General features: G+C 37.1%; 1 protein-coding gene and 1 pseudogene across 1 annotated transcript; one reads left to right on the top strand and one right to left on the bottom strand.

Annotated features, from left to right (window-relative positions):
• Window positions 1–65: 65 nt before the first annotated feature.
• LOC122003891 lies at window positions 66–2,028 on the bottom strand (annotated as a pseudogene).
• Window positions 2,029–20,882: 18,854 nt separating this feature from the next.
• On the top strand, window positions 20,883–60,910 carry LOC122035693 (trafficking protein particle complex subunit 8-like). The gene is made up of 28 exons (XM_042594826.1): window positions 20,883–21,464; window positions 21,548–21,642; window positions 23,094–23,193; window positions 27,350–27,448; window positions 27,588–27,750; window positions 30,886–31,003; window positions 31,082–31,144; window positions 34,915–34,995; window positions 35,072–35,166; window positions 35,544–35,694; window positions 43,432–43,518; window positions 44,892–45,011; window positions 45,086–45,217; window positions 45,331–45,428; window positions 45,504–45,627; window positions 45,710–45,817; window positions 47,671–47,812; window positions 47,896–48,006; window positions 48,093–48,135; window positions 48,269–48,344; window positions 48,711–48,890; window positions 48,968–49,078; window positions 49,260–49,427; window positions 49,544–49,702; window positions 56,211–56,444; window positions 56,611–56,763; window positions 59,803–59,915; window positions 59,998–60,910. The coding sequence occupies exons 1-28, from the start codon at window positions 21,305–21,307 to the stop codon at window positions 60,536–60,538; spliced, it is 3,825 nt and encodes a 1,274-aa protein (XP_042450760.1). The 5' UTR covers window positions 20,883–21,304; the 3' UTR covers window positions 60,539–60,910.
• Window positions 60,911–72,089: the final 11,179 nt, after the last annotated feature.

Genomic DNA, 72,089 nt, shown 5'->3' with positions numbered 1-72,089 from the left:
CTTTTACAGGGATTCACGTTACCGATTGATCTTTAGCCTGTCATGGTAGACGAAGAGGAGTTGTTCTAGTGCCGCAGCTCCCGCAAATAGCCCAGCAGAGCATCCATGATTGTGTATTCTCCATCCACGTCAAAATGAGCATCTGACCAGACTCATAATCGAAGACAAATCTAATCTTGAGGTTGGGATCATTGGAAGTGTAGATGAAATAGCTCTCCTCGGTGTTGTTGATGAAAGCAAAGTTGACGATGCCTCTCTAGCTCATCTCCGGGACAAAAGTGAAGACGTGTCCGTCCCAAATTCCGCTGGCCCAATATTCCTTCGACAAATTCCAGAGAAGCAAATACTGAGAGGTTGCGCCGGTTGGATCGCTCTGGAGAGTGAAGAGTCCAGGAGAAGGATCAACTTTGTTCTTCCAGGAAGTGAGGCGTTAAGACATGCTGGTGAGCTTGTTGAACCCGATCTTGGCGCCGAGAAGCCAAGTGTCGGTGGGGTGATCGAAGCTCTGCCAGAAGATGAGAGAGGAGTTGGATTCATCCCTGAGCTGGAGATTACCCGTGTCAAGGATGACCGCGATGATTGTGGAGTTGGAGGATGGGATGGTGGTGACGTTGGTCGACCATATGATGGATTTGAACTGGTTGAGGATGATGAGATTGCCATCGTCAGAGATCTTAAGCTCCGACGCGGTTGGGTCGGTGACTGGAGTGACTCTGTTGGCCACCCACACTGGGGTGACTACAGAAATCGAATCGTACCAGATACCGATGTAGTAGTTGAAGGAGGTCGTGCCGGTGCTACCTGGTGGCGTGAAAAAGCCAAGCACGAACCTACCGCCTCCGGAGGTGATGGTCTGGTTGCCGGACAGAGAACTTTCAACGTAGATTGTGTCAGTTGACGACGTTGCGGAGAAGAAGAGAAGAGAGAGGGAAAGGGAAAAGGAGAAGTGCAAGAATGAAGTTGCACTGGAACATGAAGAAGCTATTGCCATTGCTGATGGCTGATGAGCGACGAAAGGTCCAAGGAGATGGAATATTTAATGGCGCCGCTGGAATCTAGAAGGAATTGATTTCCTGCTATTGCCATTGCTGATGGCTGCCTGCGAAGGAATTGCATGAAGAAACAAGCCGGTGGTTGTGTGGTTAGTAGAAAATTGAGAAAAGAAGAACAAAAAGTAAGCCATGGATAGACCTTGCGCTTAGCTCGTGATGAGCCAGCCTATGAAAGCTCAACCAATGGTGGGATTGCGCCTTCGCCCAAGAGAAACCTTTGGATATGGGGACTTTCGGCGGCGAGCTGCAGCAGCACGTGCACGACGAACTCTCTCCCAGCTGTTGGTCCGGTTTCCATTGCCTCGACCAGCACCGGGATCCCTCCTGCTTCCGCCACCGCATCTTTATCCTCCGGCACCGCAGCCAAGCTTCCTAGCACCACCAGCGCCTTCTCGGCTATGCCGCCGCTGCGTTCCCCCACCAGCCCTACCAGTGGAGGCACCGCCCCTGCGCTGACAGCCCTTTCCTTGTTCCGCCAGACTGAGCACAACTTGTACAGCGTGGTTAGGGAATCATTTTTTCCCCGGCTCGAATCGCTCACGAGCAGAGACACCAGCGACGGAATCGCCCCGCAAGCACCGATTACCCAATGGTTCTCCTCGATCATCGACAGGCTAAGCAGTGCGTAGGCAGCATTCTGCTTAGCCCCCGCGGTAGTGATGGGCTTCTTGTTCTCCTCCTCCAGCGAGAGATTCAGAAGCGCCGTCACCGCGCTCTCCTGCGTCGCAGGGGCGATGCTCTTCAGCAGAGGCACCAGCGCCGGAATGGACCCCGATGCCCTGATCAGCGTACAGAAGTTTGACCGGTGCTTCGCCAAGAGCCGTATCCCCGTCGTCGCCGCCCGTTTCAACTCCGGGGACGACGCCCCAAGCGCCTCCACGCACGCGCCAACCACCGGCCCTTGCTCTTGACCGAAGCGCTCTCGATGGCCTCCAACGACGAAGACGACAAGGCAAACATGAGTACGCCTCAGCATCGGGTAATTTTGTCTCAAAATTTTTGTTAACCCCGGAATCAAGAAAAACCTCACTTTTCTGAGGTTTTGTGATTTCGGTTTATATGCCCAAATTGCTGATGTGTCAGTCATGCATCATGACTTAGGAATCATCAATTACTTATACCAAACAAGGCTATCCTTGATAACCTTGGATGGATAACCAAGGTTATCAAGGATAACCCTGAACCAAACGCGTAGTAAATGCCAATACAAAACTTATGATGTAGAACCATGTTTATAAACTAATAAATTGCATTTTTTTTTGTTTGATAATAACATGAGAATTTTTTTTGCCCAAGACCCATAAAAAGCTTTAACATAATTGAAAATTGATAGCACTACTTAAAACTTGAACCTTATATAAGTATTGTATATCAAAAGAAAGAAGGCCAAACAAGGTAAATAAGCCTTTCTAGTGTAGTTTAGATGCCAAAGATAGAAATTATCATGCTTGCAAAAAGAACTCCACATAATCCGCTACTGGTTTGCATTGGGTAATAGTGTGATCCTCAAAAGGTCAAAAGTAAAAGATTGCAAAATTTCTGAGTTTGAAATAGAAGACTTATAATAATAATAATAATGAAAGACGGATCTTTGCAACTCAGCTAAAGAAATTAATCACCATCATTAAGTGTGTTAGTGGCAAATATTTGGGGCTGGCTTCATGGACATTATCCTCCCTTCAATGAACGCTATGCAAGATAATATACATCACCATTTCATATTTGTCTTTGGGGTTAGTTACATGAATCTTATCCCTCCACGATCTAGTTAAAAATTCATGTCCATAGATTTATATGATTTTTTAACAATGATTGTCTAGGTCTAATGCAAGTTTCAACTTTTTTTTTTTTTTTGATCTAGGGATTGACATTGGCACTCTTCATGCAAGACTATAACACAAGTAATATTCAGATCAAATAAATCACTTTTTCTTACATTAGTTAGAGTTTTCTTTGATCAATCTCTACTCTTTACACTTCCAATACTAATAGATCCAATTCATCTTAGTTGTAAAACATATCAGTCACCTTTGAACAATCCATGTCATCTCACTTCACTTTTTCTCATTCTATCATCTATTGTAATTATGTACAAATGCTTCTTGATAATAGTTTTTTATATTTTTCTAATAACTTCATACATTAGTCTTAGCATTCTCTTTATACTACATTGTCTTTTGTCAGTGTAACTATCCAACACTAATCTAAAGGCAACTGAAAGCAAAGATAATGAATGCCACAATGAGTTTATGGCATTAAAAAAAAATTGCTTTGATAAAAATATCTCAGTAGATATCATGCATCTCCCATGTGCAGTAAAATATTGAGTTTTCTATATAAAATCAACCTTTTGGTTATGCTGATATGAAGGAAAAGTGAGTTAGGCAGGGCTATTTGGTTCAACTGAAACAGGCATCAGGATGACAGTATACTTCAAACAAAAACTTAAATCAGAATTGGCAGAGACAAAGACATACGTCAAGAACAAGCAGCCTACTTATTCTGATCATAATTCACAATAGGTGTATAACTGTCATGGGAGGTAGCAAAGAGTTCTATAACTATTGCCCATCTATTCCAGGAAATCTAAATTTGCAGAATGTATATACACACCACATGAGACCGGATAAGAGACTGCATCTAACAGTACTCTCCAACATGGATCAAAGCCACCTTGTGTGCTGCTCCAAATGAGCAGCACTACCATTTTGCACATGCCCAAACTTGATGCACGTATCAAAAACAAACAAAATCCAACTTGTATCATCTTGATTATTAATTATATTTTTAAACAAAATTGATTGAATTTAATTCCAAATAAAACTTCCTTTATTATGATTCATCAATATTGGATCCATCTTCATCTTCTCCCCAGCAAAACACTAGAAACAACTACGATTCAATTTGCACGAAAGAAGTGAGCTGCCTGAAGTTGATCCACACCTTCTCCCACACCACGGCCTGGTAGTCGGCCGCCGAGCCGCCGGCGTCCCTGGCCCGCAGCACCAGGCGATAGTTGATCCCGGCCACCACCTGCGTCTCACCCCTCACCACCTTGTCGAAGGTAAGCTCACCGTGCTCCCACCTGTTGTGCTCCTCCACGGCGAAATCGCCCAGCTCTCTGACGTGGGAATCCTCCACGTCCTTGATCGGAGCCCGCCGCTGCCGATCTTTCTTGAAGCCGACGTGACAGGGATATATATATAAACTAATTAAAATTTTATCTAATTAAATTTATCAATTTTTTATATTTAAAAATTAAATAAATAAAATTTTATTATATTTTAATGTGATATATTAGGCTTTGATATGTTAATATGAATTTAATCATAGCATCCTATGTTTATTTATTAAACCACCAAGCTCTCCTACTGGCCGCCGCCGCCTTCTTCTTCTCACACTCTCTCGCTGTGGATCAGGCCACGCTGGGAGCACCTCCAACGTAGTTGCCCGATTCCTCCGGAGTAATCATCAACGTTCCTTGTTCCTATCCATTCTGATCCGTTCCATTCCAACTGTTTTTGCCGTTATAACGTCCAAGAACACCGTGCCACAGCAACTGACACTATACACCGGAAAAATGGAACAACATGCGGCGTTCCCTTGCCAGATTGTCTGTTCCGGTTGTTCTACTGCCATTTCGACGAACCATGGTTGTGAGGGAAGACAAATCCCACAAACTATCTGACATGAGAATATGACAATATAAGTGTTTATATTAAAAAAAATTGATGAACTAGATAATACCAAATGCATATGGGTGACTTGTTTAGTGTTATGAAAATTTTTCATCAACTGCTGCTAAGGTAAATTGGAAAATATTTGCTTGTCGGTGAAAAGCGCCTGTCAGTAGATATCCTATAAGCCCAATATTTTATGGGTACACATCACATTTAGAGAAAAAAAATCCTTGTAATTGTGTCTTAATTGAGAATTGAATCATGAATATCAACATGACAACTTAGCATCCTTCTATTGCACTATAGTCCCGAGAATAAAATGATGAACCAAATGACACTGAACATGAGGCAATTGACCCCTTTTTATATAAAATTACAAGATAATTTAGATATCATTGATCCTGTCAGGAATCTAAGAAGACAGACCTGTCGGAATGACGTGTCTGGAATGTTGATCGTATCTCCATGACCCGGATGGTGAGCTGTCTTCTGGGTTGAATAAGACATCGGAGGACCTCCGGTCAACGCTACCTACAGCCAACGACCGGGTTGCCCCGGATCTCTGGTACCCCGATACTCGAGGCAGGTCCCGTGAATATATAAGCAATTGAATAATAGCAGAACAATAAAATAAATGTAGGACGAGTAGGATAACGTACCCTAACCCCGGGGCCCCCTTGGATGGGTCAGTGAGCTGATCGTGGTGTCGATCGAGTCGTCGCGACCCTGAAGAGTGGACAAAAGTGAGGTAGTCAGGGAGCCGGATATGGGGGTGGCGGCATAGAATTCGGTGCAGCGCGGCTCCAAGAGGCGACATGTCGGCTGAAATATGACGACAACTCCTAAGCCGGGATACCACAGCGGCTCATAGGCCGGTACACGGCACGCAGGCCGGATAATACTAATAACGTACAATCATAATAGCGATACAAAACACCGTGGTTCGGTGGCCGGAACACAACACAGTGCCAGACGCAAGTCACAAAGGTAGTGCAACAACAGTATCCCGAAGGCCGGATCAACGATGGCTCAAGAGCTGGCTCATCACCCGACGAAGGTCATGGGCCGGCTGGTGGTTGTCACTGTAGGTGGCATCGGCGGGCATCATTGGCCCCTAGAGGTGGCGGCAGTGACCACTAGACTCGACGGCGACCGCTGACGACGACGGTAGAGGCCGCTGGATGCAATAGAGCTGCCGGGGAGGGAGAGGACTACGACTCTCAGATCTGGCTGGCGTCGGAGACGACAAAAGGGGGCGTCAGTACTGGAGACGACGAAGGGGGCATTGGCCTCAGAGGAGAGGGGAGAGGGTGACGGGAGGTTGCTGGTGGAGGGAGAAAAAGGGAGGGGCATGGGTGGCACCGGAGGGCACGCTGCGTGAGGAAGGCGACGCTGAGTCCATCCGATGGCACTGCTGCGTGAAAGAGGCGATCTCAGCCCACAGGCAATGAGAGGTTGTTGTGACGCGCTGCCGACGAGAGGAGAGGGAGAGAGGAGGAGGCGATCTCGCTGACCAAGGATGGTCGGTGCCAAAGACGATGAGGAAGAGCGGTCTCGAGGGCGGGGTTGGCGCGGAGAAGGGGAAGACGACGGCTTCCTCCCGTGTGCCTCCTTGTCGGCGGCCGAAAACCCACGAGCCCCCCTTCCTCCTGTTGCTACAGTGCCCTCTTTCTTTAAAACCCTAAGAGTCCTTTTATCAAATTGCCCCTCTTCTTCCTCTTAACTTCTCCTATACCCCTCATACCATATCCGTATCACAAGTCTTCCCCTCAAGTCTAGTCGAAGGAGGCGCGAGTCCGACTGACTAGACAGTCTATCACAAAGGCTGACTATCTCTCGATACCCGAATCAAATCGTTGAACCCATCGTATAATGTTGCACGAGCGGTCGCTATAGTAATGGTGACACATGAGAGGGTAATGGTGCCGAGCGGACTACGAAAAATAGTACTAAGTCAATAGCTGGACAGATGCTGAGCGGGTGGCAAAACATTAAGCAAACCAGTAAAATGATAGTCGATCGAGCGACACGCGAGATGTTGAGCAGACCGAGCGAACGAGCAGGCGATGTCGAGCGAATGACCGAGAAAGTATCGGCTAGTTGACCGCAAGATGCTGACCAAACCACCAAGAGAATGTCGAGTGTTCGACCAAGTAGTTTAAGTGTGTGGTCGAATGGACGATTGGGCGATACCAGTCGGACGACTTTGCAATTGCTCATAGAATGACGCGCGCTTGGTAGAGTGGCAAGAAAAATGTGTCTATCGAGCGACGAAAAATAGCGCCGAGTGGATGCCACGCAAGCTATCGGGCGAACGCCGAGTGAGCGTCCAGGCGAATACCGAACGAGCGATGAGGCAATGCCAAGCGGAAGTGGAGCTCGCAAATGGAGCGGAAGCATAGCCCGCAAAATCACATGCGCATGGAAACGGGAGTTGTGAGCCGAGCGGGCGCATGCCTGTGAACTAAACTGGAGTATAGCCCCTGAATCGAAAGCGCACGCAAGCAAAAGTCGTCAACCGAGCTAACGCATCACACGTGAACTGAACTGGAGTGTAGCACGTGAGTTGACGGCGCATGGACGTGAAAGTCGTGAGCCGAACGGGCGTAGAGCCTATGAGATATCCTGGTCCGAAATCAGTGAAGATACTCTTGTTCGTGACCATTGGTGATAGCTCAACCCCGAACGCGGGAGATAAGATGCTCTAATATACTCTGATCCTGTCCGAGCGCTGAGTCGATGGACACTGGGGATGTGACACTCTCTGCTGTCTTCGACTGGTGATGTGGATCTCTGGCGGACCTGCAAAGAAGCCGAGCCGGGAGGAATTTCCCGGCGACGACCCTCCGACGCTCAAGTCAGGCAGTGAAGAAGAAGAAGAGCAAGACAACGCTACTGTGGCTACAGTGATGAGAATCGCATACCTTCGTCGAAGTCTGGGGGTCCTTATATAGGACCCCGGAGAGGCGCGAGCACGCTTCTCGATGCGTGCACGCTTCCCCAAACATACCTCAGTAGGGTTGTGTCAGAAAAGCATGCCTGACGCCATTCCGCAATCGTCCGAGCATATCCCGGATGTGACGGTGGAAACTTCCACCGTACGATACTCTGTCCGCGCTGCCACCGACCATGCTGTTTGTCGGCGGCAGGTGTCTCGAGGATGAAGTTACCAGCTGTCCTTTTTGTCTCCTTGCGCTCTTACCTGTTCCCGGGCTGAGCGGACTAGCCGCTCGAAGCTCATGGCCTCCGGGAATGCGCATACCTCGGCCGGGGCGGGGAAGCCCTGCTCATGTGCTTGGATGGAATTGCGCCTTATTGTCCTGTGGCTCGGCCGAGCAGCCTGTCCGCCCGACCCATAGACTCTTTTACCTTGAGTATCGGAAACCCGACCCCTGGTCGGGCTGTCTTTCGTCCGATCCGGGAGACCCCTGGCCGGATGCTCGGTCGGCCCGCCACTCTGCTCGGCATGACCTCTGTCCGCTCGTGACCTTGGGGTTGACCCTCTTGACCATTGACCTCCACGTGTCGTTGACCTCCCGCCAACGAGGGTCCCCCGTCCTTACTACCGGATCATACTCCATGACCCGTGAAGATCGTTCAACCTCGAACGGGAGGGGGTGGGGGTGGATATGAGATCCGATATGCTGGCCTGGGACCAGTGAAGGTCGCTCGACCCCGAACGGGGGAGATACAATATCTGATAAGACTGGTCCGAGACTAGTGAAGGCCGTTCAATCCCGGACGGGGGAGATAGAATATTCGATAAGACTAGTCTGAGACCAGTGAAGGCCGCTCGACCTCGAACGGGGGAGATAGAATATCCGATAAAACTGGTTCGAGACTAGTGAAAGTCACTCGACCCCGAATGGGGGAGATAGGAAATTCGCTGGTGACGATCGCTCGACCCAGAACGGGGGAGATAGAAGATCCACTAAGCCAGTCCGAGACCATTGATGACCGCTTGACCCCGAACGGGGGAGATAGAATATCCGATAAGACTGGTCCGAGACCAGTGAAGGCCGCTCGACCCCGAATGGGGGATATAGGAAATCCGCTGGTGACAATCGCTCGACCCCGAACGGGGGAGATAGAAGATCCGCTAAGCCGGTCTGAGACCATTGATGACCGCTCCACCCCGAACGGGGGAGATAGAATATCCGATAAGACTGGTTCGAGACCAGTGAAGGCCGCTCGACCCCGAATGGGGGATATAGGAAATCTGCTGGTGACAATCGCTCGACCCCGAACTGGGGAGATAGAAGATCCGATGTGACTATCGCTTGATCCCAAACAGGGGAGATAGAAGATCCGATAAGACTGGTCTGAGACCAGTGAAGGCTGCTCGACCCCGAACGGAGGAGATAGATGCTCTGATAAGCTGATCGGTGAAGACACGGGTTTAAGGTCGCCGCTCGACCACCGACGGAGACCTGAGTTTAACGTCACCGCTCTACGGTCTTGGTGAAGACACGGGTTTAAGGTCGTCGTTCAACCGCCGATGGAGCCCTGGGTTTAACGTCGTCGCTCGACGGTCTTGGTGAAGACACGGGTTTAAGGTCGTCATTCGACCACCGGTAGAGACCTGAGTTTAACGTCACCACTCGACGGTCTTGGTGAAGACACGGGTTTAAGGTCGCCATTCGATCGCCGGTGGAGACCTGGATTTAACGTCGCCGCTCGACGGTCTTGGTGAAGACACGGGTTTAAGGTCGTCGTTCGACCGCCGGTGGAGACCTAGGTTTAACGTCACCGCTCGACGGTCTTCATAGGGGTTTATAGTCGTCGCTCGACTTCTAGAGACTATGGCTCTAATATAATCCAAACTCACCCGATCGGCACGGGGTCTTCGACAATGAGCTTGTGACTCTAATATGATAAAAACCCGGCCGATCGGCACGGGAATCTTCAACAATGAGCCTATGACTCTAATATGATATAATCCCGATCGATCGGCACGGGAGTCTTCAACAATGAGCCTGTGGCTCAGATAATATACACCCAGTCGATCGACACGGGAGTCCTCGCTCGGGAAACTATGATAAATTCTATAACCGAAAGAGAATATAACGGAAAAATTAACCTGCCGACCAGTAAAGAATCTGACTCAATTTCTCGACTCCCGAATACCCATGGAGTGAGGAGAATATGATATACTCATCGAAATCCATCAAGGTCATGAGTACGGCAAAATTTTCCGGCGTCGTCCATCTTCACATTCCAGATCAGGTGTGTTCCCATAGACGACGCCAATTATGATCCTGTTGAGAATCTAAGAAGATGAACCTGTCGGAATGACGTATCTAGAATGTTGATCGCATCTCCATGAGCCGGATGATGAGCTGTCTTCTGGGTTGACTAAGTAATCGGAGGCCCTCCGGTCAACGCTACTTGCAGCCAGCGACCGGGTTGCCCCGGTCTCTGGTACCCCGATGCTCGAGGCGGGTCCCATGAATACATAAGCAATCGAATAATAGCATAACAATAAAATAAATGTAGGACGAGTACGATGACGTACCCTGGCCCCGGGGTGTCCTTGGATGGGTCAGTGACTTGATCGCGGTGTCGATCGAGTCATCGCGGCCCTGAAGAGTGGACGAAAGTGAGGCAGCCAGTGAGCCGGATCTGGGGGTGGCGATATAGAATTCGGTGCAGCGCGGCTCCAAGAGGCGGCATGTCGGCTGAAATATGATGACGGCTCCTAAGCCGGGATACCACAGCGGCTCGCAGGCCAGTACACGGCGCGCAGACCAGATAATACTAATAACGTACAATCATAATAGCGATACGAAACACCGCGGCTTGGTGGCCGGAACACAACACAGTGCCAAACGCAAGTCACAAAGGTAGTGTAACAGCAGTATCCCGAAGGGCGGATCAATGATGACTCAAGAGCTGGCTCATCGCCCGACGAAGGCTGTGGGCGGGCTAGTGGCTGTCGCTGTAAGTGGCATCGACGGGCAGCATCGGCCCCTAGAGGCGACAGTGGCCGCTAGACTCGGTGGCGGCAGAGGCCACTGGATGTAGTAGAGCTGCCGAGGAGGGAGAGGACTGCGGCCCTCAGATCTAGCTAGCGTCGAAGACGACAAAAGGGGGTGTCGGTACTGGAGACGGCGAAGGGGGCGTTGGTACTGGAGACGGCGAAGGGGGCATCGACCTTAGAGGAGAGGGGAGAGGGCGACGGGAGGTTGTTGGCGACGGGAGAAAAAGGGAGGGGCATGGGTGGTGCTGGAGGGCACGCTGCATGAGGAAGGCGGCATTGAGTCCATTCGGTGGTGGCGCCACGCAGAAGAGGCGATCTTAGCCCACATGCGGCGAGAGGCTGTTATGACGCGCTGCCGACGAGAGGAGAGGGAGAGAGGAGGAGGCGATCTCGCTGACCAAGGATGGCCGGCACCGGAGACGATGAGGAAGAGCGGTCTCGAGGGCGGGGTTGGCGCGGAGAAGGGGAAGACGATGGCTTCCTCCCGTGTGCCTCCTTGTCGGCGGTCGAAAACCCATGAGCCCCCTTCCTCCTGTTGCTACAGTGCCCCCTTTCTTTAAAACCCTAAGAGTCCTTTTACCAAATTTCCCTTCTTCTTCCTCTTAACTTCTCCTATACCCCTCATACCATATCCGTATCAATCATAAATAATGTGAGGGTATGAAATAGGTTCCATGCAGTTTTTTGGGGATTTCATTGCTTTTTTCCTTATTAGGGATTTCCTTAGTTGAAGGAAAGCCTCACGACGCTGCCAATGTTTGCCACCGGCCTCTCAGGCGACAAGCCACCGCCACCTCTTCTGAGTGTCATCGTCTTTTTCATCCGCTCACGCACCACCATCTTGGGGGGCTCTCTCTCTCAACACCTTTGACGCTCACGCCGCCTTTGTCGAGGGCTTCATTGTCCTCTCCGGTTGACCCCTTTGCTTGTCACAACGCCTCCCTCACCTACTTCATTATGACGTTGTCATTTCACTGGCTCGCTCGCGCACTCCTCTCCTCCCTCACCGCTGACCCCACTAGATCTCCGCCCTTGACACTGTCCATGTTCTGTCAACCGCCAGATTTGCTCCCTAACCGCCAACTCCACTGGATCTCCTCTCCTTCCTCTTCTCCACCAGCCAAGCCACCACCTTCTCCACTAGCGAAGCCACCACCAAGCTTCCAACAATAGTTCTGTACAAACTAGGATTCGGTAAAGGTGAGCCATCAGATGGAGAATATCGAGCATTAGTCTCAATAGGAGTATCAACAACTCTATTATCAGTAAGACGAGCACACTCAAACAAATTAGATATATATTTTAACTGAGATAAAAGATAACCTTTCGGGGAATAAGCAACCTCAATATCCAGAAAATAGCGTAGTATATCCAAATCTTTCATAGAAAAATAATGAGTCAATTCAGACTTCAAGGAAGCAATTCCATCAAAATCATCACCAGTAATAATCATGTCATCAACATATAATGATAAAAGAATACGACTTGCACTCGTACATCTGACAAACAATGTTGAATCATGATTACTATGATAAAAATCAAACGAAGTAATCACTGTAGAGAACTTCTCAAACCAAGCACTTAAATCAAGCACGAGGTGCTTGTTTAAGACCATAAAACGCTTTACGAAGCCTGCAAACTTCACAATGTTTGTGTGAAATACCAAGAGGAGGTGTCATATAAATTTTTTCATGAAGATCACCATTTAGAAATATATTCTTGACATTCATCTGAGATATTCTCCATTGACAAATAGAAGCAATAGTAATCAGAGTATGAATAGTTGTCATTTTTGCAACAGGAGCAAATGTTTCTTCATAATTCATGTCATACTCCTGAGAATAACCTTTAACAACAAGACAAGCTTTGTATCGTTCTATAGATCCATCAGATTTAGTTTTGATCATATATATCTAACGAGAACCAATAGTATGTTTTCTTAGTGGCAATGGAACCAAATCTCATGTATGACTCTAATGCAAAGTAGTTAGTTCCTCAACCATAGCACTCTGCCAAAGTGGATTACAAACAACTTCTCTATAGAATTCATGCTCAAAAAGACAATGAATAGATGCAACAAATAAAGCAAAAGAACGAGAATAATAAGAGTAAGCAAAATCTGGTAGTTTAGTAGACTTACGAACACGAGTGGATTGACGACGGTGGAGAGAAGGATTATCCACAACCTCAGGAGATAATTGGGTAGTGGCAGAAGGAGGAACATGTGGAGCGAATATCTCGGGAACCAAAGTACCAGATTCAGTTGAACTACCAGTAGGATTTGTGGGTGAATCTTCCTCGGTATTAGTATTGAAAGGATAAATGCAACGCAAATATGACTTTGTCATATTATGCGAACTAGCCGGAATAGAAAAGAATGAAATATGCTCAAGAAACACAACATGACGAGTGACATATAATTTTTGACTAATGGGATTAAAGTAACGATATCTTTTTTGACTAACACCATAACTCAGAAAGACATAAAGAGCAGACCGAGAGGCTAAGTTATTACACTCTGCATATGGACTAAGGATAAAGCAAGTACCAAAAACACGCAAAGAGGAATAGACAGGAACATACCCATACAATTTTTCAAAAAGTGACAAACCCGAATTATGTGAGGTTAGAATTCTATTAATGACATGAGCAGCAGTAAGGATTGCTTCCCCCCAAAAGGCACTAGGAACACCGACAGATAATAAAAATGAACGGGCTATTTCAACAAGATGTCTATGTTTCCGTTCAGTTACGCCTTTTTGTTTAGGAGTATTTATACACGAGATTTGATGAATAGTACCATCAGAAGCAAGTAAATGTGAAAATTGATTCGAAGTGTATTTACCCGTCAAATCACAACGAAAATACTTTATGACACTAGAATGTTGAGTTTTCACAAGAGTTCTAAAGTTATTAAAAATTGTAAGATAATCAGACCTGTGTTTCATAAGATAGACCCAAGAGTAACGAGTGCAATTACCAATAAATGAAATATAATACCTTTATCCCCCCCCCCCCCCCCACTTTTGTAGAAATATGAGAGGGTCCCCACACATCATAATGGATAAGATCAAATGGAGCAGAAGAAAAAGAAAGACTTTTAGAAAATGGTAAGATAGAAAATTTGGCCAGTTTACAACCACTATAATCAGAAATATCAAAACTTTTTAAAGGTCCTAATGCTCCTGTAGAGGCTAAAAACTATAAACGAGACACTGAAACATGACCTAAGCGAGAGTGCCACAAATAAAAATCAAAAGATGAACGACTCAGATGAAAAGATGAAAAATCCACACTCGAAGCTACAACTTCTAGTAATTTGAGTTAATCTAAAACATAGAGTCCTCCTTTCTTATGGTCTGCCCCAATCAACCTCTGAGATTGCGGGTCCTGAACATAACAATTGGATGAAGAAAAAGAGACTAGATATCCAGACTCACATAATTGACTAACATAAACAAGATTTAAAGTAAGACTCGGAATATAATAAATATTAGTAACAGATAAAGAAGATGTAACAATTGAACCAATACCTACTAATGACATAGGAGTATCATCAGCCGTCACAATAGATATAGATGAACTGGGAGAAAAAGAAACAAAGATGACAACTTGGATGACATATGATGGGAGACACCAAGTCAAAAATCCACAAGGATGAAGATATATCTGAAATATCAGACGACGACAAACCAATATGATAGAAAGCTGACATGGTAGAGGGTTGTGAAGCAAGGAACTATTGAAACTGCTCAAACATATATAAATCAGATTTCTATGAAGCATCTGCACGATCAGGCATGATGACAGACGTAATAATTCTCAAAATAACCAAACTGTAAGGATATACATTTGTATGATCTGCAAAAAACTGATGTCAGAACGACCTGTAGTCACACAAAGAATCTGAGGCAGAAAAGGATGTCAAATGTAGAAATCTATAGTACAGAGCGTTGGTATCAAAATCAGTAGAAAAGGATATTAGTGTCGAAATCAACAACATAGGGCCTCGGCACCGAAATTGGTAGAAAAGAGTGTTGGCGTCGAAATTGACAGCACAGGACGTCAGTGTCGAAATTGACAGCACAGGACGTCGGTGCTGAAATTGACAAAAAATAGCTTCAGCTCTAAAATTGGCAGAAAATAATATCGATGTGGAAATCGGTAGGATAGGACGTCGGCGCTGAAATCGACAGAAAATAAATGTCGATGCTGAAATCAACAACAGCAGGACAGAAAATGGATGGCGCCAAAATCAATAACAGCAGTAGGAGACGACAACGACAACAGAAAGTAATAACATGAGGCGGTAGAAAAAATTAGTCAGAGAAGAGGAACCGCTCTGATACCATGTAAAAATTAAGAGAAGAAAAAAACTAACTATATTATTAGATCTTAAAATTGATACAGAATATAAAGTCTTATATAGTTAAGTTAAGAAATCCTAAACTCTATAAAAAAAAAAAAGGAAAAAGTCCAAATTACGCTATAAACAAATAAATATATAATCTAACAAAAGCAAATGTAACTAAAAGCCGATTGGGCTTACTGGCCGATCGAACGCACTGTGCTCTGAAAACAAGCTAAGGGGTCGAGTGAAGGCCTAATCACTAATTATGCGCCATAGAGTCGAGCGGAGGATCTCCTTAGGGAATGGTCGATCGTACATCTAGCTTATTGTACTCTTTTAAGGAAAGGTGTTAGAGGCCTTTATGACCTTTCGTTTATTAGGAATGTTTTGGGAAATGTACGAAGCTTTGAGATGTGTGCACAACACAACAGTGACACTATAAAAAAAAGAGTCTTCATTTAGAGGCAGTGGTATACGATGTTTTATATTTTGTCACACTCATTTCTACAGTATTCTACTACTATTTTCTTTGACCAAGTCGTGTGCTGACTTGAATGTCGGAGGGCCTGCCCCCAGGGCGTAGCGCAGACGGTGGGCGCATGGTATCTCTGGCGTAATGGCCAGGGGTCGATTCTCAGGAACTGACGATCTGGGGTTTACCCCGCCATGCGCCTATGGTCTGTGTACCTGCATGAACCTCCCTCCATATCCATGGGACTGACACTAGGGGGGCCGCTAAGGTAGCGGATCTACTTTTTTTTTTTTTTGAATGTCGGAGGGCCAACATTGATGACCCCTTTTCTGACTCGGTACTAACGTTCCTTGTGTTACAAGATAGCGCGGAGTCTTTGCCGAATCAACAGCGGAGCTACATTTCTATCTCTCCCGGACAAGATAAGTGTATATATATATATTAAAAAATAATATTTATTATGTAAAATATAAGATATATGATATATTAATTAAATTATATCTTATATAATTAATTAAAATTTCCATATTTATCATATAAAATAGCTGATATATAATATATTAATTAAATAATATCTCATTGTTAATTTTAATGTCCTTGTTTAAGGATGATTTATACTCCTTATTCTTCTAATTATTTAGTCTTCCATTTACAAGATTAATAGATTCATATTAATTTGTATATATTCTTTTTCTTTATTGATAATTTTACATATCTCTTTTATATCCGACGTCTCTCAAATATACATTTGTCTATTCTTCTTCGTCGTCGATAACTTTGCATTACTTTTATATTCGACATCTCTCAAAAACTTTATCCAATAATCTTAGGAGATTTTTACATCTTTTATGATATGTTTGCTTCGACCCCATATTTGTTGTTCTTTCTTTCCTATAACAACATGAATATAGTTAACATTTAGTTCATCCGGTCTTTTCTAACTCTTATTTAAAATAGATTATATTGAATTATAATCAAATAAACTAGAAAAAATTATATCATATCTCACTTTTTTTTTCTCTATCTCTAGACAATAGGTGTTAGAATTTCGCCATCATCATCAAGAAAATATTAGAAATGTGAATGGAAAAGAGATAAAAAATAATAAGAAAAAATTTTCATTGTGAATATGACTTTAGTCCCTCAGTAGAAGTTTCAAGATATATTAATTGGTTATATTGATTCACATGCATTAATGATGTGAACAAATATATGGAGAGAAACTTTCTCTCATGATGTGCAAAGTGGGGTGCAATTCCAAGTCCTGGATTGTATTAAACAAAGTTGACTCGTGTGTGAACACGATTAGTGAATGAATTAATGTTTTGCCACATAGATCATTTTGCTACTTATTTAAGTGTGTAACGGATGCATTGAAGATTAATGTAGAATTTGTAATGGTCGAGCGAAACGTTGTCGTTTTAAAACTTGGCGAGTAATGATCGTTAATCGCAGTCGGTACATCTCAGTTTGCCCTACCACTAGTGTTTTGTGTGTATCACTGTTAACTATTATATCATGGGAAACAGACGACCTAAGAAAATCTCGAATAACAGCCGGAGGTAGGGTGAATATGTTTTAAGGAAATTGTGTCCATTGCAGGCCTCGGTTCACTCTATCGTTCAGTTCGCTCTGCCTTTAGGCCACTTTGCCCTCAGCTGCTCGACCTCTCTACCTTTAGGTCTCTACACTCAGTCAACTACTCTACACTCTACCGCTCTACACTCTGCCGCTCTGCACTCTGTCGCTCTGCACTCATCTGCTCTACACTCAACCATTCTGCAGTCTGCACTCAGCACATAGCAGAAACCAGTCCTCACTAGTAGTCTGGGATTATCTATTGAGGTCACCTCGACAGATAAATTGAATTTGATTTGATGTAATTTTAATTTAGCTAATTCTCTAAAATCTCCGATAGATTGTCCAATAGAAAAATCTTCTCAATTTTAAGTCTTAGAATTTTAACCTTAATTATTAATATATGATAAGCCGACAATTTAAACTGTAATCAAATGTTATATTTTCGCCACACCATCACTTCCTTAAACAACTTATTATATAGTTATGCCCTCATAAATGTGTGCAACAGGGTTTGACAGTTTAATCAAATAATTGAATCGAGTTGGATAATATGAAAATATTGATATTTGAATTTGAGTTCAAAATATATATATATATATATATATATATATATATATATATATTTATTTATGATATTCAAAGCTAAGCTCCAAAATACAAGTACTTTTAGCTCGAGCTCGATTTGAAATAAAATTCAAGCCCAAGTTTGATACAAATTATTCAAACTACGAGTTGAGCATATTTGAAATGATTTAAATTCGAATTTGATTCAAATTATTTGAACCTTAATTTGAATATATTTAAGTTAAAATTGTATAAAAATAATTAGAATTTGATTCAAATTCAGCTTGCGAACGGCTCATAAACAATCGAACAAAATATTATGGGTTCGAATTCGGCTTGAAAAAATTATCAAACATGTTCAAATTCAGCTCGAATTCAATAATTTCAAATACGAATCAAATATTTGTCTTAACCGGCTCAAAAAGCTCATGAACAGACTCGAAAAGCTCGTAGACTGACTTGATTCGTTTGCACCTCTACTGACAGTACAGTCTGCCCTCAGGTTATGTCAGAGCCGTCTCAACCATTCTTGAGGCCACAGGCGGAAAAAAAATTAAGGCTTTAATATTTTTTTTAAAAAAAAAATATTAAAAATATTATTAGAAATATTTAATTTTATTAGTAAAATTTAAAAAGGCAGTTCATATGTTGCCAATGATTATTTATGCAATTGGAAGGAGTGACCAACTAGTTCTTTATCTTATGTGAAAGCTCACTTCTTTATTAGTAGAATTAAAAAAAAATATTTTATGTTAACTAATTTGACAATGAGTAATAAGTTATTCTAATATTATCCATATACATTTAATTTCTATTTTTTAAAAAAATTATCAATTAATTTTAACTTGTAATGTAATCAAATTTGTAATGTAATGTAATGTAATCTTGATTACATTATTACGTTTGGTAATATAATGTATGTAATCTTTGATTACAAGGGTAATTACATTCAAATTTTGATTAAACAGTGAGCTCGTAATATAATCGGATTACATAGTATTTATTTTGTAATCCAGATTACAAAACTTCACTACCTTTTGTAATCGAGATTACATTACAGGTTTAAAGTTAAAACAAACAAAATAATCAACCTTGTAATGTAATCCTAATTACATTACAAGGCATATTACACCCTACCAAATGTAGTTAACATAATGATAAAAATTATTGTTGTGTGAACTAAATATAAAACGTCCGACCGAGTAGTAGATATAGACACTATATAAAATAGACACTATATATAAAATAGACACTTTCACAGAATTCATATTGTTAGGAATTTCGTTGACCAAGCTAGTTTTTATCAATTTTGACATTGATAAATTCTTAATTAAATTTATTTAGTCAAAAATATTTAATTAGTAAACATACAAATTATTAAAAGAAAAGAGTATGTATAATAACTCTTTGAATAGCAAGAACACGGTAATAATGGTATAAAAATGATAATGAAGGGAAAAAAGGAAAAAAAATAAAATTTAGAGAAAAATAATTGTCCAATATTAAATATACTTTTTTTACTTTCAAAAGTATTTTTATAAAAAAATATTAATTAAATATAATCAATAAGTATTTTTAATTTATTAACCCAACTTAATTTTGATTATTAAATTAAATTTGTATTAGTAAAAAATTAAAAATTATGAATCAAATTTTAATAAAAAATAAAAATAAATTACCAACTAAATTTAACTTTAATATTAAAATTTAAAATTATCAATTATAAATCAAATTTTAATAAAAAATAAAAATAAATTAACAACCAAATCTAACTTTAATATTAAAAATTAAAACTATCGATCAAATTAACACTAGTAAAAAAATAAAAACGATTAAATTTAATTTTAATCTATTAAAATTAAAAATTATTGATTAAATCTAAAAAATTAAAAAATATTGATCAAATATAATTTAGCTAATAAAAAAATTAAACTATTGATGAAAAAATATCTGGACTAAAATTTAACTTTAGTCATACTTTTAAATATTTAATATCTAAACTCTCACACACATTATATATATATAGGTGATCTATACTAGGTGATCTATACTTTAAGTCATCCTGAATTAAGTTATGTGAAAGAAGATAAATTAGGAAGTTCATATATAATCAATCATCAAATTAATTAGGAGATGAGAAGATTTTTTTTCGAGGATATACGTCCTTCAAAACTGAATTCCTTCTCCCGTTATAATAAGGGAAAATTTGCATGCAGTCACCATTGGCAAACGTAACTTTGCATGCAGTCCCTACTTTCCAAATTTTTTGTTTTCACTCCCTAGTCAAACATATTTACCTAATTACCCATGATATTTTTAGGTATAAAAAGTTCAAAAATCAGTATAATTCATCTTAAATTCAGTACATTAAATTTAGAATCTAGTATATTTTTTATCAAATTGAGTACGATTCTTTTTTCATCTTAATTGGATGGAAAATATATTAGATTTTCTTTAAATGGTATTCAATTGGATGAAAAATATACTAGATTTTTTTAAAATGATAAATAGTATTGAATTTAGGAGAAATTATATTAAGAAAAAGTTGTGCTCAATTTAATAGAAAATATACTAGATTCTAGTTTAAAGTGCTGAATTTAATAGGAATTATACTCGTTTTTAGACTATTTGTACCTAAAAAAATATGAGAGTTAATTTTAATAGAAAATATACACAATTTTCTTTAAATGATACTCAATTGGATGAAAATATACTAAATTTTGTTTAAATGGTACTGAATTTAGGAGAAATTATATTAAGGAGGGAAAAAATCATGCTCAATTTAATAGAAAATATACTTTATTCTAATGTAAAATACTGAATTTAATAGGAATTATACTCGTTTTTAGATTTTTTTATACCTAAAAAATACGAGAGATAGTTTTGATAGAAAATATACTCGATTCTAGTATAAAATGCTGACTTTAAGAAGAATTATACTTATTCTTAGACCTTTTATACCTAAAAAATCTGAGGGCAATTAAGAATGAGATTGAGGATTTTTCTCCATTTTACCGTTATAATAACTTTGTTATCTCCTAATTAACTAGATATTTTACTAGACAAATGCATATAGTTATCAGCTTACGGTGCGATATGATGATGACAGGTGAAGGGTGAAAAGATGTGCAATTTTGTATGTTTGCACTCAAGAAAAGAAAGTTTTTGAGAAGTTTAATATTCGAGGACCATATTGAAAAACACATAAACTCCGAGCAACTTTTTGTCCTCAATTGGGTATTGGGTCTCCGTCCTCCTACGGTGCTCGATCTTCCTCGTCTTCGCCGCAGCTTCACTCGAATCTCAACCAGTGTGCTTCCCTCTGCTCCAATCTCCCGTGTCAGCGACGGATCCGCTTGTCTCCGGTGACTTCCCGTCAATTTGACGCTTCATCGCAAGTTGACTGATTTCAATTGCTTGCGTTTACATCGCCTTTCGGATAATTTTTCGGCAAACATCGAGTGGCAACCTGATTTGTTGATGCTAATCGGATCGGCCGATTCCATAAATATTAGCATTTCTGGCATAGGTCACGCTTTTGCTAGCTAGGATTTATTTTCTCGCCGGGACAAATTACCGGAGGCATCTTCAGGGATTGTGAGCTCATTTCCATTGGAACATAAAATGGATCCTCTAAAATCATATTTCGGAAGATTGTTGCAGGAAGAGATAAGCCCTATGATAATGGTACGGACCACTCCGCTTGCGGAAGATGCTTGCCAGAAGAATGGGCTGAATTTTGTCGAGTTGCTTCTACCATTCTCGTCTTTCACTAAACTGAATGGTGACAAATCATCTACCTTTCATTTTTATGCTTTTTTAATGATTCGGTCAGATCCATTATCATGTAAGATCCTCCATTTTTAGTTCCTGTTCGTACTGCAAACGACCAACCTTATAGGATACAGCTGTTCAAGCTTCGTTTGGCTTATGCTTGTGATATACACCTTCAGAACGATGAGGTGCGATCAATTACTACTGATAGCGACAGTTTCTACTTGTTTTCATTATGAGAGGGTGATTATTTTATTCCTAATTAGTATCATGACATTTGACATTGTGACATTGCATTTGGACATCAACAAACTAACCTGTACGAGATTCATGCTCTCATTTTCTGTTGGAAGAAGTGCTATTGGGGATCTAACATTTTGAAAAACTTGTTTTCTTTAAAGAACTTAGAATCTTACTGATAATATAGTGATTTGCATGAGTAACTAAATATCAAAGCATTAAGATGATATGAAGGTGTGCTAGGATTTTTTTTTTTGTAATATGTTTGCATGTATGACTAAATCTTTAGATGGATTAGGTCTTCCTGACAGTTACATGTTAGTGTGGATGAAAACTGCTCTAAAGTGGAATGATTTGTTTCAAGCTGATTTTTGGCATACTGGGCATTTTGTTGGATTTAGAAAAGAAAATATAAAGAGAAAACACTTCATATGAGCCACAATGTAGGCTATATATGAAGAGTGATCTTTTACGCCTTGGATGGTTTGACACAACTATTTTGCTTGGATGATTCGACACAACTATTTTGCTTGGATGATTCTACTTGGGAAAGATTGAGGGAGAATGAACTATGTAGTGTCAGATTTTTGTAATGATGCCATGGCTCCGTTGTTTTTTTTGTTATTTTCTCAGTACTAGTGCTGCTATCATACTTATGAACTCCTTCCCATGCCATGACCAATGCACATGCTGATTTCAATCAGCTGTTATAGGTAGTGGTGTTCTATTGTTTATGAAATAGCATATAGCCCATTGTTGTAAGATCATATTAGAAAGAAAGCAGAGAAACAAACTGCATCTACTTCTGAAGATAGATACTTAAGTTTAGTAACTAATTCATCTAAGAAGTATCTACCAAGTATGCTATTACATACACATCAACGTATCTATAAATATTCGGGCTTAAGAGTACCTATAGTTTATAATACGCCTTTGATAAAATGATGATATTTGAAATGTTGTCATTTTGCAGGCATTAAATTATCTTTATTATGATGTTTTTGAAATTTATATTATATATTCAATTTTCTGTTCTTGCTCATATATTTTGCATATGTTTCTCATCTCACAATATGGTTATATTCACTTTATTTAGATATTCAAGTATTCAATTGTATATATGTTGGCAATGCATGTGATGATTCAAAGTGGATTTGAGACAGTCTTATGGCATATACTAGCAACTAGGTTCATGTTGACAACTGGCAAATGCCTGGTGCAAATGCTATAACTGAAATTTGGTTCCAGTTAATCACTTAAAAGGAAACAACATATACATTTTATAGATGGAGTAATGACATGTATATTCTCTTGATTCATGATTAGCTTGACATTGGTAGATAACTTACATTAAAGACATTTTGTTGGTCAAAATTCACCTTTGGCCATATGCTAGCAGGTTGCTGAAGAGCATTTGAAGCAGGTGGTGCTTGATGCCAACCAAAATATTCTTCCTCATTTGACCTCTGAGCCACCAGAACTTCAAAATTTACTTAAAAGTGAGATGACTTCTATAATCATATGAATTTGATATTATTTGTCTACCATATGCATAGGGTCCTGCATTTTTCTTTCCTGTAATACCAGTATAGAAGATTGTTTTTCATATGTGAGTCATTTCATTGGCTTGATTGATGTCTAATTGCATTGCTTCTTCATATTACTTAATTGGGAAATCAGGCTTACTGAAAACCATTTTGGGTTAACATTCAGGTTGTTTTAACTGTGTCAGTGAAATAATGGAATAACAGGCTTAGCCACAAACCAATATTTTTGATTAATAAGTTTGGCCTATATGCTCTATATCCGTGGTTGTAACTCATAATCTCCTATTGAGAATAACAAAAAATACAATATCTTTTCCCTTTCAATTTCATGTAAGAGTAGGTTCTCATTTGTTGTCGAAGTGTTCTTCAACTGTCTTAGGGATGACAATGACCTCCCCTTCCTTCACCTTTTCCTTCTGGAGAACCATTGTAGCTTGACATGGGATAACTTGATCTCCCTTTGCTGGTACCATTATGATTCAATATCCCGCTCCATCTAGTATATCTACCTGTAGGTCCCAAAATTTTCCAACTTCAGCAGCTGCTGCTATCCATCCTATGCTCCCTCTCCAACTGGCCATGAGAACATCACCATGGGAACATTGCTGCTAATGTTCATCTATCCCTTCTATAAACTTTTGTAGTCAGGCATTACCAACTTTTCCATATTCTTCTTTACAACCTTAGTACTGCCACTACTGTGGTCGCCATCTTTTTCCATAATCATCCTGAGCCTATTAGATCAGAAGAGTTTTTCAGATAGGAACCAATCATTTGCCTTCATATCAATTTCCCCCATCTCTTTCTCTCTTTCCTCATTACGCAAAGTGGAAGTATTGTCAGGTTTCAAATTTTGCCTTTCTTTTATCCTTCTTAGTTTACTTTTTGCCATCTCTCCCCTCTTAGAAATTGATGTCAGAATTTCACTCTAGCTTCACTCGATGCCTTTTCCTTTTCTCAGTAAAACGATTGAAAATTTAATCTCCACCATTTCTCTCCTCACAAGGGGAGCCTTGGCGCAACGGTAAAGTTGTTGCTTTGTGACCAAAAGGTCACGGATTCGAATCCTGGAAGCAACCTCTTGCAAAAAACAGAGTAAGGATGCGTACAATGGATCCTTCCCCAGGACTCCGCATAGCGGGAACTTCTTGCACCGGGCTGTCATTTCTCTCCTCACAACATAATTTTATTGGAACTCTAACCTCACTTTTGTCTGTCATTCAATTGGTGGCAACTTATAGATTAGTTTTTGTCAATCTTCCTATTTTTTTTTTCATTTCCTGTAGATGTCAGAGTTTAACTCATTTTTCTCTTTGCCATCTGCATCTCTTGGAGTATTACTATCTTTACTTAGTCTCTCCCTATCTTAAATCCTCAACTTAAGAGTAGATACTGTCACTTTACCTTTCCAATTTTCAGAGTCCCATGATATATTCTGTTCGAGGGAGGGTTAAGGAAGGATATTGTAGTTGAGAAGCTTGTACACATTTGAAGATTTGAAAATCATACCTACTCCATGAAAATTTACTTTTGAATTCAGTCTGATTATTATTTTTTCTATAGATCATTGTAAACAATTGCATTCTAACCTTTGGGACCATGGTTGGCAAACTCAGCTGATCAAAATACCGATCAGCCGAGTTAGATGGGAATTGGCAAAGACCAATCTGATTAGCTGATAAATCGGGCAATGCTATTGATCCTTTGGAGGTATGCAAGAATAGGGAAAAAAAGACAGTCACAAATCAAATTGATCTCAATAGAAATCAGAGAGATATGAATCCCCACCCACCCACCCACCCACCCACCCACTCGTGTGTGCGCGCGCACACACACAGAAAAGAAAAAAACACAGTTGTGAGTTCGTGGAAGAGGAAGATACATTGGCTGAGAAGGAAAAAGAAGTCATGTGACTACTAAATTTGGAAACATAGGAACAAAGCATGCTGCAATGATGTTGGCTTGTTAATTAGAAACTTGCACTACTTTTAAAATACAAAACAGTTTTAGCTTTTAATGTATTATTAATTCATTAATTTCTTCTATGGCAAAAAAGGAAGAGAAAGCATTATTCGGACATATTAATTTTTTTATATTTTGATATCATTAAATATCTTCATATATTTTAAATATTTTATGTAACTTTAATTATGTTAAATGGATGCACTAATGGTAAACAAGAACTTGCCATCTAGATTGAGAAGACTGCAGTGAACATGCCAAAGTGGAAGCATTTCATTACTGTGGATGTGTTAATTAATTATTAATATTATTAATTACTACATAATTATTTAATAATTTAATCCTGTTAAAGAATGTGTAACTAATACTGTCATTCATGTATAGTTAATAATTAACTGTTAGTATTTTATTAAATTGTTAATTAACATTGTCAAATAATAAGTAATCTCTGATATATTATTACATATTTAATCATGCAATGTATTTAATTACACAATATAGTTGATGTGCTATTACAGACTCTATGACTACATATCTGTTAATATATTATTAGATCTAGATTAAAAATGAATAAGTCAATTGTAATATTTTGATACTAATAGTCACATTATTTGTTATAATAACAACAACAATCAAGCCTTATCCCACTAGGCGGGGACATTATTTATTATTTGTTATAATGTTACTGATTAAATAATAGTGAGTATATAATATGATGCTATTTAAATTATTTATTGGCATGGTGGTGATTAGTTGTCTTGTTTTTGCTGATATGTAATCAAATTCAGCATCCATCATATAAGGTTTTCAATTTTTTTTTGTATTTTTTTTTAATTTTTTTTTTTCATCGTATCTATTAAACAAAAGGGGAGCCTTGGTGCAACGATAAAGTTGTTGCCATGTGACCGGTCATGGGTTTGAGTCATGGAAATAACCTTTTGCAATGTAGGTAAGGTTGCGTGTAATAGACCTGCGTTGACGGGAGCTTCGTGCACTGGGCTACTTATTGTATCTATTAAGCAAAAATTATTTTTTTTTTTCATTTTTTTCCTTTACTGATTTTGATCCCACTGATTCTACTGTGCAAATCCACCTACACTTAAGTTCTGGTCCCAATACTCATATTGATGACTATGTTTCGGACTTTTGTGATAATATAGTGTCTTTATTATCTTTGCCAAGCATTTTTTTGTCCATATATGTATATAATCCTGGTAAGTTGTACGTAGATAATTTATCAGCTTAAGGACTTCTAGTAATCAAAAAATTAAATTTGATTCTTCATTTTGCCCCTGCATTGACACCAAAATTCCATTGAAAGATGATAATATCAATAGAATGTGGTCGGATGACTGAAACCATGTTGGAGATGGTTGGCAGCTGTTAATGAATTGAGGAAGACTTCATCTAGTTCGCGTAGGGTTTGATTGTGACCAAGTAAGTCTTTGTCATCTTCGGATTCTCGATTTCTCCATATTCTTCCTCTTTTTCTTCATCTAACTCTTCTCCCTCTTTATTCTTCTTCTCCATGTCCCTTTTCCTCTTGATAATCAGTGCTGACTAACAACAGCCTGTGCAGAGGCATGTATGTTGGTTGACACCAGAACTACTTTGTTTTGACTAGCATTTTAAATCTGAAACTAGAACTTAATCTTAAAACTTCTATGATCAAATTATTGGCCTAACACTGAATGCTGTTTTTCCTCTGGATAGGATGCCTAATGTTTATAATTCTTAGTCTCATGCCTATTTTTTGGAATATCAGGTAGGCCTAGAGGCTATTATATATTCATGGGCTATAATCTCCTCCAGCGATGAGAAAAAAACAGTACTTTTCCGTCTTAACCCAATCATTGCACCTTCTTTTGGATGTGAGGATAGATCAAATCTTACTTCTTGTGATTTCTTGTCCTTTCCAATGGGTACTGACAGCATATTTCTCATTTCAGTTTTATCAAGTGGTACCCGTTAAAATTTAGGAAACTTAATATTGGCCAATACTGACAGGAAATATTGGATCTCTGCTGGTCTATCTCTATATTTTGGAATGTAATTTATATTTTTGTCTCTCATTTTGCTAATCAATACCTAATAATACTTTGAAGCTAGTCAGTTCTTAATGATTATTTGTTTCTATGTTGATCAGGATCTGATTTATGCCCATCATGGATAGAGACATTCAATAAGGAGCTTATCCGGACAGTATCTTTTTCAGAGCATGAAGCTTTTGACCACCCTGTGGCATGTAAGAAATGGTCTTCATCATTGTCTTTGATTCTTTAATTTGAGTAATCACCTATTCAGTTTCGACATGACTGTAATGTAAAAGAGATTTACAATTTTCTTATGCCCATGCATGGTTATGTATATGGACATTTGTGCAGGTCTATTTGTGGTGTCATCAAAAGATGAACAACCTATCAACAGATTTGTGGATCTTTTGAACACAGATCAATTTCCACCGCTTCTTAATGATGGGGTGATGGATCCAAAAATATTGAAGCATTATTTGGTATTACATGACAGACAAGATGGCTCACCTGATAAGTAATTTCCTTTTTTCTTTAATTGCTACCACACTATGTTAATTTTTCTCTGTTGTTCAATTAACTTGTTTTTTTGTCATTGTTATTTGATTTCACCTGCGTGTTTTGACCACCAATTTTTATATTCTCGGTTTAATTTTGTATTTGTTAATATATTTTTTAGTAAATGACACTTTCTAAGCAAATTTTTAGTCCTTTTCTAAACCAAATATGTGATGCTAAGTCACCACTAAAGATAGGGTTGGTGGTAGCTTTTGTAAAAGAACATAAAGGGCAGCCCGGTGCACGAAGCTCCCGCCATGCGGGGTCTCGAGGAAGGATCCATTGTACGCAGCCTTACCTTGCTTTTTGCAAGAGACTGTTTCCAGGATTTGAACCCGTGACCTTTTGGTCACATGGCAATAACTTTACCGTTGCGCCAAGACTCCCCTTCTATAAAAGAACATACACAATTAAAAAAAAAAGATTAACTAGGTCAAGTATTGTCGAACCTGGGCGACCGGCTCGGCTCCGCGGAAGTTTCTCACCGGCCGCAACATACACAGTTTAAGATAAGATGGATACTGTTTTTGAAAGACAGTTTTTTTCCTTTGGATTTACTGTTTTTTAGAAGCATCTCTTTTAGATGTGTGTATCTTGAATATGGTGACTTTAGGATCTTTCTAAATTGATTGTTTATCTAGCTTGATCTTCCACAATATTGTTTTCCAATTAAATTTGGAACTCCAATTATCAAATTGCTACTTTTCCCTGTCAATAGTTATCCCTGTCCACTGAAAGATACTGTGTACAACTTGTGACCTGCTTTTTAAACTGTTACATAGGAGTCCATGTATGCAAGATGACATCATATAAGAACTCTTATTCATGGTATGGACACCCCTTGGAGTTAGGGGTTATTACATGTTCCACCTTGGTCCAACTTTTTCTTTTGTTCCACTCAACTCTGAAGCCTCCAATGTTGACCCTCCATTGAGAAAATCATTGAAGTGGTTTGCTTTCAATGAGTTCGGTAGTATTAAACTGTATTAATGCTTCTAAGTTTAGCTATCCTTAATAAAGAGAGCCACCTACCTCAATGCTAGTGTGTAGCATTAGTGCCTCAGGGAAATGAAGTTGCTCTTGCCCAGAATGAAATCAAGGCACTTGGGCCCATCGATTGAAATGCTGTTTAGTGTCGGGTGGCATGGACGGTTTTTATCGTTCCGCTGGGCAAGCGAAATCGACACCCTACGTGTGACCATTTCGAGCGTGCGTCGCGAGCAGGGCACCCCTAATGTGTGGCCGGACGCTTCAGGTGCTGTCGGAGGCGTCGCGAGGCACCTGAAGCGTCACTGGTGTCGAGGCGTCGCGGGTGTCGAGGCGTCGCGGGTGTCGAGGCTTCGTGATGCAATGTTCTGGCGGAACTGGAAGCATAGCGGGATGCTTTCGGCGTCACCGGAAGAATTGGCGGACGCCTCTGGTGCTGTCGGAGGCATCGTGGGCGCGTGTCGCGGGCATGTCCTGTGCAAAATTAATATTGTAATTTAAATAATTCTCATTTAAGTGTGATATTTTGAAGATGCTTTTATAAATCCTAATTAAATTACCTCAATAAAATATAAAAAATATATTTAAATTTTTTAAAAAATTAATAAATTTTATTAAATGATATTATGAAATTATTTTTACTATTTTAAATTTTATTTAAAAATTCTAAATTTTATTTAAAAATTCTAATTTTTTATAAAATTCTAATAAATTAAATTTATATTCTGATATATTTTAAATTATTTTATATTTTTTTACCGTTTTAATATTTAATTTATATTCTGATATATTTTTAATTATTTTATTTTTTTTACTGTTTTCATATTTAATTGATATTTTAATATTTTTAAAATTAATAATTAATTAAATGAATAAATACTTAATTTATATAATTATTATATATAAAATAACATATTTGTATTAATTTATATAATTATGATTGTATAATCTGGGTATTGGAGAATTATAGAGGTTATTTAAGTAAAATATTATAAGTACCAACGTTTCCATCTGATTTACTCCACTCCTTTTAGTATTAGCAAGGTAACATATTATGATGTATTAATTTTTATTTGAATGATTGATAAATCAATTTTCTTTATAGAAAACTATATTTAATTATTTTTTCTAACAATATTGAGTTATTTAATAGTGGGGAATTTATATAAAATCAATATACAACTTATTTTTAAATTATACACAATAAATATATTTATCTAATAATTACTATATATAAATAAAAAAAATACTAAAATCATATCGGCATGGCACGATACGATACCGAAATCGTATCATTCCGGTATGGGACCGAAACCTTGACATAGGTCGAAATTTTAAACCTTGCTTGGGCCTCACCTTCTCGATGAGCACTGAAGTGCTTGCCTAGGTGAGGATTGAGCGATTATTAACGTTAATGGTTTTCCTGGTTTAGAGCTTTTCAATCGTAGTGAAGCAATTTTTGATTGCTAATGACACTTCCTCTGCACCCATGTATTTCCAGAAATTGAAAGTTGGATTAGATGAGGTATTACCAGGTCCTTGGTATTGTGAATTAATTATATACAAAGAGTAGATGTTTGATTCCATTAATATAATTCTCGTCTAATGATCAAATGATAAATCAGTTGACATTTGCTAATATATTTCTTCATAATTAACATCCGATGCATGAAGTGTAGGTAAATTTATTTGATTGATGGTGGATTATTATGATATTAGACTAGCTCATTGCGAGTCCATTTATTAAAAAATCTAGGCATGGTACAAATGATAAAAAGGCAGCCCAGCGCACGAAGCTCCCGCCATGCGCTTGGCATGGTACAAATGATACATTGACTTAAATTACAAACCAGGAAGACAAACTCACAGTGTGGAAATGTGATTGCACTGATTTTGCTGCTTCTGATAACATGATGTTCTCTTGCATTCTTCATGAAAATTACATGGAAACTTTTTCCCTTGTGATTTTATCTTACCTTTTTAGCAGGCATCTTTACACTGTTGATTTGGTATGTACTTTGTGTATTGAATCTGTTCTCTAATTATCATTATAGTAAATTCTCGATGTTAATGATGGTTGAATTGGTCAATTTATCATTTTTCGAAGGGTCTCCAATATTTTAGCAGAAATGAGGAGTACCTTTGGATCAAACTGCAAATTCTTGTGCATAAATTCTGCTGAAGCTAGGAGTGATGATGGGAAGGATGTTCCATGGATGCCTTATGTAAGCTCGTTGTTAAAATAGCTTAACATGACTATGCTTTTAGCTCTTGTTGATTTCTCTAAAAGACATTGCATGCAGGGAAGCCATATATTGCACAGAGATAATACTGCTCATTTGCTTAGCCGTGAGGATATTAATGGGGTAAGATTGCAACAAAAAGTTTGCAATTGTTTTATTGAACTTGCTGATCTTTTGTCCTAGTGGTCTTCACGAGTGTTGGCCATGTATTTATACGTTAAACTATAATGTCTTATCAGATACAAATAGTTTTACTTTAGCAGTCAAAGAGGTCTCCTGTGGGAATTGTGAGAGCCAAAGCACCTTAAGTGTTTCTTACATCTTTTACTAGGTTGATTTAGTAGTTGAAATAGTCTATTAATATTGTTTTGGCTTACTTTGGAAGAATTTTTAGTACTTGGAGATCAAAGCCATGAAATCCTGAAATAGTCTATTAACATTGCTTTGACTTGTTCTGGAATAATTTTAATACTGGAGATTGAAGCCACCCATCCCCAAAATCCAGTTGTTTTGAATCTCAAAATGGGTGTGGAGTTCTTTTAATTGTACCAAATTTGTTCACACTTGATTTAATAAAATTTTATTTTCTGAATGGAAATTGTATCAATCTAAATGTGTTTGATATATTTTGGCTTTTTTTGGCGCATCCTAACACAACCTATTGAGTTGGGAGACCCCTAAAACAGACAAGTCTAAGGGTTCGAATAATGCAAAGGCTAATTCCTTAACGACTCCTCTAGAGCCGGCCCCATAAATATAGAGGGAGGTAAATGCAGGTAAGTAGGAGGCATATGGTGAGGTGAATACCGGGTTGTGAGTTCCGGGGACTCGACCTCTGACCATTATGCTAGAGATGTCATACGCCCACTGTGCTACGCCCTGGGCGCTAATTCCTTTGTGTAAAGCAATGCTGACAAGTGGTATTGAGCAGCAATATTTTTGAGCGACTGTCTTGGCTCAGAGGAGATTGAGGTGTCAAGTTCTATAATGTACCTAGCAAGGGATGCAAATTATGGTGGTAGAGCAAAATTTCTTAGTTACCCATTTCTATTATGGGGACTTAAAATGTTAATCACTATCATATGTTTGCCAAAGTATTAAAAATTAAGGTTGTTGAGTCATACCTAGACATCTGTGCTAGCCACAGCCACTCACTAGCAAGCACAATTACTACTCTGGATCATGAGCTACATTGACTAGCAGAAGCTTTTGTGACACTCGTACATTCCTCTAATTTGTGAGATGCGGGTGTATAAGGCAACATGTATATGATTTCCTAGATAGTTCATTGAAACTCCTGTTACAAATGTTTAACATTCAATATATCGCATTCCAAGTTCATATTTATTAAAGATTCTGTCTCATTATTGCATAGACCCATCAAAAGTTCTGAAGCAACAAACATTTTGGACTTAAGAGAGAATTACTGTAGAATGTTGTGATTTAATATTTGTCCCATCAAACAAGATTATTGTGATATAATTCTTTACAAGGTTAACGTCACAGTCAGATACACTTTTGGTACCATACATTGTCAATGCTAACGTCAAAAGGTGTTGAGATATATTGGAAGGCTTTAATTCTTTAATTATCTTCCACTTTGTCTATTTAATTTATGATTTGAACAATTAGATAGTAAATTGTTAAAATTTTATTATATAATTCTGTACCAACACTTGACACATTTCAACACATGGAGAAATAATGAATTTGACTTCTTTATTCCCTTTGTATTATAAGAATATAACAATTGGATAGTAGTTAACATTTTATTGTATAATATAGTATCAGCACTCTGCATACTTCGACCCACTTTGAAGTATGTTGACTTCTACAGATATAACTCTAGCAATTAGACAGTCATATTAAATTTTAGAGAAATGTGTTATGAAATTATAACAAATTTGATTAAGAAGCATTAGTCAAATTCATTTGAAGGTGTCTTGATATGCTTTGATGCATTCCAAAGCATGTCAGCTAGCAATAGTGTATCTTTTGTTGATGACACAGGAGAGAGATTAGCTATATGTTCTTGTATCAGGGCTTAGTAATTTATTAAATAGTAATTCATAGCATGAATTGCAAATTTTCATACAGCTAAACTCAATGATACGCTTGATTGTTGAATTACATGGTTCTCTAAAGTTGATTTGCACAGTGGTTATATCTATTTTGAATTAAATTGATGATGATTAGAAAACTAATTTCAAACCAAAAGATGTGCTGCATGAATGTTTTGCCACTTCTTTTGGATTATGATTTGAAATCTTGTACCATGCCTGGTGAAACAATTGAAATGTATTGTTCCCATAAATTACTAAAATCCGATAATACTACTTGGCATAGGTAATGTCTCTTTTCTCTACTTCATCTCCTTCCTCCTTTAACCTTCAAGTTATCACCCGCACCATGCATCAGAAAGTCGACATGATACTGAAATAGTATCGTGTTCCAGTTAAAGACTGAAACTTTGTCATGCCTCAAGATTTTAAACCTTATTTTGGTTGATCAAATATTTGAGTATATTTAAGTAATGCCCAAGTTTGCAACTTTGATAAAAAGAGTTTGGTAGTATTTTTGAGAGCATTGTGATATCCATTAATATTGGAGTTATTTACTTGACTTCTTATGACTTATCCCTGAAGCACTGTGAATGAGAAAAAATTATATGCCAATCTTAAAAACATGATCTTCCTTGCACACCCAAGTCCAACTATTCGTTTTATCATATGCTAAATCTCAATACAGAACACTTTTTATCTGTTCTGATTAAATTAAACTGATTAGGGAACGACCTGAACCAAATAGCCCAAACCTTATAATTACATTATTGGATTTTATCCATTAGGATCAGCTTACACAGCCACACTGAATTCTCACAGTTGGCTGGTACAAATTTAACCATTATATTAACCTATATTGGCTGCTTGTTTAAATCGGCCATCTTTGGAGGCTATCAGGTTAAACTGAAAGAATATGTAGATGCTGTGTGCCCTTTCTTAAGTCTACTATGCTGCCATCATATAGAATTAACTTTGTAATTGCCTCATTAAAATCATTGTTCACCAAGCTTGTCCCTTCACTTTTTAATCCTATTGTGGTATTTCAATTGGAATGGATGTTGAGCCACTGACCATTTTGAAGTGACCAGTTTCATTTATAGTGTTAGAAGATCCTGCATGTCCTTTTCTTATGCCATGGAAAAATCAGTTTCCTTGTGTAGGTTAACACTCACACAAGGTTACTACTTCACACTTGCCACATTACCTACTACAGAACTTTTGAGCATGCAATAAAGTTGTATGAAGGGGTAACTATATATAGTTGGTACTGGGACACAACTTGAAGAGTGGTTTTTAGATCGTCCTTTAAATCCATCTTGCTCATATAATGGAAAATAAGAAAAGAAAACCAGCACAAATTATAAACAACAATAACAATAATAGTGGGGTCTACTATATGGATCCTCTTATGCCATTGAGCTCAATCCCCTACTATATCCTTATGTATATTTAAATGAAGTTTATCCTTTATTATCGTCTCCCTCTTCCGCTATTAATATGTGTATTTATTATGGTTTCACATCACCTAATTAGGGTATTGATTAATTGTCTAAATACATATTCATACCAGCACAAATTATGCATTAGAAAAATTAATCAATTTGTTATGTTGCATTTTCCTATTTATTCTTAATAATAAAATTTTTCTTAGTTGAAGCCACTAAAAACTTGTAAGTGCCTACGTGTGGATTTTCCTGACACAACTAATAGAAGTGGACATGTTTCTCATGTTGGATGTGGTTGCTTTCTTTACACCTCTAATGCTGTAGCAATTGTTTATTTTTTAGTGAAATTTGACCAAGAAAAATTATTTGAATACTTGTTTTGTAGGTTAGGGATTTCATGCAAGATTTATCTTCCAATTATATTATTCCACACATGGAGCAAAAGATACGAATTCTCAATCAGCAGGTTTTTTCCTGTGAATTGTTCTATTTCAATTACAAAGTTACAGTTTTGTTCATTATGTTAACAGGCTACTTCCTAGGTTGCGGCAACTAGACGAGGTTTTAGAAACCAAATAAAAAATTTATGGTGGAGAAAAGGAAAAGAAGATGCACCTGAATCTCCTGATGGTCCTACGTAAGGATATTCTCAATGAATTTTTGTATACTATGATTTAGAGATATCTTATTATGCACCACCTATATTGATTGGGTGGTGCAATTGCTGCACCCCTTCAATGAGATATTAAAATGCTGACTACTTTGTACCTGCTGAATTGGTGAAAATTATATTTCTTTCTAGTCTTTGATTTTTTTATTACTCCTCTTCTCTCTTCTTCTTTTTCTTTCCATCCTTCTTTATTTTCCGTTTGGATTAAGCCCTCTTAATTATTTCTTCTCCTCTTCCTCCTCATTCTCATATTGTGTTGACTGGTATAGCCATGTGACCCAAAAATAATTCTTTATTTTTATGTTGTGCCATATATCTCTAATTTTTCCATGAATATGTGGCAGATATACATTTAGCTCTATCGAGTCTCAGATAAGAGTCCTTGCTGATTATGCCTTTATGTTGCGGGATTATGAACTTGCCTTGTCAAATTATCGATTACTTTCCACTGATTACAAACTTGATAAAGCCTGGAAGCGTTATGCTGGTGTACAGGTAACTTTCAGTATTTGTTGCTAAGATTATTTAACTGAGGCAGCTTCTAGCTCTCAAATAATTACTCTTCATTCTAATTATTTTTTTCTTCTTATTTACGTTCTTGGCCTCTAGGGTTCCATGTGTATTTGCATGCATTTTACTTCAGTTTGCTTCCAGATTTTCAGATTTATGCAATTTGAACGTGCCATTATGTAAAAATGACATTATTTGCCCTGCAAACTAAAGAGACTCTTATTCTTTACAACAATTAGTTTGAAAGCACTTTTAACAGTGCCCATAACAAACATCATGAGTTGCTGTTTGTGGCTGGAAACTTTGGATCCGTTTCTATGTTGGGAGCAGAAATAGATTTATTTCTAAATTTATGTGATTCACTTGATGTCCTGAAACCATGTACTAGAAATACATTTAGTTCTGAACCATTGATAAGGCTATGGCTTCATTTGTGAATGTGGATCCACTCAACAACGCTTGGATGATCTAAAATCGTGAGCTGATTTTACAGATTCATCATCTCATTCACATGTTGGCCATGTTGGTAATTGTGAGGTATTGGTGTGTTAGATGTTGGATGCTCGGGATAGCATTGATTGTTGTACTTGTGTTAAAATTGACATGTCTTACTCTCTATTATAAATATGTGCGGATTCTGGGTTATACCCACGAGTTCATGCTTGCTTATTGATTGAGTTTATAACATATAGATGTTATACCCGCATATTATTATTTGCAGTGCAAAACCTGGATGGATGTTAGCCGTCACATTGTAAGTTTGAGGTAGTGTATCATGTTGTTGTTGGTTACATTGCCATTGGAGCAAGTTTGTTAAATTGAGGTTCATATTGTGGATTGTTTTGATGAATTTTTTGATTGAAAATTGTAAGGTTCAGATAAAATAAAATAAAATAAAATAAAATGTGTTAAAAAGGGATTCTACTTTACTTAAAAGCTTTTCGATATTCAGATATCTATAAAATAATATAATTTTCATCAAGCAAAAATAACTAGCAAAATATAGAATAAATATAATATACATGCTATTATGTCATTGCTAAACTATTATTATATATAACATTTTTTTATTCAAAATAATACTAACAAGAATATGTAGGTCTTACATTGATGACAATGTATAGATTATTATTTATTTCAATCTTGATTGAAATCACATGAGCAATAGGAAATTTCATTGTCAAATACTTTTTACTTGGAAAAGTTATTTTTGACAAATGGAAGACTGTTGGTGCAATTGGATCTTAGTTTGAATAATATGTTTGATATTGGAAATGATGCATTAAGTAGGTCCAAGTTGATCGAATTGTTGACAACGTAAGAAGTTCAAATGGGTCGAGGTTGACTAGACATTTGACATTGGTTAAAGTCCAATGATGTCGGTGAATATGGCGAGTCCAACAAGGTGTTGACAATGGAAAAGACTTAAGGTAGACTAGACACTTGACAATTGTGAAGTGCAATAGGGGTTGATAGAGGAAGTCCTAAGGAGGACATGGACTATATGTTAGGTAGGTGATGGACAGGAAGGTCATAAAGGATTGAATGTTGGGCAGTGAAGAAAGTCCTTAGGGTGCGTTTGGTTCAAGTTATCATGTATAACCTTGTAATCACATAACCAAGGTTATGGGGAATAAAACATAACCAAATGTTGTTTGGTTCAATCTAAGTAATGCAACAAAAACATGTTTGTTTGAAGGTTTTAATGAATAACCTAGTTTAGTATTTTACTATATTACCCTTAGTTACAAAACCAACTATACATAATAATAATAATAATAATATTATTATTATTATTATTATTTAAACTCTATTATATTTTACTATATTTTCATTTTTTATTTATATATTTTATTTATTTTTTATGTTTTTTAGTTTTTAAATTTTTTAAAGTTTTTTTTATTTGTTTACTTTTTTTTTTTTATTTTTATTCTTTAGGTTTTTTAAAATTTTTAGGATTTTTTACATTTTTAATTTTTTAAATGTTTTTTAACATTTTTTATTATTTTTTACGTTTTTCTATTTTTTTTGTATTTTTTGAATTTTTTAATGTTTTCCTATTTTTATGTTTTTTTGTATTTTTTTAATTTTTTAATGTTTTTTCTATTTTTTTATTTTTTAAATTTTTAATGTTTAACCATTCTGATCCTTACCTTGTGCTGATAAGTAACCAATCTTCCAATCTAATTAGTTATGATATAAGACTAAATTACAACACAATACACAAGAACGACGACGCTAATTAATCTGCTTTGTACGCGTACACAATGGCCATACACACATAGATAGATTACACGTACACATTACAGTAGTAATAATTATATTCTAACTAGGAAGACGCTGACCTCGGGCCCATATTCAACGTTAAAGAGATATTCAAACCCATGAATCCAAGAATGACGACACAATGTTAAGGAGATATTCAACATCATGAGTGCGCCACCTATTAAGCCTTTAGCTATCCAGATTTTGGCTGACTTGAAGTAGGATCAAAGGGCAAATGTGGTCGTGAACAAAATATGAACCATGTGTTTTCACACCAGCTTTCAACAACTGACTTTTGCAAACATACATATGAGGGTAGATGATTCAATCAAAAAGTTGATCCAGATATGCAAACTTTAACTGAAGCCATAGATTCTGCAGTTGGTCCCAAACTTTATGCAAATGGATTTTTGTCAACAGATGCACCGTGGCCTTGGGGAGTAAAGTTCTGCAGATATTAGTCCCCATTATCATAATGAAGAATATTCTGACCATAACTTGTATTACGAAATGATAACCACAACTTACGCGTAATGTGTGCTCCGTCCCTGCATAGGTACTCCTTGCACCTCCCCTGAACATTAATAAAATGAAATATGAATGATGGATACAACAAAAAATGGTACAGTAGAAACAATCATCATGTAAAATTTACCTTCAGGGAAGGAAGAAACAAATGTGGTAGAAACATACCATAAATGGTTCAACCATCGGAGAAAAAGTTCAATCCCTTAGGAAACATCCCTTAGGAAAAAAACCAATTTGAAAAGTTCAATCCATTTAGGGCAAAATTTTGAAACCCATCATTATTGTTCTACAAAACAATTTGAAAATCAAGAAATCTTAAAGATAGTAGAAGCATCCCTTAGGAAAAAAACATGGTATCACCTCTGAAACCGTCTGTTTTACATGAAGATCATACAGTGCAAGCTTAGATGCAAAAATCCATGGTCTACCATTCAGAGGTAGACCATGAGCAGATGTCTCAGCTAACTTCTCACTTGAACTATCAAATGCATTCCACAACTGAAAAAGAAAAATGAAAATCTAAAACAAAAAATGAAATCTAAAATCATGATTCTAGATCCATGGAACTGGTCATGCAAGTTCAATCTAAACAAAAAAAGATTCATCCAATAACATTCAAGTTCAATCCAATAACATCCAAGTTCAATCCAAACAAAAAAATTCATCCAAGTTCAATCCAAACAAAAAGATACATCCAAGTTCAATCCAGTAACAAGTAGATAACTAATCTCATTGAAGTAGATAACTAATAAACCAGTAACAAGTTTTCTAGATACTATAGCTAGATACACAAAACATAGAAATGAGCTAATAAAACCACTAAAAAATAGAAAGGAGGTGCTGCCTACCATTTTAGTTGGAAGTACTAAGCAAAAAAAAAAAAAAAAAAAATATATATATATATATATATATATATATATATATAACCTGTGTTTAGTCTGTGCTTCCTGGTTATATATTTCAGTCTTCAAATACTCCAAATGAAGCCTCTGTTTGAATTCAATTTTCATTTCCTATATTCCTAAAGTCCTTCCCATTTTCACCAATTCAAACTGAACCATTCCTGCCCCACTCGTCTGGGAACACTAAGACAAGGAACTACTTTAACCACTAATTGAACACTAGTCCATTTATATATTAACATGCCAATCAAGCCCTTATGATTAACTTGCTATGCAGAAAAACTGCCCCTGATGAGACAAGGAGAGGATTATTGCTATTTTCCTTTTAATTGAGTCTAAAGGTTACACATTAGTTGTTGAAATATTTTGTTTTAGTTAAAGCCTTGGTTACAGGTTTCCTTTTCTATCCCTCAAATTGACATTTTTTGTCAAATCAAACCTTGTGAAATTGTGAATAATCTTTGTTCACCTATTGTTGATCAACTAAGGAAGCACAATGATCTGAGTTTTCTATTTTCCTTGGATGAAGTACCATGAAGCTAGCAAACCTACTTTAAGATGTCTCTCCATGCAAACGGAGGTTGAAGATCATACCTTTTTAAGAAGAGGAGTGGGGAATGTTTGCGAGTGGGGCGCCTTCCGAGGGGGAAGCCGCTAGGGCTCTTCACGAAGGGGGAAAGAGTTCGCGAGTGGGGATGCCTTCGCGACAGGGAAGAACGCTGCTAGATCGCCGCAAGGAGGATCGCCGCAAGGAGGTTCGCCACACGGAGGATCGCCGCAAGGAGGTTCGCCGCAAGAGGATCGCCGCCGCGCTAGGGTTTCTGTGACTGAGCGAACACGCGAATACGGGGTGGGTTTTCGTTTCGGTTTTCTAGCGTCGGTGGCAAATTGATATTTGATAAACTTGTAGGGTTATTTTTGTCACAATCAGTAAAATTTAGAGGTTAATTTTGTCTTAAAAAAATCGTTAACCCCGGAATCAAGAAAAACCTTACTTTTCTCAGGTTTTTCGATTCCGGGTTGGATGCCCAAATTGCTGATGTGTCAGGCATACATTATGACTTGGGAATCGTTGATTCCCTAAACCAAACAAAGGTTTTCTTGATAACCTTAGATAGATAACCAGGGTTATCAAGGATAACCCCGAACCAAACGCGCCCTTACAGGTTAAGATGGGATGGGATGGGATGGGATGTAAGACAAGTGATGGATAAGGAGGACTAAATGTTCTGTAGTTAAGGACATCCTATGTCAAAGGAACTGGATGTTAGCTTGGTGACAGAAGTCTAAACGAGTAATAGAGGATTGAATTTTTGACAGTGATGAAGGCTTGACACATCAAGAGTGACTAGATTCTAGGCAAAGTCAAAATACTAGAGGAGTGAACTTTAGGCATTGTAAGTCTTGGTGGGTTAAGGGTGACCTAAGGCTGGGCAAGTGAGTGGAATTTCCCGGTTGGTCTAGGTCAAATGGATACTGGATAATTGATGAAGTTGAGGAGTTTTTAGGCAAGGCATAGGAAGTCCCAGTAGGACGAGGTCAACTGGATACTAGGCAAGGAGGAAGCCCCATCGAGGTTGACTTGTACTAGGAAAATGAGGAATCCCCCGAGTCACGAGGGTTCTTGGCACAGCACATATTCAATCTTAGGGTGGCTGGAATTCGAGTGTCAGTCAACTAGTGAAGTGGAGTAGTCAACTAATGGATCCAAAAGCACGAAGTTGTGGTTTGGCTAGATTTGGGGTTTACAGTAGTTAACTGATGCAAATGGTAGTGGATTGTTGAGTTAGGGAGTCAACTGAAGAACCAAGAATCACAAAAAGGTGTTCAGGAATTATGGTTTAGAGTAGTTGATTGATTTGGAGCAGTCAACTAATGAATCCAAAAGCACAAAGTTGTGGTTTGGCTAGATTTGGGGTTTACAGTAGTCAACTGATGCAAATGGTAGTCGATTGTTGAGTTAGGGAGTCAACTGAAGAACCAAGAAATCACAAAAAGGTGTTCAGGAATTTATGGTTCAGAGTAGTTGATTGATATGGATAGCAGTCAATTGATGAAACAGTTGACTGAACATTCGATTCAAGCAAACTGAAGGTTCTGTTCGGGTGAACATTGAATTGGTCAATCGATTTAGGATGAGAACATAGCAAATAGAAAAGTTTCATCTCAAGTGAGTAGTTGACTGAGATGGTAATATTAGTTGATTAATTCCAAAATAGGATTCTAGGATTCTGCGGAGGAGCAGGTAAGCATATAAAGCCATGACAATGGTAGAATTCTGAGCTATCACAATTAAGAAATACTGGAGGACAGCAATTGATTGATGACTAGGCAAACAATCAACTGATGGACAGAGTAGTTGATTGACCAACAGATTCCAAGTACGAAGACTAACCCTATAAAAGAGAAAAATAACCCAACGGATTCCAAGGAGAGTGTTGCTATTCTAAGGACCTTGTGAGTAATATCTCTCCGCCTCTAGAAGTTATACGAGGAAGAGAAAGGATAGTGGTATTCCGAGAGTGATCCACTGATGAATCATAAGCTATGAAGTAGGAACTGGAGGATCTAAACCATGTAAAGATTGGCGTGTTTTTGTATCTTTGTGCTTGCTATTTTATTTGTTTCCGCTGCTCATTAACAAGTCATAGAGATGAATACAATCAAAACACAAAAATTATTGAGCATCTATTGACCCCTTGGTGCATCACAACAGAAGGATAAAAATACGGTTCTCACCTAGAAGAAAATTGTCAATTCTCACCCAGAGAAAAGGAAATTGCAAATTATATTAACTCCAAAACTTGTCCATTACATGGGTTCCTAATTCCTTTTTATAATTTGATTATGTGACCTATTCTTTATAAAATAAAAGACCTTTTCTAATAAAATCCTAATTATCATAATAAAACTTGATTGACTCTTTCAAAAAAAAAATAAAACAATTTTTTAAAAGTTCCAACAAATTATAAAAATTAAAGACTTGAATAATTTTATAATAAAACCCCAATTATCCTAATAAAACTTGACTGACTCTTTCAAGAAGAAATAGATTAACTTTTTAAAAGTTTTAATAAATTATAAAAAATTAATGACTTGGACAACTTTGAATAATTCTAAATAGAATTAAATTTTGACTGTATTATTCTCTTCTACCGAAGAGAACTTGACTTTGCCAAGTGGGAAGGTGAAGTAGTTGTGAAGCGAAGATGCCTTTTGTACCAAATCTGATAGTTGTTGATTTATTTTTTCAATTATTGTCTTTTTTATATATGTTTTCTTGTTTGTATTACCCCTAGCTGCATCACCTATCCAACAAAGCCGACTATGCTATGTCATGACTTCTATCACCACTGGTTACACCTTCATTGCTATCTTTATATGAATATGATAACACTTTTTCTTCTACGTCATTCATAGATGTATAGTACGTTGAATATAGCCAACTCTAGCTCTCCATGTGATTAAAATTTTTCTGCTCTCTTCAACCTTTTAAAATCCCAATCAAATAATCCTCTCAGAACATCTAATATTGAAATAGTTTCTTCACATGTCCATAAGCATATCTCAATGAATCATTGATCATTTGACTTGAACTTGTAGAATTGGAACCGGATAAAGTATAGATCTATGAATAAATCTTGGACCAACATGCTGGTACTCCATGACTGACAAACGAAATTGATGGACAAGACAAGTGAAGAGCTTGTCTTCTCAAGTGGTTCTAGATGACATCAACCAAGACAAGCATGGTGCCAGTTGGTACCACCAAAACCTTGTCAGTTCATGTAGAATTAACATAAAATTTTACTATAAATTAAGTGAAACATAGGCGTTGTATATCTCAGGTGACAAAGGGCTTCAAATACTGATAATTTTCCCCAAGGATAATGTTCATTTGTTGCGTCTGTTCTTCCACATCTGCCTACTTATATTCAGAATTTTGTTGTATTGCATTACTTCCTTGACTTCTTTTAATTTGTCACATATTCTAATGCATTCTTGGAATTTTACGCTATCCATGCAGGAAATGACTGGCCTTTGTTCCTTTATGTTGGATCAGTCAAGAAAGGATTCTGACTATTGCATGGAAACTGCCTTCACTACATACTTGGTAAGATATATATATATATATATATATATATATATATATATATATATATATATATATATATATATATATCATTTTACCACCTGTTTTTGTTGCATATGATTTCGACAAAATGCACTTTGTTATTTTAATAGGCATGATTATGGTACTTAGGTGCTTGGTTACATTTGTTAGCTTTCTGTCTTTGGTTTGACCACACTCCAAATTAATGTAAATGTCTGTACGGGAGAAATTCATGTTTTTCTATGTTAAGCTTTGTTTATCCATTGCTCTGATGATTCTGGTTGAAGGTAACAAGGATTTCTACATTTCAATATTAATGTTAATTTTATTTGTTGCTTGAAATGTTATTTAGTTGAAGATCAATCTGGGGCAATGTTGTCCATTTTGTCCTTTAATCTTCGTATTCTCTCTTCTTTGTGTGTGTCATAGTATTCTATAATAATCGCATGCCAAATGCCATGCCACAGTTGATTGGATTGTATCAAATCAATATGGAAAATTAATCTTATAAGCAATACATTTTGATGACCAGTACTGGAGCAAAACATCACCTAAAATACAAGGTGAAGGTCTCATATAAACCTGCAGGGAAATCTATAAAAGTACAGATGATATTATCAGTTCAAAATTTGAAATATTCAGATATTGTATTTGAATAATCACAAATAAGGGTTCAAACACCTTTACCTGAGCAACTATCCAAAGGTTCCAAACTTAACTGTAGTTGATGCCAATGTAGTTGATAGTTTCAAGATGGAGTTGATTGTAAATAGTAGTTGTATGATTGCAGATCATCCTTTGCTTTGATATGGTATAACTTCAGGGCATTTTCCTATTTTGGTCCAGCTTCCTAAATTTTTGACATCAAGTCCTCATCAGATCCTATGGCTGAGATTATCCCTTGATGTTTTTTTTTAAATATTCTTGTATTTCCTTTGAAATCATATGACCATGCAAAGTATATACAAGCATGTTATGGTCTGAATATAGTTTCTCTCAAAACCAATAACCGTGGTGGTACCTTGGAAGACATCGATGGTTATATATCTTGCAATAATAATGGATTAGTCCTTACTTAGCAATGAAGGTTGGGATGATGACAATATTGATGTGCTTGGAAACTATTTTGAGTATCAAATTTCTATCTTCATCACTGTGCTCTATACAAAAAGATTAAAGATCATGTTTATGCTATACTATAGTGTAGAATAATCTAAACTAGGTTTTTTGTTACATGTTTGTGCTGTGTATAGATGTTTACATATTTGTTGCACTTCATATCTTCTTGTGCATGCTTTTCAGAAAGATTATACAACCTGATTGTTTTTCTTATTTATTTGCTAGAGCTCTGATGCTTTTAATTTCTTATTCAGAAAATTGGGTCATCTAGTCAAAGAAATGCCTCAAGGTGTGGGCTATGGTGGGCAGAAATGCTCAAGGCCAGGGGGCAGTACAAGGATGCCGCAAATATATATTTTCGCATTTCTAATGAGGTAATGCTAATTGTGAAAATAAATTGACTAAACCTGAGTGTTTAAGCATGCAGCTAATGTACATATTTCATCAGGAACCTTCTCTGCATGCAGCTGTGATGCTTGAACAAGCATCATACTGCTATTTGCTTTCCATCCCACCAATGCTACGCAAGTATGGTTTTCATCTTGTTTTGTCTGGAAACCGTTACTACATTTCTGATCAGGTACTCAATTGTATGTCAAATTCATCTTCATATTGAAACTTGTGTCTCAGATATTTAAAGCATGTTCAAAGTTTTATGTGCTAATTGTCAAACATTCATTCTGTAAAATGTAGAGACATCATGCGATTCGAGCTTATAGGAATGCACTCTTCGTTTACAGAGAAAATGGTTGGAGTTATATATCTGATCACGTTCACTACAATGTTGGAAGGTTCTCTATGCTTTGTTTGTATATTTGTGCATTTATCTTTGATGCTTTTGACATTATCTCCTTCCATTTACTTAGGTGGTATTCTTTTATTGGAGTTCTTGATTTGGCTATCAAGCATATGCTGGAGGTTTTGGCTTGCAGTCATCAGTCCCTAGCCACACAAAATGTATTCCTTAATGAATTTTTCCATGTTGTCCAGGTACTTCTATAGATTCTTCCTCATGATATTTTTGTTTAGTAGTTCGTAAATCTTAGAAACTTGCTATACCTTGATACATCAGAGCATGGGAAAGAAATTTGAGGTTTACAATCTTCGACTACCTGTTATCAATATGGCCTCACTCAAAGTATTTTATGAAGATTTCCGAACTTACGCATCACCTTCAGATGTAAGTTAGTTACTTGATTTTCATTATCTTTGAAGGACTACTGTTATTATATAGTTTCCTGGTTTCTTGTCATGGTTATTTCTTGTTGTCTATCCTTTATGTACTTTCTTTTGCTTTAGATGCTAGAACAAAAAGCAAACTAATGCTTTGATTGAGGTTATGAAAATTCATAATTTTTTGTGCCCCAGAGAAATTAATTCTATGATGCCAAGATGGTGTTACTGGATTTAGAAATCATTCAACAACAACAACCATGCCTTATCCCACTAGTTGGGGTTGGCATCCACCTATTTTAGCTAAAACAAAGAGGTCCGGTATCCACATCTATCAATATATCATAATCATTTAAATCAATGGCCATAGTAAATTTGATTTTATTTACCAAAATTGCAAGTGTAAACTCAGAATTTAATCAATTTTATTTGTGCATGAGCACTTAAATATTTCTTGATTTTTCTGACTTCTGACATTCAGCGTAAGTATCTGTAAGTACATCAGTTTATAGTAGAAGCCAATTCCACCTTTTTTTTTTTTCCCCTCATATCTCTACCCTGCCATTTATGGTTTTAATCCTCTTCCTTCTTTCCATCTCTTTCTTTGTCAGAAATCAGTTTAATGATGCAAAGTTCTTTTTACTCTCTTCTTAGTGCAAATAGGGAAACACATGCAGATTGGGAAAGAAATTAATGAATTATTTGAGATTAACACACCTGCAATAAATTTTAAATTTGATTTTGTCATCTAGTAATTTACAGTTAATTATTCTTTGTTGTTTTGGTAATAAACAATGATAATTATAATCCCAATTAAAATCATGTATTTCCCTTATTTAGAATATTATAACTTTTCGCGTTTGTTGTAAGTCAAAATTATAAAAGTAGTTGAAGCATGGTATTGCTGTAGGTTTCACTCTAGGTGAGGGTTCGCTTTGTTGTTTGTCCACTGTGTTGTGTCAATTGGTTTTAGAGACAAAGCACGGTGATTATATTTCAGCACTAGTTACCTCCTTTGTTCACACCACCTGATCTCTCTATCTCGTGATGCCAAAACAATTGTGTCTCACCTGATCTCTCCTTTCTCGTGACACCAAAGCATCCACCTATTTTCTTGTTCCTCCCTTCTCCAGGTATCTTTCTCTCTCACTCTCGATCTTGCTATCTTTCCCTCCACTTCTCCTTCAATGTCGATTCATCGTTTTGTATCTTTCCTCTTTCTCTCCCTGTTCGTGCCAATATCACCCTGTGCTGACAAGTTTCTGTGTTTGTGTGAGATCGGAACGAAATGTTTTGAGGGTTTCAAGCAGCACAGCTTGGCATCTCAAATGATGGTTTTTCTTCCACCATCAACTTGCACCATAATCACTGACATAACCATCCCTTGTGGAACATTCAAGACTATTCTACTCTACTATTGCACTCTATCTTAGAGAGTGTCATAAATAAACCTCCCAGGAAAAGTGGTTCTTGATCACAATGAGTCAGGTTGAGACGATCTCATTCTGTTATTTCCCAATGAAGAACTAGTGCTAGTTGATCACGAGTTGATCACTGCACAAACAATTCTCTGATGGATTGAATTTGATCAGAGTTTCATAGGCTGATGTGCAGACATACTGGATGAGTCTACCATATTGTGCAGCTTTCTGGATGTCTGTATGCATGTGCATGTGGTTTTTATTTTCATTATGACTTGGATAATTGACCTTATGCATTCATTTGATTATGCCCTTATGATATTATTTATTGTATAAAGCGGTGTCCTTGTCATCTGGACATTGACTCAGTTTTTTCTGGCTTTATTATAAATATGAAATTCATATGACTCAATTTGACATGGATTCACAAAATTCTCAGGTCCATGTAAGTGAAAATTTGTGGCAGTCGTTGGAGGAAGAACTGGTACCTTCAGCAACCACGAGCAGATCAAACTGGCTGGATTCACAAATGAAATCCTCTTCAAGAAGAAACAATGATTCAGCTGTATGTGTGGTTGGAGGTATGCTTTGTAGGGTATTGTTAAAATAAATATCAAACCAATAGAATTTGCTTTTTTATGTTTTGAAAATTTAATAATTGCAGAAGCAGTTGTTGTGGAACTTGAATTTCAGAACCCTCTTCAGGTTGCAGTTCCTATCTCTGAAATTTCTCTTATATGTGAGCTCACTGCAAAATCTGAGGGAACAGAAACAGGCAATATCCAATTCATATTGCACATTATTCCATATTGTAACTTTATGTCTAAAGTAGGTTAATCTGGTTCTATGAAAATTATGCAGGTAGTAGTTCACTAAACACACCACCACCTGATGGGGATTTCGAGTATGTAAACATCTCCTAGTTTTAGATAGTGGCTATATTCTTGAAAAAGATTTCTGTCTTTTCCAAATGATAGGCTCATGTTATTATTTTGTTCCATTTATGTATTGTTGTTAAATGGTGTTCATCATTTCAGGCGCCCATGCAATAGTGATTCTTCCTTTATGCTATCAAAGCTGGATGTTATTTTAGAAACCGGTGAGACAAAGAGGGTAGGTAAAAGATCAGAGTCCTAATAATTTCCTTTTGACCTTTGTGTAATTTGGTGCTGTTTCAAAATTATGGTACTGGAAAACTTGACTGAAGTTAAAAGAACATTTGAAGTTAGGGGTATTGTAATTTGTAATAAACCATCTATTTCTATTATTATCATTTCTCCACTTTTTAGTACACCTACAATTTATATTCTTTTACTCAATTGCTACATGGAAATATGGAATATGCTAGTATTTTCTAATTATTAGGAGCTTCATCAGTGAAACTATCTTTACATTGGATCACATCTGTTCTAAATTGATATGTTAACTTGTTGATAGCTAATATGTTTGAATATTTGTTTCACTTTTTTTACATCATAGATACAACTTGAAGTTTGTCCGAAGATGGAAGGTTTATTAAAAATAACCGGAGTGAGGTGGACTCTATCGGATACTGTGATTGGTTATCGGCACTTTGAGTTTGATATGAAGGGCAAGCAGAAAAAAGGAAGAAGAGATTTAAGCTCTTTAAGCACTAACCTGGAGTTTTTGGTGATTAAGGTTTGCATCCTTCTCTTCTACTTCACCAAGGAATTAAGGAGTGAGAGAAATAGCTCATTTTTCTTCTTTGTAATCAGGGCTTGCCGAAACTTGAGGCATGTATTCAGCACTTACCAAAGAAAATATTTACTGGGGACCTAAGGCCTCTACTGCTGGAACTTCGGAACCAATCAGAATTTTCTGTGAAGGTTGATTCATTATATTTCTTTTATTATGGTCAAATTTTCTCCTGGCCTTGCCAAACTTATATCAGTTTATGTTGTACTAACGGATAAATTCCAATTTATAGGCAATGCATAGATTTCTGTTAAGAAAGCTGTTGCTGCATGCCAATTTTGACTTTTGTTTCAACATCTTCCAATTGTGCAGAACATTAAAATGAAAATCAGTCATCCAAGGTACCTCATTCCTGGAAACATTGAAGAACTAAACATGGATTTTCCTAAATACTCTGAAAATCTTGAAAGTGCTGTAATTAAGGAGGCACCAGCAACTGTCATTCCAAACACTAAGAGTTTTTTGTTTTCATTTCCAGATGTAAGTATACCAGTATCTCTTCATGAAACTTTTACAGCACACGTACTGTAAATAGAGCACACCAATATTTCCCAGGTGTTGACTTTTTTTATTTTTTTAAATCCTTGTCATTTCAGGATGCTAAAGTACAAGGCAGAGCATGCTTAACGTGGCCTCTTTGGTTTCATGCTGGTCTTACTGGAAAGATTTCCCTGTATGTGTCAATATATTATGAAGTTGAAAGTTGTTCCAATAACATGACTTATCGTATACTGCGAATGCACCATGACTTGGAGGTAGCACATACCACTTAATTATATGCCTATATGTGTATATTTCTCAAAGCATAGTATTACAGTGGGTCTAAATTTGAAATGAGAATACAAAACAAGAATGTCTTAGAGTTAAATGTCTTCCTCATAATTTTCTAGGAACTAATTTCTGTCACATGAAGTTAAATTCTAGCATTTAGATGTTAACTGAATTAAGAACTTAGGCTATGTTTGGTAGGTTAGAATAGAATGGATCATTCAATGTGCGATTCCATCTCAGCACTTGGATGGACAAATTTAAGGCAGAATGATCATTCCAGTTTTAATAAAAATTTATATATTCCATTTATTCCATAGATTTGAAATAAGACCTTCCACATTTACAAAACATGATATATGCTTAATTTCAAAGTCTAAAATTGAATTAGGTAAGAGACAAATGAACTGATTGAATTGAATTGGTGGAGCAAACTAAGTCTAGTGCACTAAGTAAGATGAGTCGGTAGGTCAAAAGGCTTTGTGTGACATAAGGGTTAGATGGGTCAACTAGACGAATTGAACAACATGAGTGGGTGAAACAAGTTAGAGAATTGAGTAAGTTGGGAGAATTGAGTGGGTTGAATTGGTGAATCAGGTGGGCAAGCAAATGACTTAGTTGAATCCTTTTAACACTCCAATAAATATCATTTTCTGCCTTGGTAGTTGATGTGAACCCAAGGAGAATAAAGCCGCATTTATCCTCAATGAATTGAATGAAAAATGCAACTTAGTAGAATTGATAAACTTGAATTGAGCGCTGAAAAGAAATTTGTTAGAATTGAATCTAGGCAGACGCTAGAATTGAATCTAGGCAAAATTTATGAGAATGTAGAATTGAAAGATAAAGATAGAAAGAAGTGTTGAAATTTACCAGAATTCAATCTAGGCAGGTGCCAGAATTGAATCTAGGCTAAACTTAAAGGAAATGTAGAATTGAAAGTTAGATACTTGAAATAAATGCTGAAAGGAAATTCGTCAGAATTTAATCTAGGCAGAATGTAAAAGAAATGCGGAATTGAAAGATAAAGAGACTTGAAATAAGTGCTGAAAGGAAATTTGTCAGAATTTAATCTAGGAAAAATGTAAAAAAAAAATGTGAAATTAAAAGATAATGAGTGGTAGAAGGAAATGTTCTACTCCCTTTTGTTTCTTCTCTTTTTTTTTTTCAATTTTTTTAAAATTTTGGCCTCCATTTCTATTTTTTTCCTTTTCTTTTTTTTTTAGCTGAAAATCCCAATTTTTTTAATTTTATTTTTTTATAGCAATAAGGCAAATAAAATTTGCTAAAATTAGAATGATAACAATAAGTATCAAAAGATGAACAAAATAGATAAAGATTCAAGCACAAAAAGAAAAAGATAATCAAATTGATTTAGAAAGACCAAAGATACCATAGAACCCACAATGAATTGAATGAAAAAACAGGGAAAGTCTAAATCAATAAGATGGATGAAAAGAACCTTGACCCAATCACCTTGGTATAGGAGATGGAAGATACAAGGGGATACCTTGATAAGTTCAAGAGTTCAACGAAGAACCAACAAGTGAGAGCCTCACCATCTTTTGTCTCGTTTCAATTTAAAGCATGGTGAGGTTTTCACTTGTTGGTTCTTCATTAAACTAGAACTCATCAAGGCATTTCTTTGTGGCGGTCAAAGATTTATCAACCTCAATCCCAAGGTTGTGGCATCTTCCATCTCCTATACCAAGATTTGTGCTTTCTTAAGTATTGGGTCAGGGTTCTTTCCATCTATCTTATCGATTTAGACTTTCCTTGTTTCTTCATTTCTTAAGTATTGGGTCAGGGTTCTTTCCATCTATCTTATCGATTTAGACTTTCCTTGTTTCTTCATTCAATTCATTGTGGGTTCCATGAGACTTTCTTCTCCTTGGGTTGAAATAAGACCTTCCACATTTACAGAACATGATGTATGCTTAATTTCAAAGTCTAAAATTGAATTAGGTAAGAGACAAATGAACTGATTGAATTGAATTGGTGAAGCAAACTAAATCTAGTGCACTAAGTAAGATGAGTCGGTAGGTCAAAAGGCTTTGTGTGACGTAAAGGTTAGATGGGTCAACTAGACAAATTGAACATGCTGAGTGGGTGACTATTCTTTTATATGGTTTATAATTTCATCTTTCTATGATTTGGTTTATCATCAAAGTCCATCTGCCATAAAAAATATTGAACTCTTAGTTCTAAACTGCCTTTTTTCTTTGTTTTATCTTTGGAGAGTCCTAGCATTATTATTCTTGTAGTTCCGCCAAAGAGTTCTTTTAACACTAAAAGCAATTTTAAAATAAAAAAAACATTTTGAAAACTAATTCAGTTCTCTAGAAGGTCCACTATTGATGACATTTATTTGCTAAAATGATAGCTAATGAAAAAATATTTATAAAGAAAAAGAAGGATTTGCACATGCTTTTATTGGTTAGAAAAAAACTTATGAATAAATCCCTAGGAAACTAATTTTGGTGGGTTTTGGATAAGAAAGCAATATCTAGAAATTATATTGATGGATATGTATGATAATGTTATCACTAAACTTCAAGTTTTTTTTTTTTTTTGGAGGGAAACTTTCAAAACTAATGGGTTTATGATAAGTAGAACAAAATTTGAATATATGAATGTAGTTTTTGTAGCAAGAGAAGAATCAAAGGAATGGTTAAAAAGATGCATATGAAATCTTTGCAATTAAGAATTTTAGATATTTTTGGATCTATTGGAGCAAAAGATGATAGCACTCACCTTAGGCAGCCAGTATCGCCGGCCCAAATATTTTGGATCTATGATTTAACAAGGGGATATTGATGGAAACTTTTTTAATGAGGAAAAGGAGCTTTTGAAGTCATGTGATCATCCTATTCTGCATAGGTTAAGAGTAATAATTTAAGACTTGTACAACATGTATATTTCAAGGATCAGAGTGTTGAGAGTGTTGGGCTATTAAAAAAAGTTAATATTGTAGAGAAGAGAATTATAAGATTGATGTGTGGTTACTAGAAAGGATAATAGAAAATATTAATATTTGAGATTAGATGCGAGTCTAACAGATGATAAAATATGAGAAAAGAAGTTTGAGATGGTATACAAATATTCAAAAACTAATAGATTCTATAACTAGGTAAATTGAATCTGTTAGAATGGGAAGTGCAATGAGATGGTATAAAAATATTCAAAAGCTAATAGATCCTATAACTAGATAAATTGAATCTATTAGAATGGGAAGTGCAACAAGCAGAGGGAGACGAAAGAAAATATTACTAGCTTTGTAGAACTCAGTGGAGAGATATGGTTCGTATGTTGTTCTTAAATAACTTGGGGAACAATTTGATGATACCATCCTTTCAATTATTTTCCTCAAATCCAAAGCCTTCATGTAAATTATGGATACATTAAGTTCAGGAAAAATGTGGTTCATCCTTCAATATTTAACCACCATAACTATCTGATGTAACTAAAAATTGAAATAGGCAATACATTTAACAGGTTTCAGGTGTTTAATTTCGTAAATTTTGAACCAGAATTAATGTCATATTGCTTGATAATTGCAAAAAACTTCCTGAATGCACTAACAGCCTGATGATCTTTCGTCACTAATGGCATTGAGTGCTACTCCAAGACCTGTTTCTTACTGAATGATGATATCTCAAAGGGCCCAAGTGCTATCTTTGTAGCTAAATTGTACCTAGTTTGTACTTGTATTACTAGGAAAGGACAAACTGCAGTTTATTGTTTTGAGCATAGATCTTTTTGGAGATCTCTACACAATTAACTAGTATTACAAGTAACTCAGTTCATTGAAAACGGTTCCTTGACTTTTTTTGGGAAGGTAAATATATATAAAGATTCCAAAGATCACAAGACTATTACAACTCTAGATGTCTATGACATGAAAAGCATCATCAGATCTAAACATCATCACAAAACTGCCACAAATGAAAACATCTAAGAAAAGAAAGACATCAAGAAAGCAACTACTACCTGACTGAGAGCTCTATCACTTGATGTCTACAAAGCGCCAGATATGTATCTGAACATTTTGAAACATCCTCTCAATACAAGGTACAATGTTCTCAAAACGACACCAGTTGCGTGCTTCCCATACAAGATAAATCATCGAAGATACAGCAAGATATCGCACCTTGGTGCGTCGTCCTTTCCCTTTGTAGTGGTACTGAATATCAAAAAAACTACTCATGCTAGTGATTTCGAATCTGATATCCAACCATATCTTGACCCTATCAAAAAGAGACTTAGCAATAGCACAATCAAAGAAGATGTGGGCATTGGACTTTTCAAACCGGTAGCACAGGACACACATCTTGTTTGGTTCATAAGGCAAGTTGTCCGCTGTCCTTAGCTTCCCGTGAGCAAGTAGCCAAGCTATGAAGTGGTGCTTGGGCAGTATACATGACTTCCATATCACCGAAAGCCAAGGGACTTTGGGCATTCGTGGGCGAAAGAACTCATAAGCCAAAGCTGACCTATTTTGCTTCGCCACAAACCACTCAGTTTCATGTTTGCCACCCCTACTGAGGTAGTGTGCTCCAAAATAGTGTCACGAATCTGTAGTAAATGCTTATTAATGAGTGGAGAATCCGAAGGTCTACTCCTCCAATGCTAAAAATTCACAAGTCGGAGGTAGTGGTGGTGGACCCAACATACCCAAAGAGACTCCCTTTGATTTTGTATATTCCATAGAGTTCTACATAGGAGAGCCATATTTCATGCTTGCAAATCACGTAACCCATATCGTCCATCTTTTGGTAGACATATAATTGCCCAAGAGATTGGTGGATGCTTTGTAGACCACATAACAAATTGAGAAATTTCATAAATCTTGTCAATCACACCATTAGGCATTGGAACAATAGACAACCAAAAACATTCAACGCCTTGAAGTACCAATCGTATCAACTCCAACCAACCGACATATGAAAGGGTATGCTTTGGCCAAGCGGTTACCTGCTTTGTGATAGCCTTAAGAAGTGCTACATAATTTGCAATGCTTAGTTTCTCTGTGGCTAATGGAATGCTAAGATAGCGGAAAGGAAAGGACCCCTCCTGAAAACAAGTAATGTGGAGTAGCCACTCATGCATTTGCTCATCAACTCCAACCACATGCAAGTTATATTTCAGTGGGTTCACCCTAAGGCCTGCCTTATCACTAAAATCCATCAAACAACCCATGATGAGGTTCAAAGTAGAGACATCCGCCCTCGCAAACAACAATAACTCATCGACGTAAGCTAGGTGAGTGAGTTCTACCCCCGCACACATAGGATGATAATGAAAACCGTCCATTCTTTAAACTTCCTTCATAGAGCGCGAGAAAACCTTCAAACATAATCCAAACAACAAAGGGGAGAGTGGGCCACCTTGCCTCAATCCTCTTCTCCCACTAAAGCCATGTAGCCCTCCATTTAGGTTAACCGAATATGATACCGTGCTAATGCATTCATGAATCCATCCGCGAAATTGGTGGGGAAAACTATAACCAACTAGGGCGGACATAAGGAAACCCCAATTAACCATATCAAAGGCCTTTCGGAGATCAACTTTAATCATGCACCTTAGTGAGATTAGTGAGATTCTCTTATGAGCATACTTCCTCAATAATTCTTGGGCTAGATGGGTATGCTCTCTAGACTCCAATGCACTAGTCCTTATCAAAAGCTACTTGCACCCGATCCAACAAACTATCCATGACACTTGCCAACCATGCCACCAACACTTTGGAAATGACTTTATAGAAGACCGTGCAATATGAAATAGGCCTATAATCAGAAACACGCGGAGAGTGATCAGATTTGGGAATAAGAGCAATCGAGGTATGATTCCATTGCTTAAGAAGTTGCCCATGATGAAAAAGCTCCGTTACCGTAGTTACAAAATCATCCCCAATCTTGTCCCAAGCGACCGTGTTAATCTTTGCATTGAAATCATCCGGACCGATAGCTTTATCTGCCCCAATATCAAAGAGAGCCTCCTTGATCTCTTCCGTTGTGACTGGAACAATTAGGCCCACAGCTTGGGCTTGGGACAGCCAGCTCCCAGGGAAGTTGGCACTGTCCAAAGGTATGCATTGGCCGGTTTTGCCCAATAGATCGTGAAAGTACCCCCACAAACTCTTTAGAAACCTCATCCAAACTAGTTGTTTGCTCCCTGGATTGCTTGTTAGGTGTGATGATGACATTTCTTTTGTTGTTGATCTCTTCCCTGACTTTTGGCTGCATTTCTAGTTGATTATACCCATCCATTATTAAAGTAAAGAATTTGGTGGTTAAATCATCAAGTTTCATGTAGTTTTGTTTTGAACATGCTTTGTACAGTGGTACCCTTTGTTCTATAAGCCTATTGTCTGTCTAACTTTCTCTTGAATGAACATGTTCAGAAGGTTTTTTTACTGCTGTCAGTGTTTCATGTTGATGTGCTGCAGATACAAAGCTGTGAAATTTGAAATAATCCTTTTTAAAACTGTTGCAGATATTGCCATCTATAGATGTATCATTCAATATCACTCCATGCAAATCAAGCTTGCATGAATTCTTTGTCCAGATGGACATAGTGAACAAGACAAAATCGGATTCTTTCTCTCTCCATCAGTTGTCAAGTGTTGGCAATATGTGGGAGATATCAGCTTTGCCTACCACTCTTTATATCTGCCCTGTGCAAACATTACTGGCGGGTCAGGCTTTGTCATGCTTCTTTAAGCTAAAGGTTTGCAAATTTATTTTGCATTGACAAAAAAAAAGAGTTGCTTGTCTCTCAGTAAATAGAGATTTAAATTCAGCTTTTTGGTCTATCATCTAGATAGTGAAAACAAAAGTGTGATGCCATAAAATTTTAACAGTTCAAAGCAATATTAACTGTATTTACCCTTCAGGATTGTCGAAAAAATTCAAGTAATGAAGAACATCCCAGCAGTTGTGATTTGTTGATGGTTTCTCAAGATAACAAAGGAGTAATTGATGTGTCAAAGTCTCCCATGGTTGAATTTCATCAGTTCGAGAGACACCACCAGGTGAAGTCTTCTAAGGTAAATCCAGCCTATTTATTTTATAAAAGACCTGTTTGTTTCATTTGGCTCCTTGAATTATAACCTATTTATTATGGCTTTGGCTGATTTGTTTTATATGTTGGGAAGATTATAACAAAAGTATAATAATTGAGAGGTGTCATGTTGTGTCAACGATATAAAAAACATCCTTTAATTAAAGTTGATTGGCTAAGCCACCTATCCCCAAAACTCAAGCTATTAAGGAAAAGGATCGATTTAGATATTTATAAGGTTATCACTTTATCTTCATGTGTGGGTGGGGTACTTGACTTGTTGGTCTTGGCCTCCTAGTACATGAATTGATTACCACTTATCTCATGGCAGATGGCCTTATAAACCCATAAAGAAGCTTCAAATTGAAGTCAAACAGGAATATCTTGGTGCATGGCTTTATCTTCTTGATGGCCTCTTGCCTTCAAGATGGAAGCCTGGAGGCCTGGGCCTGGAAGCACTCATGCTTCATCTCACTGTTGCACATGAAGATATATTCAGAGGGCTTATCTGCCAGTTTGACATACTCATTGTTCTTCCTACGATATGATGACCTGCTGTTCTTCTTGACATTTTTGAAGGGGTCAGGAATGCTACCTGTCTCTGTTGATTCTACTTCTTTACCCACAGTAGTACCATCACTCGTGGAGCAGTGAGATGATCAAGAGGAATCGAGGAAGGGTATCATTAGAGGAAACAGTGAATTTAATTAGGGTTTCCAGTTTCCTCAAGCTATTCCCCTCTTCGATTCCCTCTCAATCAACATTGCACATTGCTCCTCAAATGCTGGTGAAACTGTGGGTAAAGCAGAATCAGCAGAGGAGAGTTTCATTTCTTCCTTTAAAGAAATTCAAGAAGGCTACGAGAAATGAGGATACTCCGGGGTGAAATTGTAGCGACAATTGCCTTCGACCTCAATCTAAACCTTCTTTATGGGTTTTATGAGGCCATCTTCCATGGAAGGATGAACCTGTTGCAGAAAGTGAAATTCAAGCTTTATATAGATTGTCTGCTATCCCACCCACACATGAAAATATTTCTTCTTTTTTTTAACACTCGAGGGATTCGATCGCCTGACCTCCTGCTCTTGCACCATGTTAAACTTTGTTGGCTAACCACTGTATCGGAAGAGTAGGTCAGAAGTTTGAATTTCACCTTTGTTAAAAAAATTAATCAATCAATGTGTTGAGAGATTGGGTCAATTAGATTAAGTACCTCACTCACACATGGAGGAGTGACAATAATATAAATATATAAATTGGTCTCTTTCCTGTTAGCTCGAACTCTTAGAAGAAGTGGTAAATTTAGCAGGGTCGAAGACGAAGTATTAACAATATAAATATGTAAATTGGTTTCTTTCCTATTAGCTCTAGTTTTCAGGATAATAGGTTAGCCAATATAATTTAACAACTTCCAGTGGAGATCCTATTAAACCTGTTCAACTGAATTAATTCATGTGATTAATTGGTCTGCATAAAGCTATGTCATGGTAGAACCATTTGTGACTGAATTAATTAATTAAATCCGCAACATTGGTTATTGGCCTTGCCACGTCAGTGAATAGCTCAACCCTCTGAGATGAATTGATCTGCAACAGGTGTGAATGTAGGGAGTAGTAATTAGATTATCTAAGATTTGGCTTGGTAAATGATTGCAGCAAGAGGTGTAATTTGGTTGTCATTTATTTAGTGTTAGTTTGGAGTCAGCATTTCTTTTTGTGTGAATGTAGGGATGTTAAGGTGGATGTGTAGGCATACAAGGATGGATAAGATAAGAAATGAAAATGTTAGATAGAAAGTCGGGTTGCACTTATTGATAAAAAAACTCAGGAGACACGTTTAAGATGGTACAGATATATATGTAGACGAAACTCTGACAAATGTGCACATCAAATGAGAAAAAGGATGACCAAAAAAGACTTGGTTAGCAACAATAAAACAAAATAAAATTTATTTAAATATAAATAATGATATTGTAAGGGATATAGTCCCATGACATTGAAAGATCCATATAGCCGACCTTACTTAGTGGGATAAAATTTGGTTGTTGTTGTACGGGTCCTCTATTGTGGCGATTTTCATGAAGCTTGTATAATGAGTCCATAGGTTGTTGTTAGTCTATAATTGGAATGTTGCAAATATAAGAACGGGTGATAATATTCAGAAGTACAGGGTGGTTGATTTATTCAAGGGTAAAGCAGGGTGCAACAAATTATTTAATAATTCTGCGAGAAGGAATCAATTCAAATTTTCCTAGAATCATAGTTGTCTATCAACATAAGACTTGATATTCTTTGACGCAAATGAATGCTACGAGATCTCTTCGTTTCTACATCACCAATGAGCCCTTAGCCATTCATCCATCGATTGATTCTGGCTATCCCTAACAACTAGTATCATAGCTGCCAAGGGTGAAGCTTTGCCTGACTGCTTAAATTGTTTATTAAGCAGCATGAAGATGATTCAGCCCATGGCCAAAAGGTGTGATTTATCCATCCCAAAGGAGAAGTAAGAGGAATAGTAGTTGCTCTGTTGTAATCTTTGCTACCATTTTCCTGTATACCAAGAGTACACTTGAGTACAAGTAAAAACTGCCACAAGGAAACACACAATCCTGTCGTCAGTTTTTCCTCACACACAATGTAGGGAAGGTTAGTTCTGTGTCAGTCACATGTTTATAATTGTTTGCCAAAATAAAATTTGTATGAATTTGGCTAGCTATAATGCAGTGTATTTTTAATTCAGAAGTTATTGCCTCACTTGTTTTTAGTACAAAATCCAGTAATCTGTTATTCAGGTCTTATGATATCAATTAAGTGAACTTTATATTGGATGAGCACTTGGCGATGTCATCTGAAGGGGTAACTCAAGTCATTTGTTAGTGTTGTCCTCATCTCCTAGATGTTTGACATTGAAAAATATAATATTCGAAAATCATTTGTTCATTTGTTCTTGATGTAGATATTTTATTAGTTTGATGTCTACCCTAACCATGATTGCCTGATTTGTTGTGCAATTGAAATGTCAGGGAGATCTGGGCAAGGTTGACTTCATTTTGATATCAAAGATGGCCAAAACAGATCCTGTAATTGAGCCAGTAGAACGACCAAAATTGTTAACCAATCATACTTGCCATATCAGGTAAGATTAGAATCTATTTAATTTTTTTTATTTTACTGAATTTCCAGAATCCTGAACTTCCATTTCTTATCCTTTTCTCCAGTATTAGCAGCAACAGCCCCATATCCTGGCAAATGAGTGGCTCCAGAATGATTAACCATGATTTCTCTGCTTCCTTCTGTGAGGTTGGTTTTCATTTGAGAGTCCAGAATTGTTCTGATTCTGTTGTTTCCATCAGACTGGTAACCTATGATGTCATGCCTGGGAGAAAACACTCAGAAATGGCCAAGCTTTCTGATTCTTCTGGAAATGGAAGTGGATGGAATGACATATCCTTGGTTAATGATATAAAAGTTGTCTCCAGTGTTCAGGGGAATCGACCTAAGAAATTATCAATGGAGTCTCAATTTCCCTTTATATGGTGTGCATTAAGCTCTACTAAACTTGATTTGCAGCCTCTGTCTTCATCTGAAATTCCCTTGAAGATCTGTCTATTTACACCTGGTACATATGATTTGTCAAACTACGAATTGCATTGGGAGCTAAATCCACCCGAGAGAATTACCGGTGATTTAAAAACATGCACTTCCGGTACACTTTATGGGCATCCTTTCTACCTGACGGCAATCCAGTTACAGCATTAAGGAAACCACGACAGTGAGGATTCTCTTGCTTCACACCTTGTAAATTATGCTTTTTTGTCACCAAGGCTGAATAGACAATCAAATCATCTTGTTATAGGCGAGATGTGCTTTAGCTGCTAGTGATGTATAATTTTCTCATGGGTCTCCTGCGGGCAGCTTCTGTTGGTTCATGGCATATTTTTTGAGTTTTGTTTTTTGACAAAAATTTCATTCCAACAGTTTGTTGCTCCTTTAGATCGTCCGGTTTTGCACACAATCTTATTCTCTCGTACACATGTAACATGGCAGCCCTTTATGTTGCTACTTATATTTTGGATGTGGTGATTCATGGATGATCTATTATAATGCCCAAGGTCGGTGATTCAATGACCAGCTGTATTGTATGTTGATGCTGAAAATGGCATGCTTTGCTTTTCGTTCTCTAGTGAGAAGTTCTGTTCTGAAATTCTCGTTTTTAGCCCGATTGACTGTTGTATTGCTCTCTCTCTCTCTCTCTCTCTACCATTTCTTGTGTTATCAAGAGAATGATAGCCTTAGCATAATAGTAAAATTATGTGATCTAGAGATTACGGATTGGAGTTATGGAATCAATCTCTTACAATATAGGATTGATTGTGTACAATAGGTCATTTCTTAGAATTTCATATTGACAAGAGCTTTACGCATCGAGCTTTTCTTTTTTGTTTTTCTTTTATGTTAATTTTTAGTTAATTATGCAATGTAGGCGACCTAGTCTAAGTCCAACACAATTAACAAGGAACTCATTATCTTGCTTTATTCAGTTAATTTTGTTTTCAACATAATGTAGCTAATACTAGAATATTGTATTGGAAACCAATGAGTTTAGCATGGAAAATCTTCTACATAGTAAATGGTAGAATATGACATTGTAATCCAAAATCTATTATTATGCATAAGGAAACATTTAAAGGCTCTCAAGTCTTAATGGGCGTTTATTCTTAATTTAAAATGAAATTACTAATTCGTTCAAAAGGAAATATTTACTTAAAAGGTTTATTCGTTTGGGTAGGCCTTCGTCACGTCCCTTCTTCAGAGGTTAGTAAAGAATAAGCATTTGTAAGATAAGGAACTATGCAAAGAAGATTAGATCTCACAACTCCATAAGTCCCATTTAATATTAGAGAAACTGATGTGGTTTTTTTTATCAAGAGAGAAAATAAAAAGAATATTTTGAGCTTTTTAAAAAATAAATTTGAGAATAGAAGCTATGTATTTATCTCTTTATCTCAATTTTGTGAAGTGAATTCTAGTTTTCATTTATTCTCCACTTCTTTGCCACATTACTATCCTCTCATCAAACATTTGAAACATTTGAGCCAACATTGTTCCTATGAGTCTAAGATTGGCATAGAAACGATAGAACTTGAAGAAACTCTATTAAGCTCATCATGAATCTCACCCCTCTCTTATGGTTGAAATCTTAGAGAACCCACTCACCTATGTTTCTTTGAAATCATACATATATCTTAATGTTAGGATGGGGGAATAGCTAGCTTCGCTTTTTTGGACTTTGAATGGCAGCGGAAAACTCAATGTAAAACTCTCAATCACTAACACATTCGATTTTATTTGATATCCACCTGTTTAAGGTGACTAATCCAATGTTCCACTCCTCACACTCATAGCTCCATTATGAATGCCTCCTTGAAATTTTTTTTGAGGTGGAGAAGTCTCGTACAACCTTGAGTACAAGAATATAATAAGAACACAAACATATAATACAATCGAGAATGACTTTAGGGTTTACAATGAGGAACCTTGCATTGCTGCTCTTTTCTTGCTTTGGATTACCTCTTGGTGGATGGAAATGCAACAATATTTTGCTTCAAAAACTCTCAAAAACTAGCTTTGAAGATACTCCACGAAACTCCCTTTTTTATGGTTGCCTTCAAGCTAAAAAAAACCTCTCAATCAGTTGACCTTATCTCCAATTTATTGTTACGTAGGATCTAACCGTTCAAATCTCCATAATAGCTCTTTTTCGTCTTATCAATCGATTGGTGAGCTATACCAATCGATTATTTGCTTCTAATTGATTAATCCAATTGATTCTGAAGTTTTCTGTTCTCTCATGAAGAGCCTCGAATCGATTGACCCATACTGAATCGATTGCTCTATCGATTTTAGCACCTTCTATTCTCTTTGTGAAAATCTCTCAATCAATTACCTAAATCAATTCAAAATATTTCTATTTGCAGAGAAAACAATGCTAATAGGTTACCTCAATCAATTAGGTCTAGGCTGAATCGATTACTTCAATTGATTCCAGCACTTATGTGCTTTGTGAAACCAACTCCCAATCGATTGGCAATCCCAATCAATTAAGCCAATCAATTTGAGCAGCAAAACCTGAACTTTCGAGTTTAGTGTTTGCCAATCGATTTGTGAATCCTATCAATCGATTGCTAATCCTAATTTCAAACTTTTCAAGACTGAAATCACATCTTACCTGATATCCAATTGACCTTAACTTACTAGGACTTTCGTTGTACAACATCCAGTCATCCATGACCTGTTGGAACTTCCTGTTGCGTAACATCCAGTCAACCTTGACTTGCTAAGGTTTCTTCACCAAGTGTCCAGTCAGCCTTTGACCTACTTAGAATTTCCATTGCCTAGCCTTGCTAGGACTTCTATTGCCTAGTTCCCAACTAGGTGTTCCGCTGCCTAATCTCGCTAGGACTTCTATTGCCTAGTTCCCAACTAGGTCTTCTATCGCCTAGCACTGCTAGGACTTTCCATTGCCTAGCCTCCAGTGAAGACTTCCCGTTGTCTAATCTCCAATTAAGACTTTTCGTTACCTAACCTCTAGTTAGGACTTTTCAGTCAAGTATTTGGTCCTTCCTTGACCTACTTGACTTTTTTCTCACATATTATTAAACATCAAAACTCAAGTTTGGGTTAATCCGAGCCTAGTCAACTTGGTCAATCTTGACCCAAGGATAATTGCACTAATAATTTTTTCCTTTTTGATGTTTGACAATATGTTTAAGTTAATCTAATCCATTAGCCCAACTTCCATTTTCATCCCATGCCAAAGCATGAATGAGATTTTTCTAACTTAAACCCTACATTCTCCCTCTTTGACACACATAAAAAATCTTCTCACAAGATTCATCTAACCATGACAATGAATGTTCCTACCTTTCATTGTTTCCAAATGCTCAACCTCTCAAAATTCCTCTTATCACAATAAAGGTTCTCAATATTCCATTGCTTTCAATGCTCAACCTTGAGCATACATCCATCATCCTTCTATAGATCTCCTTTCTTATCCAAATCATCCCTTTAAGGTAAAACTCCCCCTCAAAGCATGCTCCAATTTTTATCATTACACCAACAATGATTTGAAGTTCCTACTAAACCTTTAGGAAATCCCAAAATTGAAGTCATGAGATTAAAAATTCAACCTTGAATCTAAACCCCTTCTTAACTCCACATTGGTCCCTTTAACCATTTCTTTCTCATTTTCACAAGAAAATACTGTTGGAGCAATCCCAATGGTCCGTGCGATCATGTATTTTGGTGTTTGGGCAAAGGGTTCATGTTAGGTTCACTCTTGTTATTTGATATGTGTATGTGAGTGTGTAGATTTGCAGGATACACATTTGACTCAGGTTGATGGCTTCGGGTCCGGTGAAGGATGAAGCATCCGAGGGATCGTGGACAAGGTAGCGATGACAAGGGCAGAGGGAAGCGACTTCGAGGCATATGCGAAGGATGACATTGGGGACGAGCCGTGGGCTTGAATGCATCCGAGGGACGAGAGCCAAAGGAAGTAGGGTTGAAGGCAAGATGTCAAGGTTGTAAAGAAGCATCAAATGAGTCGTAAGGGTGATGGGTCGAGTGCTGAGTGAAGTGTACTCAGGTACCAGTCCACTGGTGGTTTCACCAGTCGACTGGTGTAGTCGACTGGACAGTCGACTGGGAGCGAACAGAATATTTTTGTTCGCTCAACCAGTGTGAAGCAGTCGACTGGTACTTTTACCAATCGACTGGTATCGAGCCGTTGGGATGTAATGATCAAATTTCCACAAGAAGGCAGTTGACTGGTAGGCAGAGTTTTCCAACCTGCGGTCTATATAACCAAGGTTTGGGAGCTTGGTTATAGTTGACGAAATAGTGGTGGTAAACCCTAATTAGTAGTCTACTAGTTCTCAAGTGTTTGTGAGTTTTGTGGTGAGGTTTCTCCATCCATAAGGAACGACTTGAGATAGTCGGAGTTTGTCGGGAGCTAATCCACCGACGGATAAGGATCGTCCACCTTACGGACAGCCGTGGAATAGGAGTAAGATATCTCCGAACCATGTTACATCGACGTGTTAATTAGTTTGCTTGTCTTTCTTAGTCTTTGTATTTCTTTTAATGTTTAGCTTATTTGTTTTGTTTATATTCCGCTGCGCAAGCTAATATCGTAGGAAGAATTGTGGCCTGTCATACGCTTCCTACAACTTTTCACAGTTCAATAACTAGCTGATTTGAACTTGTTTGTGCATTTAGCACTCATTTATATTAGTAGTAATATGAGAATAAAGGGTCATCTATAATTATTATAAGTAGATAATAAAAGAAATCAAGGACTTCAAACTTCCATGAAGCTCATAATTAATTGTACTTAGATGAGAGGTGATTGTTGTTAACTACTCGCACCGCCTTATCTCCCACAGTTGCAGGAGAACCAAGATGCTTCTAATGATAAGATATATTTTAAATTTTTTAAAAATAATTAAAAAAAAGACTCTTATTTAATTTTTTTCCTAAATTTTTAAGGTTGATTGATTAGTTTTTTCCTTAAATAATAATATAATCTTTATTTTAATATTTTTGAATTTTTAAATGTATTCATTGTGTTTGAAAAGATGTTTAACTTTCTTTTCGATACTTGTAGTAGTTCCGATCACCCGGTGTATAATCTTTGATTTTTTTCCAGTCCTTTACAAAATGACACACTCCAAATATTATTTTTTTACGCTCATAGTCTAAATTTTGACAAACAATACCACACTTAACATACTTAAGCTTAGAAACAATACCAATTTATGAAAAAAAAATATAAATTCAATCAAAGCTAGTAAATTTCGACGAAAAAAAACTTAAAATAATGTTTTTTCATAAATTGGTGTTGTTTTTATGCTTAAGTATGTTGAGCGTGGTGTTCTTTGTCAGAAGTTAGGCTATGAGCGTAAAAAAAAGGCATCTAGAGTGTGGTTTTGGAAGGGACCAGGAGAGGATCAAGGATTATAGAGTAAGAGATCCGAACTGATACTTTGGACGAGTTAAAGTAAGTTAAAGTTTATTTAAAATTGTTTATACCGAGATATTTATAAGAGTTACAGTGAAATAATCTGAATTGAAATTACAATTAAAATCATACTTATCTGAAACCAAACTTATCTATCGAGATAACTTAAGTTGATAATCTGAAGCTATCAGTTTGGGTTATTTAGGCCAATCTGCTAGATTGCCCAAGCGGTGTTCCTGGGTAGTCCCGAGTGCCACAAGGTCCAAGCAGCCCGAGTGCTTCCTGAGTTCGAGTGGGAAGCCGACTGTGGCTCTAGCGACTTACCAAATTCGGACGTCGAATGTATAAGTATCCTGGGTTGATTTTGATATGATCAACCGAGTTAAGTTAGGCTCTGCCCTTTTTGATGTCTCACATCTAAGTGTGTAAGGACTTAGGAGCAGAAGAAGTCGAGTGAAAGACACAGTGATCGAGAAGGATGACATAGGAAGTGAGTCGATGGGCTCGGTGCATCTGAGGGACGAGGAGCTACAGAAGAGTACAACAGCGGACAAGAAGGATGCGTGCGGTACTTCCGAAGGACGAGAAGTAGGGGAGAATGATTGTTTGAGGAGAAAATCGGAGTTGGGTTCGAGTGAGCTCAACTTTGGACGGCCGGAGTATTACCCAAATGACTAGACAAAAAATCGGTCAACCTAAAAGTCTAGTGTCCATAACAGTCTTGGCTAGATCAGCGAGTTGTTGCAGCGAGCAGCAATGATCAACACTGGAGTCCATGCCAACTGACTTCAGGCTCCCAAATCGGGTCCAATCACCTCGGAAGTGATAACCTCTAGAAAAGAAGCCGTTGTAGAGTGGATCGAATCGACCCAGTCCAGACGTCCAGGAGCTGCCACGTCAGTCAACGGTTAACTTCGACCAGTGAGTTATAAATAGAGCTCTGGTGCTTGAAGTCTAGCACAACACACTCTGTAATCTCTAAATTCTATTTCATTTTGTTTGTGCTCTCACTTCTATAAGAGACTACTCCGCCACCGACACTTTGCTCGAATGAGTCTTTAGTAGTGCTTTTACATAGTTCTTGGACTAGCAAATATCTGGTTGTAACCCAAGTAATCTCTAGTCTCTCACTCTATTTTTATCTGTTTTGTTTCTAATTAATTAAGTGTGTGTCCTTGTAAGTTCTATAGCAAGAGAAAGATAATTTTAACGTGCAGGGTTGTTCACCCCCCTCTAGCCAACCTAACTAGACCTACAAGTGATATTAGAGTAAGATACGCTTTAGAAGGACTAACTGTCAATAGGGGTGTAAATGAGCCAAGCCGCTCGTAAGTTATTCGAAGCTCGATTCGATAAAATCTCATTTGAGCTCGTTTAATGAGGCTCGTTAAGATAAACAAACCAAGTTCAAGCTTCACAATATTCAGCTCGTTAGCTCGTGAACATGTTCGTTAAGCTCATAAATTAACTTTTAAATACAAAAAATAATAGTTTTGATATTAAATTTATAGATTTTACACTCTACTTATGAAAAATATAGACAAATATATTAAATTTATTTATTAGAATAAAATTATAAATTTTAACAAGAATATTGTAATTTTTTAAAAATATATAATTTAGTTTTTAATGAATATTTAAATTTATAATTTATATTTATTAAGCTCATTTAGACTCGATAAAAGCTTGAATAAGCTCGTGAGTCATGAATATATTCGTTAAATAAAGCTCGAGCTCGAGCTCAATTATAAACGAGTCAAACTCAAACATCCAAGAGTTCGACTCGGCTCGACTTGATTACACCCCTAACTATCAACTGAAGTAATGAAAAGATGGTCGGATCAAACATTCATCCATAAAAGTTCGAGGAGGATTTCACAATTTGGAAAAAGAAATGGAGGTATTTTTTAAAATAAATTTTGATATCTTATTAACTATCAAATATGATTTTGTATCACCCAGAAATCAACACGACGACAAAAAAGAAGAGCAACTTTGGAGCAAAAGGAGCATGCCAACTTTCTGGCCAACAAAAAAGCAGAGTTCCATATGTTGAACGTACTATCGTCACATGAAGTCAATCGGATCAGCGCCTATGAATCTTCCAAAGAACTCTAAGAGAAATTCTTGAAGTTACACGAAAGAACTTCGGAGACTAAATTCACAAGACGAGATCTGCTCCAGAACCAACTCAGTAACCTTCGGCTTGAAGAAGGGGAAATGGTTGCTCAGCTATTGCCAAACTAAAGGAGTTGATTATTAGAATCATCAACCTCAGAGAAATAATAAAAAATCAAGACTCATTAAGATATGCACTTAATGCGTTCTCAAGAACCTCGGACTGAACATCGATAATATATTCTTACTACATCTCTAAGAATCTTAATATAAGTACTTTAGAAAGTTTTTTTTCGACCTTAGAATTACATGAAACTCGATGTGCAGGCCTAAGAAAAAAAAGGAGTCATGTTAGAACTTAGCATTCAAAGCTAAGAAGATCGATCTAGACTCAAAATCGTTACTCGATGAAAACGAAGAAACCTACATGGTAAGGAAGTTTAGTAAATTTTTTAAAACTAATAAATTTGATAAGAAACAGGAAACAAAGATAATCTGAAGCAAAAGGAAAGTTTGGTGCTACAACTGTCAAGAAGAATGACATATCAAAGATAACTGCTTGAAGCTGAAAAGCAAAGGAAAGGAGAAAAATAGAAGGTCAAGACACAAGAACCTTAAGACAGTTTGGGATGAAACGTCATCATTCAACGAGTTACCAAGAAGAAGAAGACGAAGCCACTTCGGAATCAAACAATGATAAAGGGCGAGCATCTACCTACAAGTATGACATGATAAGTAAGATACGATTTCTACCCTCCGATCAATTATATGAAGCTATAAAAATGCTAAGTAGATCACTTTGTAAAACTAAGACAAAATATTTAGATTCAAAGAAAGTCTTGTCTCCTTAGTAGAATATTTTGACAAAATTAAAAATGAAAATTCAAAACTAAAAGAGCAAATAGAATTACTAAAAGAATGATGTAAATTTTTCATCAATTTCAAATTTTAAAATTATTGAAGGGCTAAATTAGTATATTAGAAATTATATGAGCCAAATTATAAACATAGCTAGAAATTATATTTCTAAAAAAATATTTGATAAATTTAGTAGGTATGAATTTAGTTTAAGTTCCTAAATTTGTTCTAAACTGTTAAATTGATTTTATTTGCATACTTAAATATTAATTTAATTTAATTTAATTAGCAAAATTAATTATTTCATAAATTTTCTATTCATGTTTTCTGTTGAAATTTTTTCTTTGATACACAAATGGATTAGCAGTTAGTATAAAAAAAAAATTTAAAATTTTTCGATTAGTAATTAATTTTCTATGAATTCTTGATAAAAAAAATTTAAAATTTAAAATTTCTCGGGGATTAATTTTGAAAAACTTAATTTTTCAGCTTAAGACGGTTATATTTTTAATATTTAAAAAAATCAGCAAGATTTTTAGATGACAAATTCTAGTTTTTATCATTTAATTTTGAAATTGATTATTGTTATTCAAGAATATTTGTTATGATTAAAATAAAAAATATTTGTGTATGAAAATTGTTATCATGTTTCGAATGCTTATAATTATTATTAAAAAAAATCAGGATTTTTAAAACTTTAAAATAATTTTAAATTATTTTTGTAAAATTATGGATTAATTGATAAAAATTATTCCTTTTGAAAATCAATTTCATAAAAAGACATATAACTGAAAATTATGTTTAAAATCCTTAGAAAAAGTTCTGATAATTTTTGAAATATTTCATATTTTTTCTAACAAGGTTTTGATATCATCAAGGAGAAATTAGAGATTAAGTTAATGTGAGGTATAGAATTTTTTTCTTATATTTATTACGCTTTTTATTGCACATTTATTGCTTGATTTTTTTCTTTTATTTATTGCACATTTATTTATTGTAATAATTGCAAATTTATTTGTTTATATTTTTTACCCTAATTTAATTTGGATTAATACACATCAAAAAAGGGGAGATTGTAAATATCCCGAGTTGATTTTAATGTGATTAATCGAGTTAAGTTAGACTCTGCACTTTTTTATGCCTTGTGTCTAAGTGTGTAGAGACTTAGGAGCACAAGAAGTTGATCGGAAGATGTAACGAGTGAGAAGGATGACACAAGAAACGAGTTGACGAGCTCGGTGCATCAGAGGGACGAGAAGCTACAGAAGAGTATACGGGCGAACGAGAAGAACGTGACACTTTTGAGAGACGAGAAGCCATGAAGGAAGATTGCTCGAGGAGAAGACCAGAATTGGGTTCGGGTGAGCTCAACTCTGGACGCTCAGAGTATCACTCAAGCGACCAGACGAAAAATTGGTCGACCTGGAAGGTGACCCAGTCCAGGTGCCTGGACCAGGTCTAGGCACCCAGAGCAATCTTGGCTAGATCAACGAGCCATTACAGCGAGCAGCGAGGATCAACACTGGAGTCCATGTCAGCAGACTCTAGGTGCCCGAGAAGCGATAACCTCCGGAAAAGAAGCTGTTACAGAGTGGATCAGATCGACCCAATCCAGGCGCTCAAACCAGGTCTAGGTGTCCGGGAGCTGCTATGCCAGTCAATGGCTAACTTCGACCAATGAGTTATAAATAGAACGCTGGTGCTCGAAGTCTAGCACAACACACTCTGTAATATCTAAATTCTATTTTGTTTTGTTTGTGCTTTCACTTCTGTAAAAGGTTACTCCACCTCCAACGCTTGGCTCAAAGGAGTCTTTAGTAGTGTTTTCACATAGTTCTTGGACTAACAACTATCTAGATGCAAACCAAGTAATCTCTAGTCTGTTACTTTCTTCTAATTAACTAAGTGTGTGTCATTGCTAAGTTCTATTACAAGAGAAAGATAATTTTAAGGTGCAAGGTTATTCAACCCCCCCCCCCCCCCCCCCTCTTTCAGCGGGCCTAACTAGACCTAGAGAATACCCAAGCTATCGAGAGTTGAGTCGAGATGCCTAGTGCCTAAGCTGCCAAATGTTAAGTTGCGATGCCAAGTGCCTGAGTTGCCAAATGCTCGAGCTACCAAGTTATCGAGTTGTTGTATCATACAACTACCGAGTCGGCAGAGTCGTCGAATGTTGACTTGGCCAAGTCTAAATGGGTTATCCAGTTGGGAAAATGAAAGGCCAAGGTCTGCATTTGACATAGTTTTCTTAAACAAATTCATCCCCTTCGTTGATGCTTATAAGTCGCGTCAAACGTTTGTTTCCCAGGATATAATGATACAACTTTAGGACCTTGACGTCCGCTAAAGGGAGGGTGAATATCGTCTCACTCAAAACGTCACTTCCTACAATGGTTAATGTGCACAGCGGAAATACAAGACAAACACTAACAAAAGAAGGCAAATCTAACACGTTGTTTAACGTGGTTCGGAAATGAAACTCCTACTCCACGACTGTCCGTGAGGTGGACGATCTCGATCCATCGGTGGATGACTCCTCGAAAAACCTTCGGCTAGCTCAAGTAGCTCCTTGTGGGTGGAGAAACCTCGCCATAAACTCGCATAAGCTCTTGATCACTCAAGAAGACCTTGGAGATTCTAATAGGGGTTAACCACCTCTATTTTCATCAACCTTGGCCAAGCACCCCGAGCTCTATTAAATAGAGTTCGGGAGGAAAACACCTACTATTTTTCCCGCCATCAGTCGACTGGTCCTAAGTGAAATTTGACCGTTACAAGCCAATGGTCGACTACCAGTCGACTGATGAAAACACTAGTCAACTGCTACAATACTGCTACAGTAACGCTACAGTAATGCTACAGTAATGCTACAGTAAAATCCTAATCCTAGGATTTAACCCCCGAGTATATTCACTCAACACTCGTCCTTGTCCGACCAACCTAAACCTAACCTTCTAGCTTCCTCCATCAGCCTTGCGTCCCTCGGATGCCTCCCCATCCTTCACGTATTGCCTTTTGGAGGTTCCATCGGCCTTGTCATTGTTGTCGGCTCTTCCTTTGCCAAGAGGTCGCGCCTCCGAGACTTCATCCATTGCCAAGTCACACTTGGACTTACGTTGCCAAGACTACATGCTTGGACTTACACCGTCAAGGCTCATCCTTGGATTTTCCTCCTTTGCCAAGATCACACTTGGACTTTCCTTGTTGTACCTATATCATGCATACTTACAATGCATATCAAATATAATAATAAATCTAACTTAAATCTTTGCTCAAATATCAAAACCTAGGGTCACTAGATTGCTCCAACAA

Source organism: Zingiber officinale, chromosome 1A, assembly GCF_018446385.1.
Source record: "Zingiber officinale cultivar Zhangliang chromosome 1A, Zo_v1.1, whole genome shotgun sequence".
NCBI lineage: Eukaryota > Viridiplantae > Streptophyta > Magnoliopsida > Zingiberales > Zingiberaceae > Zingiber > Zingiber officinale.
Note: the sequence above shows the minus strand (reverse complement) of the source record. Positions and strands in the feature narration are given on the sequence as shown.

What these genes read in the sequence shown, in the direction of transcription:
- LOC122035693 (XM_042594826.1), top strand. Translation starts at nt 21,305, where the DNA reads ATGGATCCTCTAAAATCATATTTCGGAAGATTGTTGCAGGAAGAGATA. An exon ending in ACTTCAAAATTTACTTAAAA is followed by an intron (nt 23,194 to 27,349) that starts GTGAGATGACTT and finishes TATGTTGATCAG; the next exon opens with GATCTGATTTATGCCCATCA. An exon ending in AATCAGAATTTTCTGTGAAG is followed by an intron (nt 49,079 to 49,259) that starts GTTGATTCATTA and finishes CCAATTGTGCAG; the next exon opens with AACATTAAAATGAAAATCAG.